The following is a 72,089-nucleotide window of genomic DNA, read 5'->3' as shown; positions in this document are numbered from 1 at the left end:
TGCGCTGCTTCCCGGAGCTATTGTAGGTTATTTATAAGTGGATCTTTCGACTTGGACAGTCACACGTGTTTATTATTGATGTAGCTAGTGGTACGCACACTGCTGGGAAGACGGCAAAAGAACCAACGGCAAAACAAATCGCTACGTTGACATACTTACATCTAGAAAAGAAATCTGGAAATGTTATTCAGGAAGTCTAGTTCATCTTTCACTGCGACTAGGTTTTTTACTGTTGTTATAGCAGAATAAACTTTCCTATATGCAGGTCTACTTTCGCAAGAGGTACCACAAAGAAATTTCGCACTGTGTGTTTAGAAATTTACACCCACCTTTATGCATTGCTAGAAATTGGCATCACATCTGCCGTGGCTATAGTCAGCACCGCAACTTCAAGGCCCACAGAATTACCTGAACCCAGAATTTTTTGGTCGTATCAAACATATATAATAAAAAATTATGTTTGCAGATGCTTTACTGACCGCCAATATTTATCAAAGCCAATAATAAATGAGTGGCATGTGCACAAAAGCGCAAATTCGTAGAAGCATACCAAAAAGTGCTGAGTCATGTCGTTACAAATTTTTTTCTCATATGAACAAGAAATGAATAGAGGGGTGCATTCCTTTGATAGGCGGAACATAAGAAGAGCTAGGCAAGGTCCACCAGCAAAGTTACAAATAAGAGGTCAAAGAAAGAATATGCAACGTCGTGATAGTGTTCAGTTGAAGTGGACCAATGCGTATATATCAAAAGAAATGGGTTTACTTGTACGTGTAATTAGGAGTGCTAGCCAGTGCCACTTCTAGCCATAGGGCCGGAAGTAGAACATTCCTTTTCGTTGCACTCTTGCATTATGTAGCTCGTGACAAGGAGCGATAGTTTATTGGAAACTGAAAACTTAAGCTTTGCTTTATACCCAAAATGATGATGTATGCTGGAATGGGAACCTTTCGCCCCGCCGCGGTGGTCTAGTGGCTAAGGTACTCGGCTGCTGACCCGCAGGTCGCGGGATCGAATCCCGGCTGTGGCGGGTGCATTTCCAATGGAGGCGGAAATGTGGTAGGCCCGTTTGCTCAGATTTGGGTGCACGTTAAAGAACCCCAGGTGGTCGAACTTTCCGGAGCCCTCCACTACGGCGTCTTTCATAATCATATGGTGGCTTTGGGAAGTTAAACCCCACAGATCATCTTCATGGAGTAGGACCCTTGCTGGCAAATGAACGAATTAAGAATGAACCGAGTAGTATGTCCAATGTTACACACATTCATTGGTAGCCTGCCGATAACAAAGCATCACAAAAAAAGCGCACTAATGCATCTCTAACATTTTTATATTTATTGACTTAAAAAAAGCTTTGAACATACGCTTTCGTGGGTACCTTGAGAATATGCGCTTAACTATACTACCCTAACTGAGTTTTCTAGAAAACCAATTTTGGAAATTGGCAGCCAACTCTAGAATGATCTGTAACGGAAGGTCACACTGTGTATGCATACAATGTAAGTGCCAGCCTTTCCAGGTAGACGGGTGCAACGCACGCTTTTTTTTACGAGGAAATGACGAAGCCAGTGCAGTTGTTTTGTCAACTGCCTACAGCGAGGTAGTGATCGTTGAATTCACCCAAATATTAAGCAACGAGGAGATCAATCCGGGGCACGTGAGATACTTTCCGCGCCGGTCATTTGAATTTAAAGTACGATGCTGTCGCACTCAAATAGTAGCTGAAGTCATCGCTCAACTTAACACTGGTACGCTCAGACGTGCGGGCACAGGTTGAATTTGCGTCGGATCACATCGCTCAATGGCTTTACGCACGTCAGAAAAAGCACGTGAGCTATGTTTGCACTCTCGCCAGCCTTCATGGTGTGTATCAGCATCAGTGACGTCATCTAATACTGACCATGGAGGAAGGAGCGACTGCCTGTCAGAGTCCGTTCTGAGTCTTCATTTATTGCTTAAACAAAACAATTGATGAGTGTCTGGCGAAATGAGCCTCCCTAGCTGTTGCAGGACTGTCAGTATTTGAAAGCGGCATTATTTTAGTATGGACGAGATAACAGAGTACCCCTTGAAGCACAACATAAGATTTTTTGCGAAATACAAGGTTTTAAGAAACGCCCAAATTTCTACTGAAATTATACATGCTTCATTCCATTGTTTATCAAAAATATTGAATAAGTTGTCTATTTTAATAAATACTGGCGGATAAAGAACTCTGAGACTGTCGCTGTCCATGTTCTACCTTTTAAATGTGGCGAATATTTGACCCGAGGACATACCGTGACGCTACCTACGCGTGGACGTCTTTCATAGGATGCCGGTTTGACTTTGTCGGCTAGAACACCGCATTTCCCACGCTTTTGATGTGGACACCGTGCGTGCTTTCCTTTGTTTTGAAGTTCAGTGCATGAAGAAGTGGTAAGATCTCATAATACGGGCAAGCAAGCTGTACGGATCGGTACCTCCGGTGGCATTCTCATGTCTAACTTGCATCGTAAAGTGGCGACGAAGAATCGGTGCAGCCATAGGGAACAATTCAGGTGTCGCGAAAGCAAAGCTACCATATTTACCAACTACTATCCTATCTTTGACGTCAAAACTATCGCAGTGCTAGCTTCTCTAGTGGAGGTCCTCGCGGCCAATATGAACTGAAAACGCACCAGTGAAACTTTCCATGGTCACTTTGTCATGTCTTTGTTGGTCCATCTGGGGCTCCGTGTTGTTACTAAGGTGGCAAAATCTTTTTTGTCCGCTGAAATTAAAAGCAAAGCTACCATGTTCACCAACTACTATCCTATCTTTGACGTCAAAACTATCGCAGTGCTAGCTTCTCTAGTGGAGGTCCTCGCGGCCAATATGGACTGAAAACGCACCAGTGGAACTTTCCATGGTCACTTTGTCATGTCTTTGTTGGTCCATCTGGGGCTCCGTGTTGTTACTAAGGTGGCAAAATCTTTTTTGTCCGCTGAAACTAATTTCCTTGTCTATCTGAGGTTTGCATACTGCCTGATCCGTAGCTTTGACGGGCACACTAGATTTTCTGCTCTACACTTTTCCTTCGTTCGCAAGAAGCTTTGCGGGCTTTTCTTGACAAAGACAAGGCCACGCATGGAAATAAGAAAAGGTGGGAGTAGACACTATTGTACTATTTTCAGGTTCAGCCATGCTCCTGATTTTTTTTGTTGTTCACATTGCTTGCTGGCTGCTGTCTTGTGAGCCTTCTTGATTTACATGTTCTTTTCTGCAACTGCTGCATCGCTATATACAACCTCTGAGAGCCACAGCTGTGGGGTTACTATAAGAGACAGCTCCTATAGAATAAATGAAAGCGCCGATGGCTACATCTGTCGCGCGTGGAGAGCTATCACTTTCTTACCGTGGTAGCACCCTTGCGTAAGCTACTGCGGCCTTTTGGCTTTCCAACTTCACCGCTTCACTACTTTCGCAGCAAGCAGCTTATTGCAAAACGGAATGAAAGCACACACATCTTTCTTTTACTTTAAGGTTTATCATTGCGCCCAAGTGTCCTGCGTGGAACGAGGCAAGACAGTTCTACCTAGCAACTATGATCATCCCTTTCTTTATAACACTGTCACTAACGATCAATGTATCTTACAAAACAGTACGCCACACAAAGCAACATTGGTGTGAGCCACAATACCATAAGATTAAGGTGCTCTTGTGCAACAACCAGTAAGCCTGTGAGGCAGCCAATAGGTCCTCCCAATTTTTCGAACGTCGCTCTAAGCCCCGACCACTAATTTGCTGGGGTTCTCAACAAACTTGCTGCCAGCACTGTCAGTTCCACCATCACTATCACGACCACCAGCGCGACTTCACTGAACGTTAGACCCATCATATGGCAATACCTTCCATCAGTGTAGGCTAGTCCTTCACCCGACACTAATGCGCAGCAGCAGCCTCAAATTAGGAACCCACCTAAGCAAGTGAGTTTACGCAGTAGGATACCACAATGTTAGAAAGGAAAATGTGTTTCCAAATAAAAGATTGAGACGTAAGCGTTACGGGAGCATAGCTTACGTACTTTATGGAGACTACACCCTCCTTGAACAATGGCCGGCAAAGTTTTCTTTCCATTGGCTTCTTGATAAAGCAGAACGTTTGTGCCCTGAGGAGGCCTAGGGCTCCTTGCTTCATCGCACTGCCTTTATGGCTGGCAGAGAAACACGTATAAATGCAGCTTCGGCTTAGGAGCCCTGTGCACAGGGCGTGGTGATATATGACATGAGCACACACAGGGACTCTTCGGTCGTGGCCCCGTTGCCGGGCACAATGATCGCTACAAAGAAACACACTACTGAGCGCAGAATCCTCGGCTGCCGGAAAGAACTTTCATTGTCCGTGTTGTTGCCATGGGTGCGTGAGCACATGGGGCTTACAGTGTAGCACGAAAGACGACCGCAATTCAGCGCATGACCTCGAATCAGTGTGCTCCTAGTCGTGTACAGAGGACAAACCTTTCTTCAACCAAGAACGTACTTCCAATCTCTTTGCGTGTTGCCTTCTGTGTAAATGGAAGGTTGCCTTGCGTATGCTAAGTTACGTGTGGAGCCGCTGTCTCCCTCTTTACAATCGACTTTCCTCTTCATTATGTAAACGGGCGTACATGCCTCACCTCTCGTTTCCTATTTGTTGCGTGCGTTTTTTCGGTACTGTGGCATGCGCTATTCACTATGTGACACGTATGGGTGCACATAGGGCATCATATATGATGTTATTTCTCTCATATTGATTTATTTGAATGCCCCTAAATTTGATTGACACCTCCGACACGTACTGCACCTTTCTAGGTCACACAGCTATGGCACGTTTGTCGCTCAGTAAGCAATTAGATGTGAAAAAAACTGGATGCTCGTCCAAAAAGTTTTCTCTAACACCTTCGCTAAACTTTGCTGCCATTTAACTAAGTTTTCAGTTAAACTATCAGCGTTTTATTGCTTGGTCGCTACATATAAGCTATAAACGCCCGTATAGTAAAGATATTTTTCAACACCTTTCGAAGCCTCTACCTCCAAGACACCTGATTCCTCCACCCTGAGAGGGTTGCTATTTCTGGTGTAATACTTGGAAATCATCTGGAAAACATTTGAGCGATTCCGACGCAACCAGCTACCTGGCGCCACTATTCCTCTTGACACCACCAGCACTTTTTTTCTCTTATTGAAATTTGTCACGCCCGTTTTAACCAGTTGTAATAACTCGTGAGTTATCACAACTTGCTGCTGTCACACTTTTAGAGCGAATGTCACAACGAGTACGGTTTTCACTTTCTCTGGAAGAAAACGCACTTGAGTTTGAAGAGCCTTCCATTTGTACTATTGATTACCAAATGACACAAACACCTTTTGTGAGACTGCGGAAGTTGATGACGTAGACGAACCATTTTCCTAATTACTCGCTCCAATGAAGACGCAGCAGACAAATACAATACGACTGCATTGCAAGGATTTCACTCCTTGTACAACTTCTGAATTAATATAGCGGGAGTAAATAGAATCCCTTTCCATGTCACTGAAAAAACTTTCGGTGAACGAAATGAAGTGTGGCCTATACTGCATATTTTTGTGGGAGCAGCTACTTTTGAAATATGCTGGTGCTCCTCAAATTAATAGAGTGATAACATGTTGAAGTCTGTTCATTGTGCAATATTTATCTCTGAGTCGTGCGTTTAGCAATTTCATTACAGGTAGGCTTATGCCAAATGCCCATAAGGAACGATATTCTCAATTAGAAATTTTAAATTTTCGTCCTATTACGACACCTTTAGCGCTGAATTATGTTTTTTTTAGAATAAACAGTGTTTTCAAAGATGTCTGTGTTTACAATGGCTACCCCATAAAGTTTTACGAGATAAAGTACGGAAACTATGAAACTCGTTCTGAAGCCGCTCAAAAATACATTTTGTTCAAGACCAATATCAATAGGACTCAAAGAAATTTTGTTCACGCCCACACAGCACAGAAAAAAACGCGCAAATCATAGCAAACTGATAGCAAAAGTGTATCTCAGCAGCTACCCAGTGTGGAAAAAATAAAAGGTACTCCGGTGTAACAAACAGTGCTTCAAATTTGGCAAGACCGAAAATAACAATAGAAGACAACTTTTGAGCCGTTCAAGTTATCATAGACGACAACGCTAGTCAGGCAAGTGCCCTCACAGTGGAGTGGGATCAAACTGAGATCCTCCTAGAAACTACAATATAATAGATTGGTTTTTTCAAAGATGATAGTTTTCTTGAGGACTTTCAACGCAAGAATTTTGGTCTGTCTGTCTATACAGTTGTCTGTCTGTCCGTTCTTGACGATGCTTTAAGCGGCACCTAACAATACCCCAAACGTGGACCCCATCTTCAGCGCCCACCAATATTGCTCAAGATTTTGCGTTCATACTTGTGTGATTGTAAATTAAAAAGCAATTATTGTGCATATCTGAGGCACCATAAATACACGTCAATATTCTTTATATGTGTCTGTTTACTAGAAAAGGCATACTTAAGTCATAGTAAGGATCCTAGCACTTAGCACGCTGCGCTGGCGATGCAACGCTTGCATCGGCTTTGCTAAGACGACACGGTGGTGGCACCTACCCGTCGCCTTGCTTTCTACACCTTATCGCCTGCGAAACAGCCGTGCGCTTCGTTTTCCAAGATAACTGCCAAATAGCGCTCATGTCTTACGTGTGACGTGACTTGATGCACTCGTTCGCCTCCTCTGCACGCTCGAGGCACTCTAACGCAGCGCCTCCGGAATACCATTCAGCAATTTTATGACGCAGAACATCGAGTAAACATTTTGTTCTCTCTCTCCAAACGCAAGTCTATCGTCTGTCGATGACGTTTTCAGTGTAACATGTATATACGGGACCATTTCTTTTTTTTTAGAGTTCACACGTAGAGCAAGCAGTCAGTCGTGTATTGAACAATTAAATTATACCTCGAGAACAGCCCTACAGCGGGCATAGCAAACACAAGCACGAGATGAAGCACAGACACACAAATTAAGTATTGTTTTGCTGCAATAGGTCGTATATTCGCTGAAAATGGATGACAAGGAGTGATCTCTTAGCATGATATCAATAGCGCTACTGAAGAAAAAATATGATTATCTGGAGTGTTGAATGCAGTCTTCACGTATCTGCTGGTCATCATATTTTCTTCTTTCTTCTATGAATCCATATTTCGTTGTTGTGAAATAAGACTCGTTGTTGTCTGTCAGCCCTTGCTCTTGTTTCTTCTTTCGATGTCCCGTGGTAGTTTTCTTTATCCGATGCCTCGCTTATGCTAACAAGCTTACCTTAACACTCCATGTTGAATTTAGCACCTTTATTCATGGCACGTGTGCTCCTATTGATTCAGAGATATCCAGACAAAACTAAAATAGCTATGCGGTATGCATACGGATACCGGAAAAAAAGCTCTAACGGTTACAAAAAGCACTCAAATACAAAAATACACTTGGTAGAATGCATCTACAGCGAGAAAGGTACAGAAAAGACAGAGAAGGGTAATCAGAGTGCAGGTGCTAGTTCGACTTGCTGGAGATATGTTCTACACGGGTACAAAGAGGCGCACAAAAAGACTACGTTTTCAGCTTTCTCCTTGCTTCAGCTAGTTGGTTGGGCTACAGTAAGTACCCCACCACACTGGCTACACAAATTTAACTGCACGCTTTCGTTTGCAACATGACGCCGGACTAAACACCGCCTTACTTAACGATGTAATGTTTAAAGCTCACAAGCGCAGTGATTTGGGCCCATTGGTGTATAGTAGGAACGGTAAAAGAGCAATAACAAAGCAGGCATAAATTATGGACGTGAAGCACACATGAAAATAACGTGAACGCCAAGTGCCCGCGTTCATGTGTGTGTTTGTGCGTGCGTGTGTGCGTGCGTGTTTGAGTGCGTCTGTGTGTGTGCGTGCATGCGTGTGTGTATGTGTGTGCGTGCGTACGTGTGTGTGTGCGTGTGTGCGCGTGCGTGCGTGCGTGTGTGTGTGCGTGAGTGCGTGCGTGCGTGCGTGTGTGTGTGTGTGTGTGTGTGTGTGGGTGGGTGGGCGCGTGCGCACGCATGTGTGTGTGTGCATGTGTGCGTGTGTGCGTGCGCGCGCACTGTATTCCACAATTTGTGTATGTGTCTTGTTAACTCTTCTCTAGATAGTCTTGCCTCATCTGCTGGTGTAAAATAGGTCGTGTCCGAATAGCATCTTTTTCAACGCGATTCATTCATACTCTTTTTAACAAATTATGAAGATATATTAAACATATTGTGCTATGCCTTAGTTTGCATTCCTTATAGTCCACGAAAGCGCAATGAATAATGCTTGTATCCACGAGAGATTGAAGAAATGGTGAGACTTGGTAATAATGCAGTGGCACTTGGTCTGTCCTGCCACCGTCTAATATAAACCAACTGGAGCGAAAACTTCATGCAATGAGAATTTATGCACGGCGAATAAATTTGTTAACACAGGAAGTATATGAACATTACTTGCAAAATTATAAACTTCACTGTACAAACCGAATACAGACAAAGTGGAGAATGAATTCTGCTCCAATATACCATAAAAAGTGCGTATAGGGGAACCTTGGGACTTTTGTGTGTTTCGCCTTAGGGCCCAATCTTCGAGCGCACCATGTTTATACCTCGGTACGACTGTGCAGTGCACCTAATTAAAAAAAGAAACCATACTTGCGTAAAGAGAAGGAAGTAAAAGGGGATATGCGGGTCGTTTTACGAAATCTCGAAATATGAGACGGAAAGATTTCTTGTGACAAGGGACACAATTTAGCCGTGGCCTAAAACCTTTCATCATGCATCCCGTTCAAACTTCTTCAAGCACATATTTGATAGAATGCTGGCATTGCGCATGTTGCTTGTTGCAGCCGCAGCCCGTACGATGAAATGCGTGTGACGAAGATTCAGTTCCTACAACGCTTCTGATTGTTACTCGTGCATATACCTTCTTATTTTCATCGGTGTCGTTCTGTTCGTCTCATGAGCCCTTTCACATTTCGCCCTATAGGCCTTCAATTCCTCCAAACGAGCTGCCAGACTCGTTTCGAAATAACGTACTTGCGGTACCGTTCATGCTTTTTGCATTTTCTTTGAGTTTATATCAGGTTCACGTAAGAAAAAAAGTTTGAAACCTTCAAACGGATTTGTCTCCTGAGTTTATTTTTGTGCTTCATGAACAGCGGTCATCTCAGGTTTCTTGCAAGGAACGGTTATGTGCCCGTTAGAGCCTGCAGTCTTTTTTTTAATATCTTCTGCAACGAAGTAGATCTTTCTGGTTCTATTAGCTAAGAAACACGGCCTGGAAAATTTATTTGAAGCCTTCTTTCATCTATGCCTCTTTGAAAAACGACAACCTCTTCGCTTAAGCTATTATCGCTTTTTTTCTATTTTCAGGCCTAACGTCAGAGTCTCTACTCACTAACATACATATTTTTTACTCTGTTCACTTAAAGTTATTTCATAGCGTCTTCAATGTTTCAGACGTAGCATTGTCGTATTTCGTCGCTTTTCAAACGAAATTACTCCACGCTGGCGACAAACGCCGAACTGGTGTGTTGCTTGTTGCGTTCGGGAATGCGTATGCAGACAAGTACTAGTCATGCCTCAGGTGGTAGCTTATATCTACCCAAGGACGACAGGAGCTAAGATTGATAATTTAATCATGTAATATCCGCTGTATTATATTTGGTACAGGGAATATATTACCTGGACAAAGCTACTATTGGTGTGGTGAGAGAAACGCTTCTGTGGTAGGAACGCTTTGTACGCTTTCGCGAGTGTGAGAAACAACTCTCTGTGTGTTTGTCATGTCGCACGGATGTGACCTGGTGAACTCTTCGTTTTAACCGACCCGGAGGTCATCCACGTGATGACCACGTCAAAAACCACTTTTGCAGGCTAAGTTTGCGTTCGAAACTGGGATTTCACCCCGAAGGGTTTGGCGGGGTTTGCGAGGCTTCCCCCAAGCGCAACACCCTGAAAAAAGACGGGCGCCTGGCCAGGCGTACGCTTGTACCCAATTTTACCGGTGGGTATCCGGCGGTGGGTTTCGAACGTGCCACCTCCCGCAGCCGAGTCGGACGCCCTAACCGTTAGACCACAGCTGCGTTAGACCACAGCTATTGCTGACTTCACATTGTATAAAAAGTTAGTGACTTGCATATTATGCAATCAAATATAGTTATTTACAATTATTACTAATTAGGTTATGTGCCCAACAATATTTGATTCATACTTTTCTTAAAATGAACTGTACAAGAAGAGTAAAAGCAAAGTTTTTTCGCAGGTTTTCTGAAGGAATAACTGTTTGTGCGTTTGTTAGAGTTAAATACAAGATTGTGGGCAATTTAAATTTGAGAGTGTTAAGATGAACTGACATTGGAAGTGTGGGCCCAACAAATACAATCGGAAACTATTCGGGTGTCAGTATGAATCGAACACAGCTATCCTGTATGAAAATTAGATATTCTACTGCGCACTCACGACAGGTCTCGCAAATGCTTCAGGAATGAGCCTACGAAGGCGTAATGTTGCTGAAAGGTCAATTGGTGTTGCAGTATTGCATACCTAACTCTATGGACATTTTATATGTTCTCGTATAAAACAGTCGTTACGTTTGGTTAGCGTCTGTGCCATTTTTTATTGTATTAAAACGAAGATGCACGAGCCTACGGGGCGCGGAAGGAGAAGAAGAGTAGTGGAGCGGCGCCTGGACTGTGTGGTTGGGTGGAAGCGTTCTAGGCCTGTCTCAGAAGTATGCTGCTATTTCACAACGCCATTTCACCTCATCTGTAAATAAACACAGTCACTCGTAACAGTATATTGAAGGAACGACAACGTTTTCTCTTTGTTCCCTGGTCTTGAACATATATTTGTTGACTTCGAGCTCAACGGCGATTCACATTTATTCTCGCATTTGATGCAGCAGATAATAAATGTGTATTTGTGTTGCGAGTTTTGTTTTGTTTACTGATCTCCAGTGCACCGTATGCTCTGTCCCTCGCTCCCCTAAAAAACTCCTTGAATCGCAACGTAAAATATATTGGACGACATAGTGCGACCAGTTACAGTGTACAATACATTGGACAAAGCTTTGCGGCGAGGTGACATCACATGGAGAAAGACAACATGGCACATGTGGAGAACGCGACAGTTACCCAGATGGCATCGCTTTTTTTTCAGTTTAGTTCTGTTCAAGATTTTAGGTTTAGGCATTCGTCGTGATTTCAGCTGCGAACAAACGAAGCTTTTACTCATATCAAAATTTCTCCAGCCTGAACTTTTTAACGCTATCACGTTCGAATCTTCACCGATAGCGTAGAGCGAGTTTTCCGATAATGAAAAAGATTGAGCAGTCATGCGGTCTTGGGCTCATTGATAAATACACAACGTTAGATCACTAGGAGCGTCGCCAAGAGTTATTGTATAGTACTTTGAAATGATTAAGTTTTACAAAAAATTTATTACGCTTGCTCTTTAGTTATATAGGTAACTGTATCGTACTGTGCGTACTCATTCCCGTAATATTAGGTATCAAAGATGTTTTATAAACTCGTAGAACCAATAAATATGCTTCATTTGGATATGAAGTAAATGTTACCTTGAGCATACTTTTTTTCTTGTGAAACTGGCCCTTTTGGTGTCCTTGATATTTTCTTCAATATCTTCAGCTAATTCTGGGGCTGTGCTTTATGACGCTGTAACACTTGTTCGTTTTGCTTTATGCACCACCTATTAATGATATTGTTACCACATATGCAATTTAGGTATGTGCATCTGTGTAGTGGGGAACAGGGTGGTGCGAGACGAGGAGGACGTTCGCCGAACCAATGCCGAGACATTGCTTTCTTTGCGAAAAACAATGATCTGCAATCACTTCATCAGACATTACAGAAATACCTAAACATGATAGAGGAATGGCTTCCAAAAATTGGAATGTCTCTGAACGTAAACAACAGCATGCTTCTAGCGTTCTAGTTCAGGGATCCTGTCGACATCTCCTTGATGTATGGCACAGACCAGATTCCCCAGGTGGATTCACTGAAATACTTAGGCATCATATATAACAGCCCGGTAAATTGAAAAAGCAACACTGATCCCATTGGGTCCAAAGCAACACGAGCCATGGGGTGGTTACGCAAGCTCAGCAACATAAAAAGGGGGTTGAAGAAATACATTGGTAATGGTCTATAAAATGTACAATCGTCCTATCATGGAATTCGCCTGTGTCCTATATTTGGTTGGTGCGACATATAAAATAAGACCGCTAATACTATTAGAAAGGGAGGCTTTACGACTGTGCCTTCGACTGCCCAAGTTTGTTGCTAACAATGTGCTATACATGGAAGCGCGTCTACCGTCATTGTTGAATAGATTCAAAATGTTTACTATACAAACATTTTTAAATCTATACACTGTGCCCCAGAGAGCATCGTTTTATGCTTTTATTAAAGGACCAAGCTTATTTTTTGAAACTTGGTGGTTGAAATTACACTGCCTACAGATCATGTTCGTTCAAGCGCTGCTGGAACCCACTAAACGTCAAAATCAAACATATTTTCTCAACAAGAAACGTTAATTTAGATCTTCAAATAGAATTTTAGCATATTTATTCCTCTTACGCAAAGCAAGTGCCATTTGAACATTTAAATGATCCGCTGCAGCAAAACGTGGCACACGTGAACATGAACAACATAATTGCGGCTGATGCATTCGTATCAAATGAAAAGGCTGGGCCAGGTATCTTCTCACGTTTCCTTGACTGGTCTTTTTCGGTTAGACTCCCAGATTACACACCAATCTTCATAGCAGAATTATTTGCTATTGTACTGGACCTACGGAAACTTCCTTTGGGCGAATCGGAAGCAGTCGTAATTACAGATTCTTTTTCAGTATGTGCTGCTCTATCTTCAGGAGCCAACTTAACACTTATGCACATGTTTCGAACACTCATACCGACAAACTTAAAAAAGCTGCAGCTCCTATGGGTACCAGGTCATCGTGGCATATATCTCAATGAGATGGCGGATACACTAGCCACAGTACGTCTTGGCGGTCCCCTTATCCCGATATTTCCTGATACGGCTTACGCGACAGAAATAAGGTTTAGAAACCTATGTTTGCATGAATACGACTGCTACTCAACGGATAAATATCGAGATTTCGCACATCTAAGATGCCGCTGGAATACACAGTGGTGTGCAACACCGCGCTTGGAAGTCACTTTTACAAGACTGTGTTGCAGAATTCCGCAACTGAATTAATATTTTGAATTAATATTTGCATAAAATTGGTCTAAAGGCACCACCTTTATGTCAGACTTGTGAAGAAATGGAAACAATAGACTATTTCTTTTTGTTCTGTCGTCAATATTCTCATCAGCAGAAAAAATACCTGGTAGCTCCAGTCGAAAAATTAGGATTAGAATTAAATGTGGCAGTAATTTTGTCATTTCGCAGCATTAAATTCGGTTATAGCCACAAGGACGTCTGCTCTGCGGTATTTCACTAGATATTTGAAACAAAGCGATTGCCATTTTAAACTGCCTATATATATATATATATATATATATATATATATATATATATATATATATATATATATATATATATATATATATATCGTTCGTTTTAGACCTACCTTTACCTCTGTCTCAAATCGCATCTGATAGCCTGCATCGCTCCCTGCTCAGATATACTCCTTTTTCAGTTTTTGGCTTTTCTTTCTATATATTTGTTTTTAGTCCAAAGTTACGTTGTGTTTGAAAAACCATAAGCCTTTTATTTAAGATCCTGCCGCCCGGTTCTTGGCTAATCCCCCTTTGTGGGTGTGCGCCGGAGTATCAGGGATCATCATCATCATCATCATCATCATCATCATCATCATCATCATCATCAGACCGCTCAGCTGTGAAGGGTCGGTGACGAGCTTGCTGAGCGGGGGCTGCCCACCTCTGTGTGGCGGGGCCGTGACGAAGGCCTGGGCCATATCGCTGGTCGGCCGCGAATGAGTCACGACGTGGCCACGGAGTTCTAGTTTCACTGATGTCTGTCACACATACCGATGGTTGCAAAGGAGCTAGTGGCGCCGCCGTGTGGTACGGTGGACGGGTAGGCGGATGAGGAATGGTTTCGTCAACCCAACCACCTTGTCGCTGCAGCTCTTCACGTACTATGGCCCGAATAGTAACGGCAAGGTCGGCGGACGGGCTCACATCGACGCTGGTGACCGTTGTCACAATTTGCCAGCCTACCAAATTTCGGGGCAATACGACGGGTCTTCAGCTTCTCGAAAGTACGGCAGTGACGTTGGACGGCGGAGACGGAAGTGAGGTCTTCCCTGCCTATCAAAAAATTGTAGACATCCACCGCTATACTCTTCAGAATGTGTCCGACCATGTTCTCTTTAGACAAATACGGGTATATGATCTAGCAGAGCATCAGAACCTCCTTTGTGTAGGTAATACACGTTTCTCCTGGAGCCTGAGCTCTTTGACCCGACGTGCGCTCCACGCTTTTAGTTTTCGAATCAGAGTCGCCGAAGCATTTCTCGAGTTCTTCAGCGAAACGATCCCACGTGAATCTTCATGGTTTTCGTACCACATCAGGGTGGTTTCCGTGAGAAACAGCGTGAAATTTTCCAGTTGGTCAGTGGGATCCTAGCAGTTGTACTGGCTCACCCTTTAGTAATGTGTCACCACACATCCACATCTTCTTCTGCCCTTCCCGTGAACGGGCGGGGTTCCATGTAGTGATACCAAGGTGCAGCCGGCACTGACCTTTGCATGGTTGAGAAGCCGTTATCTTCGCTCTCAGCCATGACGGTTGTTGTCGGTGCAAACCGGCAAGACGACAGCTGCGGCGAAGTTCAAACAGCTGTGGCTCCGTGGTTCGTTGACGTGCTGTTAACCACCACCTCCACCACTCTGTTACGTCTACGAGAGGGGTTTATTCAGAGCCGACGTAACGGTCGACTTGAAGGTATACAATGAACGTGCACCAGAGATGTAGATGTAGATGTAGATCCTAAACTTGTGGCTCACACACACTTTGGCGGATCGGCGAAAATTGGGTAGCTTACCAAAAAAACTAATTTCCTCTTGCCACCAACCGAAAGTCCTCTTCGTCTCGCACCACCCTGTTCTCCACTACACAGATGCACATACGTAAATTTCATATGTTGTAACAATATTGTCGGCATTGCCTTCGGCAGTTCAAGTTATTCATCACTGGTATGTATCCCAAAACCTCTTCTAAATGTTCATGTTCATTACTGTACAGTGCTCGCAAAATGTACTATCACAAGTAAAAATAAGACAAAGAAGACAGGATGCAGTTTTTTTATCCAAAATATTGCACGGAAAACCTATATAACTTGCGCAACACTCACACTTACGTCTTCACGTACCTGATATCATGATATCAGTACGTTGTCGAAGCATACTTGAGCTTTGCGACGTATGCATGCATACACGCACAAAGTAAAAAGAACCAAAGTGTCGGCAAGCTTTCATTTTCACAAATATAATGGACGTAATAAAGATAAAAGCATAATAACCTTTTAAACAACGAAAAATAAAACAAGAAAGTGGTCTTGTCATCACATATCAAAGCGCACAATGTGCAATGAGCACTGAAACTGCGCCTGGTCCACTCAGCTGGAGCAAAGTACGTGGCATCGCTAGGACAAGGTGGAATTGCCGTAACTTGGCGTAGAAGACGACGCATGCGCAGTGAGATGAGTGGTCACGGGCACGTAGGAGCGCAGCTCTTCTTCTTGAACGGCCGATTCGTCGCCCGTGTAGTAGAGCAACGCGTAGGCCATGGTGAGAAACCCCGTGCCAAGGAAGTCGCCGCAGCCCGTCAGGCAGGGGATGGCCGCGTTGTCAGGGTCGACGCCCCAGTTCCAGAGGTGGTACACGATGAGGCGCGCCAGGTACAGCAATACCAGCACCTTCAAAATTCGAGTAAGTGTTGGTTGTTCCGGCATAATATTACTAGTTGCAGTCGCACGTGTCAAAGCCACGACATATTTATTAGGCATGTCGTAGCAGAGAGCTTCAGCAATTCTGACATCGCCACTCGCTAAGGTGTACTAGTCGCTAGGGCACTCGGCTGCTGACTCGCAGGTCGTGGAAATGTATCTCGATTTCGGTGCCTGCATTTTCGATGGAGGCGAAAGTTCTGTAGGCCCGTGTGCTCAGGTTTGGATGCACGCTAAAAACCGAAGGTGGATTAAATATCCGGAGCCATCTACTAGGGCGCCTTTCATATACATATGGTGGTTTGGGGCAATAAACCCCACATATTATTACCATGCGATCAAATCACAGCCCCAGCGTTAGTATGTTCGACGGATGCCCATGTGCTTGAGGCCCATGTTTGAGGCCCATGTGCTTTGATTTAGGTGAACGTTCAAGAACCTCAGGTGGTACAAACTTCCGGAGCCGTACTCTACAGTCTCTCGCATATACATGCAGTGGTTTTGGAACGTTAATCACCAACAAATATATTGTGGCTAATTTCAGTAACGAGTACCAGCACCTGTTTTATCACACCGCCATCACTTTAGCTTACCCTGTCGCAGACATTGCTGAACGTTTCACATCTACATCAGCCGACGACAACCTTCGACCGACACCAAGTGACGTGACTTCGTTACTTGCAGAGTTGATGTCAATTTGACCCTCTCGGAACAGCAACATACTGAGCTACGTGAACTGCTATATAGAGTTAAAGAGTGCTCAGCATCCAACTCGCAGGTTGGTCAGACACTGATTCCCAAATACCGAACAATTGCATATACCGACACCTCACCCATAAAACAACACCCTTACTGCGTTTTGGCAAAGGTACGTGACGTTATAAATCTTCACGTTAAAGAGATGCTGCAAGATGACGTTATCCAACCTTCCAAGACTGCTGTAGTCATCTCCGTTTGTTCTCGTAAAGGAAAAAGATGGCTCCTTGCGCTTCTGCGTAGACTACAGAAAACAACAGCGTAGCTGAAAAAGACGCCTATCCGCAGCCCCGCATGAATGATTCCGTCGACAGACTGCGGTAGGCTAAGTATTTCTTATCGATGTTCTTGAATAGTGGCTACTGGCAGATCGAAGTTGATGAACAACAACACGAAAAAACCGCCTTCGTTGTACCAGAGGGCCTATATGAATTCAAAGTACCCCCCTTTGGCTTCAGTGCTGTACCTACGACATTCCAGAGCACTAAGGACACTGTTTTTACCAGTCCAACGTGGCACATGTGCCTAGTTTATCTAAATGATGGTGTCACGTTTTCTGCGACTTTTTAGGAGCACATAAAGCGTCTGCAGGCAGTGCTGGAAGCACTCCGCTCTGTTAACCTTACCCTGATGCCAGAAAAATGCCACTTCTGTTATAAAAAATTTAAGTTTCTCGGTCATAATTTCAGTGTGGATGGTGTTCGACCAGACCCTGACGAAAGCACCACCGCGACCTCGTTTCCCGTTACACGTGAGAGGAAGGTAGCAAGTGGCTTTATAGGGCTCTGTGCGTACTATCGCCGCTGTATAGCCAATTTTTCTAGGATTGCTGAACCGCTCATTCAATTCACTCGTGAAGACGTGTAATTCGTCTGGGAGGAAGAACAGGACGCAGCTTTCTCTGAACTACGGGAGCATTTGCAGACACCGCGAGTCCTCGCTCACTTTTAACCAAGATGCTGATAGTGAGATTCATATTGACGCCAGTAACGTGAGTCTTGGAGTTGACCTCGTCCAACTACAAGAGGGCATGGTGCAAATAATAACCCTCTTTCCCGTGCCGACCTAAACTACTCCACGTCAGAAAAAGCGTCACTCACTGTTGTATGGACCACGATGAAGTTGAGGCCTTACCATCATGGACGCCACTTCAAGGTAGTGAATGACCATCATTTGTTGTGCGCGTTAGCCAACCTACAGGACCCATGCGGGCGACTGGCACGATGGAGTCTTCGTGTGCAGAAATTCGATTTCACGATCACTTTCAAATCCAGCCGCAAGCACGAAGATGCCGATTCGTTGTCCCACGCCCCTGTCGAAGTTTGTGGCCACGACAACAAAGATGACGGTAGTACTACACTACCCTTACTACAACCGATCTGATTACACGACAGCATGCGGACGACGAAATACGTGCAGTTATCATAAACTTGAAAGACGTAACTCTTCCATACCTCATTGTACTTCTCGAAGTCTGTCGTCATTATGCCTGTGAGATGGGGCCCTGTATAAGAAAAACTCCAACAGCATTGAGAGAACTTATCTTCTAGGCGTGCCAACTGACTTGCGTGACGACATGCTTCTCGCCTGCCACGATGAGCTCACATCTGGTCACATAGGTTCCCTTCGAACGCTCGATCGAGTTCGGCAAGCACACTACTGGCCTAAGCTTTACGCATCTGTTAAGCGATACGAGAAAATCCGCCGGGATTGTCAACGCGACAAATCCCTGCCACTGAAGCCCGCGGGGCTTCTTCAACCACTCGAACCACCTAGGGTGACATTCGATCAAATAATAATAGATTTACTGGGGCTCTTTTCGCTGACATCTGCCGGTAACAAGTGGATCGTAGCAGCCACGGACTATTTGACGATGTACGCCGAAACGAAGGCACTACAGCGTGGTACAGCATAAGCGTAGTAAAAAAGGGCGTGTGTGGGCTTCGTAGCCTTGGCTGTGCTGCCACAGGAAGTTGTCACCGAGTATAGTTAACACTCTTTCGGCCCGTTTATCTGAAATAGAGAGGACACCTGAAAGCGAAGCTAGCTGCTTCGCCCGCCGGAAGATGCGCTGAAGTGATTTGGCCTAACCCGGGCGTTGTTCGGCGTTGCGAGGGTTAGCAGAGCCGATCGCGTTCACGCATAGCGACGTCGCAACGGCAACACCGACAAGGCGCGGGCCAGGGAAGCCGCATTCAAGCGCCGGAAGTGAAAGATCAACGACACCGACGAGGTGCGAGGGCGGGAATGGAGAAGGCGCGCTGGTAACACCGCCGAGACACAAGCCAAAGAAGCGAAGCGCAAGCGTCTTCAACGCGTCGGCAACACCGACGAGACGCGACTGAAGGAAGCCAAGTACAAGCACCGACAGCGGAATGCCAACGCTGACGAATCCTCGACGTCGTCGTCGTTTGGCAACGTCTCGAAAGCGCCACACGCCTCCACTGAAGCACCCGTACGCAAGCGCTGGGCTCCGCCAGGCGAACAAGAGGCGACGTGTAAGAACGATAAGGGCTTTTTTGAAGACACATCTGGTCCGAGTGAGTTGCCTTGTGCATCGGTGACGTGTCGATCTTCATGCTCTACGTCACATCCAACCTGCCGAAGAAGCAGCTTCAGCGCTGTCTGAAGGAGGCGCTGACTGTTGAAGTGAGGCATGTCGATGTGCCTCTTATAGTCGCGGGAGATTTCAACGTTTTCGTCAGCGGAGGAAGACGAGAATGGCTCGTCGATTACATGCTAGACGTTCACTCGCTGAAGTCCGTGTCGGCGGAACGGAAATCACCCACCACAATAAAAGGAATGCGCATCAATCTGGCCTTAGCCAACTGCGACGCAGAATGTCTGCAGGAACCTCTCAGCGTGCATTTCACCGATCACAGGGCGGCGATCATCAAGGCGAAACACGCGCCTGCTCCGGTCCAGCGCCCGTGTCCCCTCTGAAAAAACTAGACATACGCCAGCCATCGCTTCAAACGAATCTTCCAGCGCTCACCGCAGGACCCGCGTTAGCGCCTTTTCAAACCGTCCCGCCACACATGCTAAACGCTGATGTTTTGCACTCTTTCAGGGTGCCGTTCGAGGAGAGGGTTCAAATTTTTTATTTTCGAAAATTCTAATCTCTTGTTCTTCTTCAACGTCCACCTAGATTTTAAGTACATGGGCCTATAGATTTCTCACTTCCATCGAAAATGGGGCCGATGCAGAGAGGATAAGATCCAGAGACATGCTGCTGACACTCGAACACCATAATTAATAGACCACCGTGGCGGAACTCGGATAGGACAGGTGCTATTACGAAAAGTGGCTAAACAATCTTTAAGACACTTTGTTGCCCGATTAATATAGTTAGTTAGGTGTAATAACGTTGACCTATAATTTATACTTCTACTTAAAAGTTTCCTCTCTCTTCTTCACAGCATTTCCTGTCGCCCTTTTTATTACAACAAGCTTCCAGAGTAACCGTGGCTCTCGCGTCATTTTAGGTATCACTACTTCAATAAAAAGGACTTGGTTCTGTTATACATTGCAGAGAGTGGCGTTTGTCTAAAAACGGCCTCTTGCTCATGCTTGTCAAAACCTACCTCTGTACCTTCTTGTTGGAATTTTTACGTATACATTGCTTTCGATTCGCACTACTACACCTCAGTTTTGAACTCTTACTTTACATACCTTCGTGAAGGGCCTTTGGAGGGTTGGTTTTGGGACGTTAAGCCCCACATATCAACCTTTGGAGGGTGAAGGCCGAACATAATAAGGATAGCCTCGGGGAAATTTAGAACGGCTAGAAAACAACGTGCCTAGATGAAGCAATTCTGGGTTACCTTATAGAGTATATGATCCGGATACTTAGAATTTGAAAAGGGTGAATGTGACTAGCAAGTATTTTTTTTGTCTCGCCTTTCTTTTTATTCCGCTGGTGAAGTGTTGCATGCATTATGTCTTTTGAAGCGTCTGTCTAGGAGGCATCCGCGTCGCCTTTTGCACTCATATCGGAGCGCCAAACCACCCATAGTACAACAACAAAAAATAAATGATATAATGATAAATATTATTAATATTACTGATAAAATTCTTAGGCAAGAACAATAATATTATTAGTAATGAACTGACTGGTGATAAACTAACGGCTAAAGTGAATCACCACATCCTCCATCCCTCGTGCGTAGGCCTCAGGCTTGGCTTAAAATGCCATGATGACCGATGGGCAGTCACAGCACCTCATCGTGACTTCTTGTTCAAGCAAAAAAAAAAACACCAGGCTTGCGCGAGACGCGCTGCACTGTCACCGCGAAAGCTGCAAGAGTGGCATTGCTAAAGACATCTTTTTATTCATACATTCTGTAAGTGCTACGAGCACACTTGCAGGGTAGCGATTATGCCATAAATAACAATTATTGGCGGTAGTAAGGCATCCACATTGCATTCTTGGTCATAACGCCATTGGCATTGTGTGATGTCTGGTTGTTTCTTCGCTGTTCTGGAACAATTTATTACTTATAATAACGCGATTTTTTCTTGACATGAAAGCTGCCTAGTGTTAATCTGAAACGAAGTTTCACGCATGAGGTTTCAAGCACCGGTGTAGCTTAATGGTAACTTACTGGCCTGGCAGGCAGGGGACCTGGTTTTTAATCCCAGTCGTGCCTCGGAGTTTTTATTTACTTCGCTTGTTTCTTTTTTTCCACAGCGCGCGATAGCGGATACAAACACCGGCGACGGACAATTACGGCACAAAGGCCCTTGTGCTCTCATAATATCTTTCTCTGTAATGCATTAGTGACTGTCTGAAAACATGAAAATTTCTACCAAAGTTTATGTGGCCATTACCCCCCCCCCCCGAGAAAAACTGAACTGAAAATTACGAACACAAAAGATACTAATATAGTCATGCAAAAAAAGAAAACCCCTCCAGCTGGCATGGGCAGTTTATATATAAAACTGAATCAGCGAACATGGGAAAACGGACACAACCATTCACCTTTGGTGCCCTAAAGTGCGTTTACGAGTCTCTCAAATAGATGGCGCCAACGACTCGTGGAGGTTCAAAGTGAGTAAAGGCGTAGTTTAATTCTCTAAGAATGCACGTATTACTGTTGGTGCTTAGGCTGCGCATTTTTTCACCGGGCTTAAGTTTACCAGCACCAGACGCAATAAAGAATGATTTGGTACAAGTCAAGTATGCTTCTGATTCATTGCAATTACCAGTTCTACTTGGTGATAGTTATCTCTGTTTTTTTAATTGAAACATAAGTTTGCCAGTTCATTCTTTATTTTTTATTTTTTACTTATTTATTTAGGTATGTATTTGTATTATAATTGACTTATACGCTTATTGATTGATACTGTGATCATGTACACGATCTTGGCAGCTTGGTACATTATATAGGTGCATAAAAATAAAAAAAGACACAGGAAAAAACAAAGTTGTTCGCACGTGTGCTTTGATTAACAAAACTAAAGGGCAATAAGCGCTAGTCTAGCATTTTTTGGGTCCAACAGATGAGTTAGCACGAGGTGAAAGAGAAAAAAGAAACATACGAAAATTATTCTAGCCAGAGAAGATAATTGCTTCTTACCGAAGGTGAGATTCAAATTGCGAGAGTTAATCTTGCATCACCTTTTTACCGGGCTATTTGTTCCAATTCTCTACAGTTAATTCTAGGAAAGAAAGCATTTTGAACGTGTCACGATTACAGCTACAGCTAGTGAGTTCCTGTGTCTGGTATCGCAACCTGACAAATATAGAAGGTGCGACATGTCGATCTTGTATTGAGCTTTCATTAGTTGAAAGAAAGAATTTTAAATGGCACACATCGAGAAGAAAGGAGGACATAATTGAGCCAGCTTTGGCAAGCCGACCTATTTTGAAGCCACCAGTGTCGGCCCAACATGTGACATGTCACTCCAAGATCAAGTACGCAACGATCCTTGCCAATACTGCGCTGGCAGCGGAGTATGGCACGCGGCAGATTTCATTCTAAATCCTTTTGTTCGGTGCAGACCAGCCGGCTCACGCAGGAGGTTTAAAAGCGAAACGCCACCAAGGCGACTAAAATCCAGTGCCTGCTCTGACATTTTGATCATGTGTTGGGCCCACGCGGTGGGCTTCACTCGTGTGATGATGCTCCCTCCTTTTTTCTTCCTTCCTCCAGGCCCCGCCGAGACCGCAGCTGCAGGAATCGAATAAGGCGCCCAATGCTCAACAATTTGAACAGAAGCGGCTATTGTCCTCCTGTCTACTTTATCGGGTGTATTCGCGCGTCGACACCTGAGAGTGTTTGTCAGCGCTACTTGTAGTAGCCCTGATGGTCACTTGCGGAATACTCATGTTTTTCCTCCTGTGTCTAAACAATAAGTGAATTCTTCGTGTTTCGTAATTACGCAACATGGTCGGTGGGGACACACCTGCCCTAGCGATGCACCACAGTAGGCTGCGAAGAAGGTGGTGGTCATGGAGACCTTGCCGAAGCGCAGAATCCTAGAGAGCACGGCGAACAGCGTCTGGCCGGGCACCACGACGCCGACGAGCACATAGGCCACGTTGGCCATCTCCCCGCCCTGGTAGTACATCTGTAGGGGCCCCACGCAGACGTGTTCCCCGAACGGTATGTCTCCCAGGGGCGTCAACCGGTTCAGGTAACTGGACAAGCTGCAGCTAAAGACGGCCGCCAGGTTGCCGCCCAGCGCTGCAATCGGTAACCATCAGACACGCGATACAGAGTATTTCATGGTTGGTTCGATCGTGATTAGAAACGAACTTTCTTACACGAAAAGGTTTTACGCCGGGTTACACCACCGCTCCACTCACGTCTTTATGTCGAGGGTAATACATTGTGAAATATACACGCACAGATGACCAAGAAAAACTCGAAGAAAAGGACAAATTGTTCAGTCACCATGAGGCACACCTATGACACCTATATATAGCTCCGCTGCGTGTGGAGTGAAGCGACTCCACCACGGAATGCAATAATAATCAGTGCACTAACGGTGAGCTATGTATGTCTGTTATTTTCTGTTGACGGTGATCATAGCTCGGTGGCACTTCAGCGCGTTCACTTTATATAACTGGTGAGATAGCGAGAAGGGTGCGCTTAAGATTTAACTTTAGAGGTCATCCTCTGACTGTGTTCCCACGGTCCGCACGAGTGAGCACGCTTCTGCAAGCCGTTTCCGCTTGTGCGGGCCTGCCCTTGATGCGGGTGGTTTAAACGTTTCACAGCTAGTTTGTGTGGAAGTTACGGAGAGCACAAACGCCAATTCGCTTACTGCAGTGGCCGCCTTTGCGAAAGGAGTGCACTGCTGAAATATTAAGAAGGAACAATTGTGAGAGCTGCTGATTCGCACTTGTCCTGTGTATACTTGAGCGTTCATTTTGTGCGCGTTCCTTTGTGTCTGAGCAGCCAGCCATTAGTGAGAAGCTAGTACACAGTTCTTAGTTGGCACTCGTCCTGTTGTATGTCTGTTTCGTGCGTCTGTTCTGCTTGAGCCGCGCGTCGCATGTTTCGAGCTGCATGCCGTTCTTCACGTTAACTTAAATTTGTTGCTGCCACCTTCATTCCTTCGCCATTGCGGAAATGCGCAGTAAATGTTTAGATACCTCTGTCAAGACGCGTTTACCTTTCAGGTAAAAGCCTAATCTGTGAAGGAAGGAATAGCCTATGCCTTATTCATTTCTTTTAGAGCCAGTGCGAATGCACGCTCCTCAACGGAAGCCATCAGTCCACCTTAGTTTCGGGAGTGGTCGTGATGCATGATGATGGTCGTGATGTGGAGCTGCTTGCACCACACGTGCGTTCAAGCACTTTCCCTCGTAGGTATAGTGGACACCTTTATGTCTCGAATATTTTTAATTTGTTTTTGCTCCTTGGTTTGTGGCTCAAAGCCTTGCCGATGCCACCTCATGGTACTTTTGAAGTCAGTGCATGAAGTAGTGTCGTAGTGATGCTTCCACGTTGTTTGCTTACATAGCGCCATGAACGCCGACATGCTATCGCAGAACACGGTAGCATTTACAGAAGCAGCGTGAGCGCCAACATTGTGAACACCAGGAATGTAAGACACTGCCCCACGGATCTGTACACAACCGAACAAAACAATACTTCGTAAGATTTGCGTCGTGAGGCACTACATGATCGGCTATTTCCCTGCACAACCGCATAGCACAGGCCAAAGCTAAGCGATGGGCAAGAGCTGGAGATGGCAGCGAAAGGCTAGATCTGACACATCTGGCTGGCATATCGTAAAAATAGGAAAGGCAATACATAAGCGCTATTTATTTGTTTATTTATTTACTTCACTCTCAAGTTATCAGTGCTAAAGACTATCAATTGAAGCCCCGAACCTATGGTGCAGCCACGTACTTGGCTGCGACAGTAACTGTTTAAAGCCATCGCGTAGAACCGGGCGGATTCTAGTGTTTGAATAGCCTGACTCACCATTTACTGAAGACAGGTGCAAGGCGATTGGCGGATAAGTGAAGACTGCGTAATCCAGGATGTACCCACCGAAGCTGCAAAAACGCATGCGCAATAAAAGTTGCTAGCAACTTGTATTTAGGAGCTTTCGTACGAAGAGCTTTACAAATTGTCGCGTAATTAAATTTGGAGCCTCTTAGAATATTTCCCATTGCCATTACGAAATTCTGTTCAATTATCCTTGTTTAGGAGACAGTATTATAGGTGACAAGGCAAATGTTGAATACCTGAAATGAAAACAGCGTTTAATTTTATTTTCTTTCGTTTATTGTGGTTTTATTGTTTACCCGTTTTGCTTAGTTACTTGAGGGTTTATTTATTTATTAACAATTTTTTTAATCGAATTCCACATCATTGTAGGTAGAAGACACATTAAATTGCTACATACAATACCTAAAAAGAAACAGAGAACAAAACAAAATAGAATGATCTCATAAAATGAATTCGTACAGATTAACCTAGAGACTGCTGCAAATGCTTGAATGATATGTGGTATCCAGAGCCCCAAAGCCTTCATATGATTATTAGAGAAGCTGCAGGGGAGGACTCAGAAAATGTCGACCACCTGGGGTTCTTTTACGTGCATAGAAATATCAGCACGTGGGCCTTCAGCATTTTCGCCTCCACCGACAATACAGCCACCGCAGCCGGCCATCGATCCCACGACCAGCCAGTCAGCAGACGATTTCCTCAGCAACTAAAACCCCGCAGTAGGGCCTGCTGCCAATGTTCTACAATGGCGTTAGTAGACATAACAGCAGCAGTAACAGCAAGGTACGCCGATTTAGACGTAAATTACGGGGAGAAATTTCACCTGAAATAACGCAAAAGCTTCGAGTGTAACACTCGCTTTCCTAATGAGCAATGGGTGAGTTCTCTGCTCACTTACCTAGACAACGTGAGTGCGATAAGAATTGGCAGCCACCCGACGCGCAGCACTTCCCTGGAGACGGTGTTGCGTCGGGCCAGAACTATCCACATTGGCAGCAGGAGCAGGCACAACGCGATCACCAGCGGCGCCAGATCTGCAAATGGTCGTCAAGCGCACATTGTATGCAGAAGCGTGGGAAGTTGGGCAAGTCGATGCTGCCTCGTGGTGCGACCACGCATGAACAGACGGGAGTGCAAAAAAAAGAGATGAAAGTGAGCTGTATTATACGTAGATGGATCATTATTATTGCTACGGCAAAACTTTTGAAGTTATGCGCAACTGATGCACACAGCTTTTAATGAATAATCGCTGGCCTTTGTTTGCAACACTTTCTTGTCCTCTGACTCTGGCACTTTTAAACATATACTATCAACGTCAAGTGGCCCAATCCACCCACACCTCGTGTTTTGAACGCACGCCAAACTTAGCATAGAATGGTCGCACTTGTTCCTGAAGCCTACGTGTATAATACCACAACTTGCACCATCAGAACCAATGGTGTCAGTATAGTAACCATCGTGATCAATCGATATCAACTATTCTTATAGCAAGTGGGTCCGCAACTTAACCGAACATTTGGAGCACGGCGGCAAGCACGTAAGCGTGTGCGCAGTGAACAAGCGTAGTGTAACTTGCACAATAACGCATATCAACAGGCTTGACTTTACTTTTGCAAGACCTGGTCGTTACAATGCTGATAAAAGTTGGCAGATCCCACGCACAGTGGGAATCGATTAAATGCGAAGCATGAATGAGAAAGGTTAATATATCACTTTGAAATCAGCACAACGTGACGAGTTGGAGGCAAATGATGCCTTTTATAACTTCCGTGTCATGACTATCATGTTTGGATGTGTCGTTTACCTTCGTCATCTATTGACGTCACAGGATACGAAATTTAGTATATGTGGAGCTAGCGAAACGGTGGCGAGCACGCTATGAGCGTGGTATGTTGTCATGCTCTTACATGACACGCGGGTCAGGATTATTATGTTTAAACCAGTCATATACTTAGTCATTCATTGACGTCACGTAACACCAAATTTAGTATATGTAGAGCTATCAAAACGACCGCGAGCGCATCATGAAGGGCCCAATATACTCCAATGTTGCATTGACGCGAACCCGATGGGTACAGCGACGCTACGTTAGAAAAACGCGAGCACTCTATAATCTGACGCCAGGCGCGACCGGCGCGATCAGCGTCCGTCAGTGCGGCCCAACGGCAACCGGTGTAAAATGCGGCATGCTGCATTTCGTGCCGATGCGTTATCCAGGCAACACAGCGTCTCCCTCTTTTCGTGACGGAGGGATGCCGATAACGCTGAAACGCACATGCGTCAAAGCGATGCAACACGGTGCGTGCCTGCAAGTATATGGCAGCACCAGTGCCTGGCGTGGCAACGCTAGCGTGACGCAACAAAATGAACGCCAGAGAGCACGCACACCGCTTCACGTCGAAATGTATTAGCGCCTTCACTCTGGCATGTAGTCATGTATTTACATGACGCGCATCTCATGATTATCATGTTTGCACCAGTCACATACCTTCGTCATTCATTCACGTACCGTAATAGCAAATTTGGTGTATGGAACGCTTGCGAAAAGACCGCGAGGGAATCATGGGCGTGGTATATAGTCATGTTGTTACATGACTGACTTATGTTTTCATGTTAGGGCCTGTCCCTTGTGTTTGCCATGCAATCATGTCATGCCATACCAGTTTTGCAAGAAGCCATGTGAACGAAACCACCGCAAGAGCTTCAGGACCATGAAATGTAAATCATTGACTGATTGATTTGTGGGGTTTAACGTCCCAAAACCACCATTTGATTATGAGAGACGCCGTAGTGGAGGGCTCTGGAAATTTAGACCACCTGGGGTTCTTTAACGTGCACCCAAATCTGAGCACACGGGCCTACAACATTTCCGCCTCCATCGGAAATGCAGCCGCCGCAGCCGGGAATCGAACCCGCGACCTGCGGGTCAGCAGAAAAATGTAAATCATGATATTCATAACACACATGATATGATTTTCATGTTATGGCTATTCAGATATGTTCTTCATATAGTCATGTTATGCAATACCAAGTTTGGTATAGATACTTGAAACGGCCAGGAGAGCTAAATGTCGTAGGTGGCTGGCTAGATAGATAGACAGATAGATAGATAGATAGATAGATAGATAGATCGATAGATAGATAGATAGATAGATAGATAAATAGATAGATAGATACGCTCAAGGTCACCAAATTTCGCTAAGAAATGCTTGGCATTTAAGTAGGTCGTGGCAAAGACGCACACGGATGGTACAGCATTAAAGACGAGTAGCCCGAGAGCAGGAAAAGCGTGGTCAGGTCGCCGAACGAAGCCGCGATGGCCGGCGCGATGTTGTCCGGGTTTTTCTCGCACTTGGTGGACACCACCACGACCGTGGACATCACGAAGCCTGCGTGAACAAAAAAAAACAGGAGTTGAAAAAGCACTGTTTTAGAGTACCGAAAGTCAGCTTGCTATATTTCGTAAGGCGGCATGTAGATGAATGTTCGTAATTGTTTAATTTGCAAAGAATGTGATTAAAAGAACCTTTGTTGTTATTTAATTGTTAAGGTTAACTACTGTGCTCAGTTGAGTGTACTGAAAATCAGTGAAGGGGATCTTTATGTCGCGCATTTGACTTCGCTATACAGCCTTGCGAAGCGATGTGTCTAAATAAATTTTCCCTACAGGTCTTCACACGTTTTTTTCTTTTATTTGTTCAATGATATGAAGCTGAGCTCACACTTTCAAATGCACGTGTTAAGTTTATTAGTTAAGTTGTACTCCTGAAATTTCGTGAAAAGGCGCTATTTGCTCGCTGTCCTCGCAATCGGTTTTTCTGTAGCGGCAGGCATCTTAAGAGGGTTGAAGATATTATTTGAAACTGTAATTAGGCCATAAAATTATTTGCTTTTTAACTACTCTAGTTAGACAGTTAGGTCAAAAGGTAGAACCTAAGCCCTTTATGCAAAAAGCCGGTGTCCGCATTGAGATTTTACAAAAAACGATCTGTAATATAACTGCAAATACATGAAATTATCCCCAATTCAGCGCTGAAACCAAAATCGAAACGCGAAAGAGAGAAACTAAATTGAGGGGGCGGTATATCAACCATCTACCGAATCCTTTGTGTGGGTATGTAACCTGCATAGTTATTACAAAAGACCCTTTTTCCAAAATCTCAAAGCAGCAATGTGTTCTTCACATCCAGGACTTCAATTCATCCAGTTCACCCAACTACTTGACTCCGCTAATTGAAAAGGTGATTAATGTAAGTTCACTAAGTACTATTTCAAATTATGTAGCCAAGCCTTCTAAAATGCCTTTGGCTACAGAGAAGACTGTGTAGACATTGAGCAAATAGCGCATTTTGCTGATCTCTAAACAATATTAGACACAGTTTTTAAAAGCCCTGCATATCTACGTGAAGTAATGCGATATGAATGGAATCCACTAATTATGTGCACATGGATATTTCAAAACTGTCACGTACAAATGAAAGAACATGGATGATTGACACTTTACCCTATCCGCTTGAGGAAGCGTGACCGTTCGTACAGCGAGAAAGCTCCCAATATAATAAGCCAGCCAATTCATATGCCTCTGTATAAAATGTTCAAAATATCAACCTAGTGTATTAAAACCCGATTGTCGAAGTGAGTTCTAATACAGTTTTCTATCTTTAAAATTCATCTTCTATCGTGCCTTCTAGTTTTATTGGTTTTAAACGCTTGCGGTATACAATGCTGTGGGCACCGAAATAGAGCACCGCAATATGTATGTGCATTTTCACATGTGTCATCACAACAATATTCCTCATTTCTTGATGCCCACAAATTCACTCGTTTTTCAAATTTGTTTATATTACGTAACACACCGTGCCTATTTCTAGTTTTGTCAACTCAATATTTATGTGTGCATTTCTAAACTTCTCAAGAATATTTTTAAATGCTTCACAATCGCATTACTTGTTTTGTCGCCTGCTCCCATATGCAGTTCTTCGGTGATTGAGGCTATGTAAAACAAATACGCAACTGAGAAAGAGACTGGCGGTGTTGACAGCGGCCAGCGCTCCAGCGTAGAGGATGGCGATGTGGGAAGGGTCCCAGAGACCGTCAATCGCCAGACCTTTCATGACGGCGAGTGAACATGTCAGGAAGGTCGCTACTGTCGACTGGCACTGCACGTCAACATAGATCGACAAAACAAGGTGTAGCTCATTCAGACTCATTAAAAAATAGCAGATCCCACGTACAGTGGAAACCGATGGCATGCAAAGCACTAACAAGGAAGGTCAATACCTCACTTTAAAACCAAAGCAACGTTACGAGACGGACGTAAATTATGCAGTACCCGACTTCTTCCATCATTGCTATATTTAGACATCTCGTTTACCTTCGCTGTCTATTCACACCACTTGATACCAAATTTTGTATACGTAGATCTAGCTTAGCGGCCCTGAGTGCGCTATGAGCATGGCTTGTATTCATGTTTTACACGACACGCTCGTCATGATTATCATGTCTGGGCGTGTCATTTACTTTCGTCGTCTGCTCACGTGGCGTGGTACTGAATTTGGGATATGTGAAGTAAGCGAAACGAGTGCGAGTGCAACACGAGCGCGGAGTTTAGCCATGACTTTCATGATATGCATGTCACAATTTCCAGGTAAGGAAATTCGTCATGCAGTTATGTGATACCGTATCCGTTTTGCAATGTGTCATGTGAACGAAACCACCGCTAGAGCAGCAAAAGCCTGTAATCTAAATCATGACATTCATGACATAGCTATCAAGGTTTTCATGTTATGATTAGTTATATATACTTGTCATATAGTCATAATATCGCGTACCAGTTTTGGTATTAATACCATCATTTAAACGGTTTGGAGAGCTGAAAGTCGGAGTATGTATAATAGATAGATAGATAGATAGATAGATAGATAGATAGATAGATAGATAGATAGATAGATAGATAGATAGATAGATAGATAGATACGCTCAATGTCAATGTACTTTGATAAGGAATGCTTCACATTAAAAAAAGCTTTCTCATTCAGGGCTCACTAAAACCTGGACTCACAAATTTTTTTCTCAACAGGATTACCTTCGACTCAAGCTCGTGGCCAGAACAGACTATTGTGAGTCTGAATGAGTTGAATAATGAAAAAGTGATTCAACCTCGGCACGTAAACAGGTGATTAGTGATGACCTCACTTTCTAGCCCAAACAGCACTGAACGAACAAAACCCTAGTTTCTGTAGTTAAGATTTAAATATTTTCACGCACTATGTTTGATTTGGCGTGAATCTCAGGGTGATACAATTATGAACGGAGGGAACTCAAAGAATAGGTTACATAGTAGAATAGTTATCGCGAGTGAAAACTTGACAACATTGTTTGAGACCACTGTTTATGCAATTTCTTTATGTGGTTGAGGCCTCGTGATAAGCGTGAAAGCGACACTACGCTGTCATCAAGTGTGCTTGCGGAAATACAGACGAAAGCACTGGGTTCATGTGACCTTAATCTTTTACTTCAGTTCCCAGTTGCTGCTTCTCATGTGTCTAGATTCGCTAAAGAAAATGTTTCATGTTTGATCTTACCGGAATAATCTCGACATACTCAACTTTTATATTGATACGCATAATCCACTAGTACACTTATTTCCCAATTTCTACTCTGTCCTCTCATCGATTTCGAGTTGTACTGGATTAGAACTACAGCAGCAGCAATCTTTGACAATAAGAGGTTGTCGCTATGCTTTTTCTTTCACGTTAGCGTTTACATTAAGGGTTGTTTTTTAAGACAAAAGAGTTTTATGCCGGGAGCGACTAAGATTTCAGTGACGTATTTGCGTCACGGAAAAGACGTCGAAAAAAATATGCACAATCAGAAAACGAAAAAAATATTCTAATAATGTCAATTGAAACCATCACACCTAGGTTTAGGACAACATATTCTGGGCACACTATCCCCTGTGCCATAGTCACATGTTTTGTACGCTTTTAAAAATACGTCACTTATATGTACCACTGTCCTTTCACGTTCTTAGTATAGAGCAACAAAGCAATATGGCCATCGCATCTGCCATTAGTTTTTTCAACGCGTCGTTTCTAAGCATTCATACCATTCGGTGTGTTTCGCAGAAAAGCGATTTTTCCAACGCCTTAACACACCACCAGGTAGCGCCCTTATCCTTACCCCATTCAGTTTGGACTGGCACGGTGAATGGACGTGTTTTTGGGCGCTCCCGATTGACTGCGCCGATAAGTGGTTTTGCATGTTTTGAGCTTGCTTTTATAACTATATGCAAGAGTTAAAACCTTTGTAACACTTACTACATTGCACGGCGTTTTCGGGGTCAGTCTCCAGGTATTTACTTGTTTGTGTCTGTGTTTTTGTTTTTCCCCTTGCCACCTCGTGGGAGAGTTGCAGGTACACCGAACACGCAAATTTGTGTAGCAGAGCTTAGACTTCCTTTTTTTTCGTAGGGCATGGTTTGTCGTATGCCGTGTTTTGTAATAATTGATTGCGACAATTCATAAGGACGATTGGTGTCAAAAATACATGGTTAAAAAGGCTGTAAAATTTTCACGACGGGGGGCGGGTTTGAAAATAGACCCAAGTGGAGACGCGAATTAAGTGGGGGCTGCCGCCAAGTGTAGGCAATGTGAGATCGAGGGGAAAAAATGGAGAAAATGACGGTTGTCCAGAGTAAACTGCTGATGAGAATCACCGAGCTGGATATCGCGTTGGCGACAGAGCAAGAGAAAACGAAGGCTGAGAGAAAGGCTCAAATCCACCAAGGAGGCACTAGCGAAGGTGAGCAAAGGAGCGGCCGACAGAGAATGGTAGGGCACCGGACACAAGAACGGCGGAGAAGAAAGAGCAAGCAAGTTTGAAAAAAAAACAGCTTCTATCGGTTCAATGGCAACAAAAGCTAGGTTCAGAAGTAGTGGTGGGGCTGGGAGGGGACACAGCAGCTGGCGTCACAAGTGCAAGAGACCCCCCCCCCCCCGGTGCAGGATGCTCCAGCTGAAAAGTCACAGCACGTGATAATCGCCGGGCACTAGAATTGAAATCGATGCGCAGAAGCAATCAAAGAGAGGGCAAGAGGTGACAAAAAGGTCGCAGTAGGAACGTTCTCAGGACGCAAGCTGGAAGCAGTCATGAGGCAAGCGAGCGCGAAACTAAAAACTACAGCTGATAGACAAAACCTCGTGATAAACTCGGGTGGTTTAAGTAATGTCTTAAATGAAGATACGGCAGGACTAGCTACCAAACTGGCAAAAGGAGTCGATGATGTGTGCAACATTTCTCCTCAGGTACAGGTAGTGATATGCACAATACCAGAAATACCGGTGCCTGACGGCAACCTGCAAAGAGTGGTTGTCAACGCAAACCAAGAGATATGACGGATGCGTCGAAAGAAAGGCTTTGAGGTTGTGGAAATAACCAGAGAGGTGCATAGATGGGGTGGTTTTCAACGAGACAGAATTCACTTCGATGGGAGGCTAGGCCATGAGGTGGCTTTGTGACTTGCAGGACGCGCAGTAGCTTTTTGGGGGGACACGCAGGCCCTTAGGGGTTCAGGGTAGCTAGTATAAAAAAAACAACCAGGGGAATTCTTTGACAGGTTGTAGGACACGAACGATACCAAATAGGCATCAATATTCAAGACACGTAGAGTCCGGGGCAGAAGTCGACGTAGCCACGAGGACCGAACCAATTCGCACGTAGGGTGTATTATCATGCAGGGTGGCAGGAATAGGCTGGAGGGGGACGAGGTAGAAGAACAGCTAAGAAATGAGAGGCCGATGGTATATGGTTTTGCAGAAACACATCTTAGGGGAATGGAACAACCTCTTAACCATCCGGACTACACCCGGGAATATCTTAATACAACAGATGGCCGCTAAAAGGGGGGTGGTATTGGGACATTCATTCATAAAAGTACAGACTGGCAAAGGGTCAAGCAGGCATGCAAGGAACAATTATGGCTAAAAGAAAAAGTGGCAGAGCAAGTGGCGCTCCTCGGTTTTGTATACTTGTGGACAGGGGCAAAAGACAGAGAGGAAAGTCAATAAATGGTGCAGTGCGGAGAAAATGACTTTGACGGACTAAGAGAAGAGTTTGAGGTATTTATATGATGAGATATGAATGTGCACTTATAAGATATAGATGAATATACTAATCCAACAGGCAGAATGCAAATAGTTGTGTGTGAAAGGCATGATTTAATCATTTGAAACAGCGAGAAATGCGAAGGGCAGATAAAATGGGAGGTGGGAAGGCTGAAGTCGACGATAGATTTCGCAATAAGGTCAATAAGATGGATGATCGGCTAAGGGTGAAGAACATAGACGAATTCGGGTCCAGAAGCTTAGGCAGGGATCACAAACCTATCAAGCTGAGTTTTGGGGAAAAAAGAAATTGGAAAGGCGGCAATACCAGCAACCACACGGTAATAAGTATTCTGAAATGCAAATAGAAATAGCAGCAAAACAGATTGAGAAAATAATCATCGAGGATATAAAGCAAAGTGGACGTACACAAATATAATTCGATAGTTTGAGTTAGAGCTTGCTAAGGTACGAGTCAAATCAGCCGGGAAAAGCAGACACAAGACCAAGAGCTGGCGGAATGATGAAGGTAAGGGATTCATAGTAAGACGTCAGGAAGCTTCAAGGGACCGCAGGTATGCTAACCAGAGGGGTGAACCGGAAGATGGTGTGAAAATAAAGTGGGATAACTTTTTGAGCACCAGAAGGAAGCACCCAATTTGAATAGTGAAAAGATAAGATGGGGGCCCAATGAATGGCGGAAGTAAACAGGAAGGTCAGAAAGGCAGCTGCAAACTTTTAGAACCATTTCAATTCTCTGAGTAATAAGACAAGCATAAAACAGAGGTTTATAACTACAGTTAAAGGGGTCAGAGTAGAAGGGGATGAGGCAATGGAATTTATGATAACAATGATGACAGAAAATTTTAAACACTAAGACAGCGCAGCATACACCGTACCAGATGAGGATGGACCAATTAGCTGAGTGGCTCCCCTGGGACAACGAGAGTGTTAAAGGGCAGAAAAAAAGAGTTCCTAATAGCACATGAACAGGCCCTGACGGCATCCGAATCATAGATATTAAAGAAACTACGACCAAACTCTAAGCAAACATTAAGAGAGGCAGTGAGCAAAGCAATAATGGATGGTGCAGCCCTCGATGGGTGGAAGCTAAGCAGAATGAGCATGATATATAAAGTAAAGGGGGCTAAAGCCGATATATACTACTACCGTCTCATAACAGTGAAAACAGTAGTTTACAGGCTGGTGATGCAGATAATAAAGAAACGTTTACAGCCATGGGTGGACAACGACGAGGTGCTGAAGAACTACAAAATAGGTTTTGTAAACGAAGGTTGGAGAACAAACTGTTTTCATTGATGCATTGTAATAAAATAGCGGAAAAAAAACATATGCCCCTGTGGCTGACGTTTCTAGATATCAAAAGAGCTTACGATAGTGTGATTCAAGAAGACTTGTGGAGAATACTGGACACATTATATGTGGAAGATTGAATACCTAATCTTCTAAAGGACATTTTTAAAAGTATCAAAGTAGTTATCAAATGGGAAGAACAGGTATCTGAACCTATTCAGATACGACGCGGGCTTGGACCGGGATATTCCTTGTCACCTTTGTTATTTATGCTGTATCTCCAGAGACTAGAAGCCAAGTTAGAGGAGAGTCGACTCGGATACAGCCTCTTTTTTGCCAAGCAAGGGAAACACATTGAACAGTCATTACCAGCATAGATATATGCAGATGATATAGTAACAATAACCGACAACAAGGAATATCTGCAGAGATTGATAGACATCTCTGATAATGAGGGAGTTATATTAAATCGAAAGTTCTGCAGGGAAAATTTTGCAATCATATTTATTGATAAGAAAGGCGGTGATCATAAGATACAAGAACTCACGCAAGAAATAGTGCATAATTACGAATACTTGGGCGTATGAATAAATAACGGGGCTAGGTACCTAGGAGAGCACGAAAGGTACGCAATAGCTAAGAACACGAGGAATGGAGCTGTAATTAAAAATAGGGCACTGGGGAACTACAATAGGTATGACGTTGCGAGAGGAATTTAGAAAGGTGTCATGGTCTCGGGTTTGACGTTCGGAAATGCGGTCTTGTGCATGAAACCAGAAGTTCAAGCAAGATTGGAAAATAAACAAAGTGGCATTGGTAGACTTGCTTTGGAAGCATACGCGAATACCCCAAATCAGCGGGTACACGGAGACATGGGATGGACATCGTTTGAATGCAGGGAAGCTAGCAGCAAAGGTACAATTTGAGGAGCGATTGAGAAAAATGCGAGAGGAGCGTTGGATTAGGAAAGATTTCAGTTACTTGTACATGAAGAAAGTCGATACTAAATGAAGGAAACGAACTCAAAATTGTCAAGCAAGTTTTTAGAAAACAGCAGAATGCAACGGTTAAAAAGAAGGGGAAAGAAACAGAGAAGGGACATGTGATTGATTGATTGATATGTGGGGTGTAACGTCCCAAAACCACTATATGATTATGAGAGACGCCGTAGTGGAGGGCTCCGGAAATTTAGACCACCTGGGGTTCTTTAACGTGCACCCAAATATGAGCACACGGGCATACAACATTTCTGCCTCCATCGGAAATGCAGCCGCCGCAGCCGGGATTTGAACCCGTGCCCTGCGGGTCAGCAGCCGAGTACCTTAGCCACTAGACCACCGCGGCGGGGCCGGTGGGGGGGGACATGTGAAAGATGGGATTGCTTACGAAATCACCACTGAATACCTACCGAACTTTTAAGAAGGAAATTGCAAGGGAAAAGATGTACGTTAAATCTCGAGGTATTTCTCTGCTCTGCGAGGCTAGAACGGGACAATTGCGGACCAAGAAGTACCGATTCTATTTGAAGGCACAGACACGGTATGTATTGCGTGTATAGAGCAGGAGAAAACGGCTGAACACTCGATAATGTTTTGTAAAGGACTTCGCCGTTTAGCCGAAGATACTAGCGCCGTTTTTTTAAAATCAGTGGGGCTTAGCGACAGTGAAGACAAAATAGTCTTTAAACGGGTGGAAATAACCAGGAGGAGGCTAAACGATTGGTGGCTACAATCGAGGCGCGAGTGAAACTCAGTCCTTAAACACACAGTGGTAGTACTTAACTTTATGGCTAGGTGGCTTGAGCCACCGCCTGATCTAATTGGTACAGCCGGATACAACCACTCATCCAGCCACTCGTCGGCGTCGTTCATAGCATCCAGCTATTTCAAAGAGATCTGACACGCCCACCGACTTCATCTGGCTTTAACTCCGCGTTCCCCACGAACGCTCACCCCTCGAACAATCGCCGCATACCGAAAGTAAAAGGCGACGCGCGTTGCGTTTCTCTGTCGCCGGGCCAGGCATTGGTCTGTAAGTGGTGTTTATAGGTGACCTTAGCGAGAGTTTCTAGTCCAATCAGTCACACTTTACCGGCTGTCACATTTTCTTTCCTAGTTGTGCTCTCCCCCTTAACTACTTTAACTACCACAAGCATCTGTTGCCACAAAGGTTTCTTTATTCTTTATTATGGGTGCCAGTCGTGGGGACTGAGATGTATGACTAAGCGACAACGCGGATGCATCCATGTTAACCAATAGACATTGTGCAAGCCCTCTTACCTCAATGTACTATTAACTCTAAACTAGTTCTCTAAGGATGCATATTACTTTCGTGTTTTACTGACTCCTATCGCGGAGAGATCAGCGATGTTTTAGGAGCGAAGCTTCTTATTCCGTGGGTCGCGCGTCCGTGATGTATGTAAGAGTAGTAGGTAGCCACCTCTCGTTTAGTCTTTGGAATGTCCGCTGGATGGTGGTGCTTTTATATGATGAATATATGATGAAAAGACGCGAGATGGCGGTACTTGAAGCGTTCACTTGATGGATCAACCGACGAACGGATGGAGAGATGCAGATTCACAGACGGACACACGGATGCACAGACGGACGCACACACGGACGCTCATATGGGCGGATGGACGCATGGAAGAACGCATGGACAGACGCACGGACAGGACGGACAGACGCAGAGACGGACACGCGGACGGAGGCATGAATGGACGGACGTACGCATGAATGGTTGCAAGGGTGGACGCGTGGACGGTCGCATGGACGGACGGAAGCAAGAACAAACGAATTGATGGGAGCGCGAATGAACTGACGAACGTTTCGCCCCACTCATCATCATTCATTCTGTGTATGTGCTCTGATTTTTTTTAAGAACCACGGCAAGACAATTGTTACGCATTGTAGTATGGTGGTACACCTACAAGTAGTTTTCCTATCTCATTTTCACGGCAATAAAGTTACTTTCATACCAACAACATGTAGTCTTATTATAAAAAGCTTAGTTCACCTATTATACAGACAAAAGCGGAGACACTTCCTGAACATTTAGAGGAAATCCACGCAGTAACTGATGATGAGTGGGGCGAAGCGTCTGTCTGTGAGTCTGTCTGTCTCTCTGTCTGACACTTATATACAACGCCATCTAGTGAGCAATTTTTAAAACTTACTAAAAGAGGCTACTACAACAGACTATTAGAGAGGAGGGATAGACCCCTAACCCCAAAAGCTTGGCACCTAAAATATGTAACTCTACTGTTTCCAGCAATGCAAACTTTCCGCTAATGGTACTAGAAAGTACCACAAAACAGGAAAAACTTCATCATTACATTAGGAAAACTGATATTTGTAGAGTTCTGGACGTTTGTGATTCTATAATAAAAATGTAAACTTTTCTGCTGATGTTACGTTTGATGTTTAAATTTAAGTAACGTGAACTTTGTTATCGAATTTATTCAAGACAGCTACAGCGAACACTTACCATAGATGATACTTTAGCCTTTTTTATCTCAACGGCACACTGAAGCCTTTATGAATTGCCAAACCACAATCAACCTATGAACTTATACCCGTCAACCTACGTTTTACAACTTCTTGCGACTTTGAAAAATAACTTTTTTTTTGCATATATCTCCTAAAGTGATGATTCTACTCGAGTGTGGCCTGTGTGAATACTTGCAATTCTATCGTGCTCCCGAATCGAACTCTTTGTTGATCTTTTTGTAGAAAAAAGTTGCTGCAAAGTTTTACTGAGATCCGCGTAGTAAATATAAAGGAATGCGACTTCAACCTATATACTGAATACTTATAATACTGTTATACAGATTTTTATTGCTTATAAAATATCCAGATAGAACAACGCGACAAGACAAACTGTAGTAAAAATGGTGTTTCTGGATATAGTTGATACAAGTGCGTCCGCAGATTGTGACCAATTAAGTGAGCAAATCAGTGTTAGCGTGCTTAGAGTTGCATTTTTGATGATTACAATGGACAAGTTTGCCCCTACAACCTATGCCACTGCCACACTTGTTTTCTGTTTCCACAAAATGATGAGAGCTCTGCATCTACAGGAGCAGCTTCCACATTCGTCAACCTGTAGTACTTCCAACGAAACTACCCCCTCCATGTCCCCTGTGTATTCCTACTTGAAATACTTAAAAGAAATACTTTTTTGATTCTATAGTCGACACCATGTTTTTAGCGTTTATAGTTTTGATACACGTGAACTACAATAATGTCAGTGCTGGAATAACAGACCACAGATAATTACTCATTTGTTTCGTACACCAGACAAGTTATCACAAGAAGTTATCATCATGCAGGCCTTTTTCAAGATATCGCACAAGCAGGAATTTTACAACCACAGACTGGAATGATGGATAGAGATGCTACACGGAATACCCACTTACACGAAACTAAATCTAGCAAAAGTAGTGGTTTTCAGTGAAAACATTGAACATTGCATTGCAGAACGAAATTGTAAAACTATTTATTGGGTTGGTTTGTTCATATATTTATTCACACTATATAGTAATCTCAATTATGACCACTTAATTATTCATGTGAAATATATTCACCTTACAGTTCACTATCAAAAGCTTTCCAAGATTGTAGCAGTAATTAAATGAGAAAAAGTAGGTACGTTACCTGCAAGAGGGCGATGTTTGCAAATATCATGGGTAGTTGTTCGCGAACCCGGTTCAGGTTTCCCAAATTTGCCTGCGAGATAAATAAAATATACCTTGTAGTATATTGCATTCGGAAACAAGGTTGAACTATTTTAAGTATAGGATATACTCTACTATAAAAGAGCCTCAAAGGGGGCCTGTGGAACTGGTGCTGTGGAACCCACCACTATCATTGCACACACGACAACGTCAATATCGACGCAGTTGTAATTTATTTCACGGGATCATCATCATCATCATCATCATCATCATCATCATCATCAGCCTGTCTACGTCCACTGCAGGACAAAGGCCTCTCCCATGTTCCGCCAGTTTACCCGGTCCTGTGCTTCCTGTTGCCAATTTATACCCGCAAACTTCTTAATCTCATCTGCCCACCTAACCTTCTGTCTCCCCCTACCCCGTTTCCCTTCTCTGGGAATAAAGTTGGTGACCCTTAATGACCAGCGGTTATCCTGTCTACGTGCTACATGCCCGGCCCATGTCCATTTCCTCTTCTTTATTGGAGCTATTATATCCTTAACTCCCGTTTGTCCCCTAATCCACTCTGCTCTCTTCTTGTCTCTTAAGGATACACCTACAATTTTTCTTTCCATTGCTCGCTGCGTCGTCCTCAATTTAAGTTGAACCCTCTTTGTGAGTCTCCAGGTTTCTGCTCCGTAGCTAAGTACCGGCAAGATACAGCTGTTATATACCTTCCTCTTGAGGGACTGTGGCAATCTACTTGTCATAATTTGAGAGTGCCTGCCGAATGTGCTCCACCCTATTCTTATTCTTCTAGTTACTTCAATCTCGTGGTTAGGCTCTGCGGTTATTACCTGCCCTAAGTAGACATAGTCTTTTACGTCTTTTAGTCTTTTACGGGATAAACTACCCTTTTTCAGGCTACCGTGACACACAGCAGCTTTTTGTATTATAAGAAGTGACGTCATGTCATGTGGCGTGACGACAAACACCGTACTATTTTGATTAGCTTGATGCGAGATATAGCAGGCCATATTCAGATGGTGGTAGCTAGGCCTATGAGTGAATGCTAAAACCGCATAAATCTTTTTTTATACTTTCTCAGAATGAAATCATTCCTCTTTTGAAATGATGTGTTTTCAGAACAACGAACACAACACTTAACCTGCGAACGATGCTATGGCACACCGGCAACTAAAAGTGGAAACTTCTACCGAGTTTTTAGCGAGCCAAAAATGCAACAGGCGGTGAACACCCGCGTTGCCGATTAGGACGCACCTTGCATGCAAACTGAAAACTGACCTTGCCGAAAGCGCATGTGTGTATCTTACATAGTGTGACCATGGAAACATCTGCTACTCGACGCATCTGGTTTGTAGTAAGCACGCCACCACACCCTCAAAGAAAGCGATCAAGAGGTATTGTGTGAAAACCACCAAGAGATAGCATTTTTAGGATGTCCTTATGAGACGCGCGCTGTGATTGGAAGTGGTCTTTGACGTCATCAGGCGAGTAACATGTGAAAGAGAACGTTTCTCGTTGTCGTCTGCTAAAGTATTGAACTTTGAGGACTCATAATTTCACTTTCTGTGCACCAATTTTCATAAGTCTTGTTGCATTTGTTTCAGTAATCACGGCTACGCGCGTTTCAGTGCTAAATAAGGCTGTAGTAAATGTGTCGCGGGGCCCTTTGAGCTATCTCAGTACATCTTCAGTCCTACGCCTGTATTCATACACGCTCTTTTTCTTGAGCTTGACTTGCCGCCACCTTCAATGCCACACAAATGCGTTTACGACAGAACACTACCGTGGGTGGCCCTGAAGGCGGCACAAAGGCACCACCAACGCACGACAACTGGTGCAGTCTCGTGAGCCTCATATAAGCAAAAAAGCCTACCTTTCCCCCAATACCGCACCCCTAAAAAAGCTATAGTTTAGTCCCTGAGGCAATGCACAACAGGCCATGTGTGCTCCCACAAAGTCCCAATCTGGAATACAAAATACAACTACATTTTATAATACCTCAAAGCAAACCTATGCACTCTATGTGCATCTCGCGCTTTGGAAGGAGTATTTTTTTCTTGCTGAAGCACAAGAATTTCGTTTTTGAAGTATATAGATGGGAAAACTGAAAGTAATTTCGGTAAAGCAGCAGTGACTACGTGCGTTTGACGGGTTCTCGTTTTCCTAAAGGTAGGAAAATTTTATTAGTTCTAAGATTCGTTATACTTTTATAAAGTTTAACGACTTACAAAACAAAAAAGAGCAGAACCGAGTGAATATACCATTTAGAATTACCTTTCTGGGACGTTCGGCATTCTAAATTTTAGTGAACAAGTTGAGAATATTATATTCAGTATTTTCTATTCCCGAAAATTGAAGTGTACTTTGAAAAGTACGTTCAGTTTTAATGAGTTCAAAGTGTAACGTGAGAGCAATGTCCTGTCCTTATAGTGCGTATTTCAAAAACCTCGATGAAAATGTTTTATGCGTCATGTAACCCGAAAAGTTCAAATCGTGGATTACTTCAAAGTAAGCGATAAAGTTGAAAGTAGCTTGTGTCAATGAAGTTTTTGCATATAACTGTACTCTCTGTAGAGGGTAGCACACTTTCAACCAGAAGTTTTTATGCGAGCTACGAATCTGTTTTTAGCTTTCTATGCACCCACTACATGGTAGCAAGCGGATACATGATAAAGTCCGTGATTTTTGTCATCTGTGGCAGGCTTCAAACCACGAGTCATTATGATTATCGGGTGTTATTACACCCAGTGTCAATGTACTCCTGTACCGCGCGATTTTTACAGCGCTAAGTCACGTTATATTATGAAGCCAGTATACAACGCTCTAGTGTTTGTAAAGCATGAAAGTTCTTTTGACTGCATTTTCAAGTACAGGAAGTAATTTTAGCTGCATTTCCGAGCATCGACGTGGCTGTGTGGCTGAATACATGTTTGAAAAGGAAATGGCTGGCATTCGATCCTTACTCGGTCCCGGACATGTTTATTGTTAATTCATTTCATTTGACTCTTGTGTCAATCATGGACAAGATCATAATTTTTTGCTCCCGACGAACGATGCATGCAGACGCCAGCATATCTGCGAAACAAACTTTCTGACGTTATCACATGAAAAAGTGTGGCTCATCCACGGGAACATTGTGAGGATGTTGGGGCAGCGTTATCAAGATGTGTTCGGACTGGAATTCGCTGACGTGTAGCAAGACCGCGCTGCCAGGACGACTTACTTTTGTGTCCGGACGACTGTTTCTGCAGCAAAGCTACACTTTTATTCCTCATATGCCTGGGCGCAAGCTTTAGCTTTTCGTTAAAGTGAACCTTATAAGACTACGTCATGTTTCACCCTGTCGCCTCCTCATTTCCTCTGTCATCGTCACAAGACTCCTCCTCGCCCTAACTTCCCTTCCCACCTTCTTGCTATTGATTTGATTGATTTGTGGGGTTTAACGTCCCAAAACCAGCATATGATTATGAGAGATGCCGTAGTGGAGGGCTGCGGAAATTTCGACCACCTGGGGTTCTTTAACGTGCACCCAAATCTGAGCACACGGGCTTACAACATTTCCGCCTCCATCGGAAATGCATTCGCCGCAGCCGGGATTTGAGCCCGCGACCTGCGGGTCAGCAGCCGGGTACCTTAGCCACTAGACCACCGCGGCGGGGCCACCTTCTTGCTATGCTATGTAATATTATGCATGGTTAAGGAAAATTTCGGCATTCAGTATGCGCTAGAGCCGTCATTTCGACATCTTGTCTTCAATTCTGCACTACTTTCTTCCGTGCTTGTATATGCGTGCTTCATACCCTCTCCTTCAAAACAAGCAAAAAGTAATAGAGGGCAACTTTGAAAGCGGGCCCGGTGGCGATAAGGAGGCCGCCATTTCGAATTGGGTTCTTCAAAGGGAAACAAGCATTCCCTCAAAACGAAAAAAAATGCGAGGGCATGGAGTTGGAGGGGAAGAAGAGTAGATGCATCACTGAATTATAAAATATATTATGATTATGCTTAATTCATTCTCAATCTGGCGGAGGCCACACGTGTATATTGTACGTCAGAAATTGATATGAGGACTCCACTGTCATCAGTTTTTGATGGGTATGTACTAAGTCATATTGCATGGATTCAAGAACTCCCTTGAAAAAGTTCATAACTAAGTTATGACTGCGTATTTTTTTTCCTAGCGATTGGAAGTTTGCTTTGGCACAACGCTTTAACTTAGCGGGTCATGACTTCGATGGCCTCTAAAGAGATACTAAAGGCAACTATTAGGTCGACGTTGACTGTATAAATATTGGTTTATAAGCCTCAAGTGTTACTTTTGTGCCAAGGAAAGGCCTATCTTGAAATAAAATTTTGTTTTAGTGGTCCGCAACGAGTTATCGCACTTCAAATTACTTGCCTCAAAAAGTGGACAGTTCTTACCAACTCACGTCACTGTTGCAATGCACAACGCTGCCCGGCTTTCTAGCAGCAGATCGAAAGCAGTGGGAGCCACAGCAAAAAATACGGCCATAGATCAACTTCCCGCCATTGGTTCCAAGATTGTAGACGTTTCTTGGTTAAACTGTGCACCGCTATATGGCACCATCTGTACAGTGTAACTACGCGGAAATTGCATTTTTGAACGACTTGCGCCATTCCCCATAGTTACGTCTGCCGTTTTTTTTTCAAACAGAAACTAAATGCAGCATTTTATTGCGCATTTTGATGCACGAAGGTTCTTTATTTAGTGCAGTTAAACAAATTACTAGAAAGTAACTGTACGTGGTTCATCTGATGTAATCGGGATCATTTTACGAATGTCTGACTGCGGCGCTTGTGTTCTTGAGGATTTGCCCAATTTCACGGTAAGTAGTGCACTGTCGTTGATAAAAATGTCGTTTTAGATGCAGTCATGTATTGAGCTTTCTTTCTGGCGGAAATAGTTAATACACTTTAGTGTCTCTTTAACTTTACAAACATAAGTTCCAGTATGCATGCCAAGTTGTGTACATGAATCTATGTCTATTGCATTGTTTTTGCGATAAAAGTGACTAAAGTTATGCTAAGTGGCAATAGTAGCATCAAGTTTGAATTACTTTCAAAGGGTCACCTTTATTTTGTACCTATTTACAGAGCGCTGAAGGGTTTTACTATTTTATTACCTTAACAAGCACACCTGAATTACCGAACTTTGCTTCTCTTTTAGGCCACACTGGTTCAAATAATGACTGCATTTTGTCTAGTAACTGTACTTAACTAGCTTCAGGATACCATCTTATAGACGATTCCTCTTCAAATCTTCTGAAAATTGTGCGAAATAACAGTAGTGGAACAGGGTTTACGCTTATGAACAAGACTTAAAGTCCATGAAACTGCGAGTATTAGGGTGAGTCAGATACTTCAGTTAGGCGTCTTAAAAGTGTGCCTAAACAAGGAACAATGGGTTCGTTGTTTTATGAGATGCAAACATCAAAAGGAGCTTATGCTATAAAAGACGCCATCGAAAATCAATAAGTTTTGTAATTTAGGTGAGGGTGTGATTAAAATTTAAACATGATACTCTACAGAGCAACTGAAAGCTACAGTCCTACAGGCACGCATGAAAACGTACATTCGAATAGTGCAAGTGGAATAGACAAGCGAGGACGTGGGTTAGTTCTTCATTATGTGGGCCAAAGAGAGGCACAGTGAATACGCACCTGAGTGCTAAGCCTCGCAACCAGGGTCTGCTCCAGGTTGCCGCTGAGTCCCAGCAAGGGTGGAATCACCACGAATATGTGGTGCACTATCACATACACCGGCCACTCCTGCATTGTTGAAATGAGAACATTTAAAGCAGGCTCAAACAAGGTGTAGTCGCAAAACAGAATGCGGTGTCCCCCAACACCAATAAAAGTCCGAACATTTTTTTTTCTCTCAATTCTTTGCATCTTATTACAGAGGACCTAAACTCAACAAGTGTCACTTAAGCTTTCCTGCGAGCAATCAAACGATATGGCTATGATTTGGTCCACCTTAAAAATTTCTAGAAATTTTCGGTTGTGATCAGTAAGACCCATATCCACGTGTCGTACTAGAACTTGAGCAACCACCTCATGCTGCATTGCTTGTATAAGCAAAAAATATATATTTTTATAATTTCTCTAAGGGTAAAATCTGTTTTACTAACTATTCGACCAGGACACATAAGCATAGCATATGTGGCCACTTTTTACATAAAAAAACAGATTTCAGTTGTACCATTCATCAAAACAAAGCTTTATTTAGAACTTTTAAAACAATGCAAATAGTTTTTATCCGTTCAATTTTACGGAACTCCATATACAAAGACCTAGTGATGGTTTCTATTGGATAAGTACTCAACCCAATAGGTACGCCTACCTTCAGAAGATGTGGTTGCTTTTGGTCAGCCACTTTGTAAATATTAACTACGTGGCCGTCAAAAACAAAAACCGCAACGTATTTGGTTGTGCTTTAGAAGGCCAAAAGCTTGCTGCGGTTTACTTACTAAACCCATAGGTTGCAACTAGCATCATTCACTTTGCAGGACGAGGTAATACAATTACTGCGATTGAAGGATACAGTAATTACGCTATACAACAGTTTCTATTCCGTACTATTACCGCGGGTCATGCAGCAGAGTTTGAAAAGGCGTGATGGGGAACAATTTATCAATGTGAAGGTTTCGAAGCTTGACATTATGCGAATAATCAATTCAGGGTATGTGATTATGACTGTGATGGGAAATATTTTACACGTACTTTTTTCGCCGAAGTACTTGAAGGAATTGTTAAAAGCGACACGCACAAGACCAGTGCATGTACATGAACTCAATGGAGTGTCTAGTGTCGTAAATACGGGTTGCTCTCGTTTTTATAGAATAAAGTTTCGGTACGCTCAATTGCGCTAATCCTGCAGTGAAGGCACGTCAAGCATGTAATAAAGCCTTATTTTTCAGCAAGTTTCTTCTGTGGAAAATGCTATGGCGCTGGCAATGTGTGATATATAAGCAACTTATTGGGTTTAACCGCAGCCATCTGAAAGTTGAGTAGTGCTCGAATGTTAGGATGAAACTGCAACAAACTTGTGAATCAATCTAAAAATGATGTTGTGCCTCAAGTCAATAGTTGCATATACAGCATCATAGGACTGCGTACAGGAGAGACACAAGGACGCGGCATTCTATTATTCACTTAAAAGGGTGTTTGTAGAGTCTGCCTCATACGTTTGTTCAATTACGAATACACTGGTATTTTAAATTATTAGCAGCTAAAGACACCTGACGTTGCATTTCAGGAACTGTCTACTTCCCGTCTTCAACTCAGGCTAGCCCTTGGGTGAAGGAAGTCTCCGCATAATTTCCAATTTCTTAACCCATTGTAAAGCAGGTTGTCGTTTGGATTTTCCTAACAAAGAGGGAGGGGTGCGAGTGCGATTAAAATTCACTCTCACACTAACTGGGCAACCCTACCCACGCCCACGATAGGATCTCTAGATTTATCAGTTTTACCACAAATGTGTTATTTCCGAGGTGCACCACAACTCCGCTGACCTATTCCCGTCACTGATATTGCGCAAAATATATCCTAACCGATGGCAAACTTCTTCCCGGGTTTCGAACATACAACCTCCCAATGCACAGCGGGCGGCACAAAACCACTAGGCCATGGAGTGTACGTTGTCCAGCTTTTCATATACACTTTATGCTGTTGAGCGCGTTCACATCTGTAACAAAATGGCCCGCAAGACGTGCATTGGGCACGCGGTAAAGGTCGTCGTCCTGTGTCTGAAGATGCGCGCGCGTCTTCACAAAACCTGGTCGTTCATGCTCACCCGTTAATCTCGCGATTAAGGCGCTATGTACCTCTTGCACTTCCACGGCAAGATTGCTTTTAAGTTACAGTAGTTAAGGAGAGCACGAAGGTTGCTTCGCTAGCTACTCGAATTGAGTTTATCCAAAGCTGCTGACACACGAATAAGTAAGAATTCGATCCGCGACAGTTGTTACTGTGCGCGCGTCCTTTGTATGGTACTTTCGTGCGTGCTTTCTCCTTGAGCTGCCCGCTGCAAGTTTCGAACTGCTTGCCGTACTTTGCGTGATACTATAATTTGTTTCTGTAGCATATATTCGTTCTCCTTTGTGCACGAACAAAGCAGAATAAACTGTCAATTGCCTCTGATAGGGCACGTTTCTCTTTCTTAATATACTAATTCCCAGACAGAGAGATCAGCCATGTTTTCTCACATATTCTACTTTTATTTGTACTCTCGTTTCTTACTTTTTTATCATGGAGCGGCTCCAATCGCTGCCTCACGAAATATTCACAATTAAGAGATTGCGCCTACTTGTTTCGGTCTGTTTTTTTTTTCTTTCTTCATTTGTGAGTGTCTCCCTTGTTGCAACAGTGCATTTTAATATTTCACAACGTTTATCAAAATTGTTTATGAAGCTCTTATTTTGAGTGACTCAGTAGTTCGCTGTTACAGTCCAGCCATTTTTACCTTGACCACGTCGAGCAGGATGCCAGCCAAGGTGGAGCCGAAGCCAGCCAGGATAAAGGGCACGAACACCTGAAGCGCCGTCGAGATCAGCTGAGCGTTCATCGTTCGTTCACCAGGAGTGGCGCTCCCAGTAGCCGTGTGTGGCACACTTGCACGGCCGATAAGGGCAGTGCCAACGCAGGCATCGATCGAGAGGGGTGCACGCGCCTCGGACGGACAAGGATCCGGCGTTGGTGAAAGCATGAACGATGCCTGGCCAATCTCACGAACAGGCAACGACAAGCTTACGTCGTCGTTGCGAGGGTCCTGACGGCCTTCCTCCGACGGTACCGTGGTGGCTGGCCGCATCGAAGCTACAGTGCGTAAGCGTTGCAAAAACTGTAATCTGCTGCCTTCATTTTACGCAATCTGCAGCTTTGTGGAGACATCATCGGACTAGCTTCTAAATAGCGTAAGACTTGGTTTAGTTGCTTGTGGGTAAGAGCGTGTAGGCGCTATGCTAAAAATATTAGGACATTCCGAATTGTGCCTAATATAGACCCTTTTCAAAATTGTAAAATTTGCTTTCCTGCTATGTGGCTTGAGCGAATAATGGTGGCTTGTCATTCTGTCCGAATAGCTTGTTTAAGCGGGTCTCGAATACGCAATACTGGGAAAAATGTTGAGTCGCCTCTCAAAATTAAGCACTCATAATAGACAAGACCGAGCACGTTCAACTAGGACTCAGGCGTGCGTACGAAGAAGGCAGATGGGACGGCGGCGCCCCCTAGTCACCTATAAGAGGGCGCAAGATCTGCTCCTTACATTGACTGGGGAGCGGGGCGCCCTGCTAGCCACACAACAGGGAGATCGTAAAGTCGGCCCCCAACATTTACTTAATAGAGAGGGGGGTGGGCGCAGCAATGGACCTCCGCCTCCCTGACTACGAGCGCTACGCATGCCTATGACTAGGACCTAGGACCACGTCTTCGCATGAAGCACGACAGGCACCACCATTACTTATTGAAAATAAAAGCAGTTCAGAGGAAGCGCACTTGCGAATTATGAAAAAGGTTCATTGGGTCTTGCGGTTGCACATCAGAAACGAGTTGAAATGCAGGCGCAAAGTAACACACGAGATGACATACCAGCGCTAACTATGCCATCTGCTTTGCCATCTCGTGTCTTATTTTTAATTTGCGTTGCTCGCGCTGCATTTCCTTTCAGTTATAGGATGGTCAAACGCTGTCAAGCCTAGACGCCGACGTACAGTCACCAGTTTAGTGAACTCTCGCTAAAGTGTCAATGTCAGCTGTAGTGAGCGTCTCAGGCAATGTATCTGTTTTCAACCGTGTGATAGAAACAAGGAGGCCTCAAAGTGCAATAAGGTGGTGGGCTAGGTGGCTTGCTAAAAAACATTATTATGTATGAGCTCAAAAACAACATAAGTAGAAAGGGAAAGGCTATAGAAATTCGCTTTTGGTTGTTCTGTCGTGGTAACACCATGTGAAAAGTTTCAGAGCACATGCTTGATTTTGTGTTCTCCCTGGAAGGACTGGCCTGTCATTTTCTTTCAGTTCATGCTGTTTTCGTGCTCATGTTATCAAAAAGTGCCTCGAGAATTTTTTTATGAGCGCTGTCAAAAAAGAGGTCATCATCTGCTCACCGCAGTTGGGACTTGATTGTTATACTAAATGTGTAACTTCATTCAGTAATCTAAGACGCACACTTTCGAAAACACACAGTCGTGATAATTCACGAAGCTATAGCGTAGGATGCGTTCACTCGTCCACGATTCCCGGTGGTCAGGAACTGCGTCCACAATAAAAGAGGGTGGTTCTTCGATAGCGAAAAATTTCGTAGTGTGTAAGGATTTGAAAAAGCAATGTTTGTGATGGAGATTCTTTTCACGAGTGAGCATTTCATTGTTATCCTCAAACGCCGTCCATACGGGAAGAGAGGAAGATATGAAAATCTCTCTCAAGGAACGCGCGATAACAATGATGCTGTCTCATTCCTCTTCATTGAGATAAAAATTTGCTTTTTCGCCTACCTGATTTGCCAATGTAATGGTGAACAGTGTTTTTATGTCGTTGGTACAAAGAAAATACATTAAATTGAGCGTAATTGCTCAAGATTAGCTTACCCCCTTTTACCTACTTCTCGTGATCCTGGCAAGTTTGATCAAATAAAGACTTACTGGCGTAAGCGTGTCAATTTATGGAGAGTGCAGTTTTATAGCAAAAGACTAACTCAGACATTAGTACAATAGTAAGTGCCACAGAAAGTTCACGGGCGACGTTCTTTTTCTTCTACCCTCACGCACGCACGCGCGTACCCAAGGCCACACATACCCACACATGCGCACACACTAAAACACACACACTTAACACATAATATACATACGACACACACACACACACTTCTTGGGAATCAATAAATTATAATTTACATGCAAGGCCATATCTGCCAGTTAATTTTGCCGAATATCAGTCACACAATCCACCTTCTTCATTAGCTATGCTGCCCTCTGGCGTTTTGGTAGGGCTTTTCCAGAACTAAAACCTCTTAAAGTAATGTTTAACGACATTTAAAAAAAGTCCGATTCACAATTGTCGAATTACGACGAAGAGGGGGGCATAGGCTTTCATTTACGTAATGTATAAGCGTTACGTCCCGTAGCACAAGTGAACAACAAAATTGTAGGACTCAACAAGACTATCCTTTGTCCGCTGAACATCGTACGTGCGCTTTTACTTTTCCTAAGCTAGTTATGAGCAAGCGAGAAACATGTGTTTACCGGTAGTGGTTCCCGAATGCCACGTGCATATATTGTGAAAGATTACTACCAGCAGCCTATCTAAAGCCACGCGAATTTGTTGTGTAGAGTGAGATTTCGATAACGGCATTTGCAGTTGTGGCGAACAGTGCATTTCCTGGGAAGAGTTTAAATGTGTGAGCTTATTACCATTTGTACCCAGTTTTGAATCGTGAAAGCGGACAACGTAAGCACGCAAAGCCTGACCGTTACTTCGGTTGGGTTTACTCGGTTGAGTTTACTTGTCCATGGTACCACTAGCAAGCGGAGAGTACAGCATGTGTCAGCGTAGTCGTGCGTTTAAAAATACTGACCGGGAAGTGCTGTCCTGTAGCATGGTTCATAAAGGGCATCAAAGTTAAGTAAGATTTCGAGTGATATTTCATTACTTGTGAAATTCTAAACGTTACAGATCATATTTCCTCGCCTATTTAAACTGCCTTATGGTATGAACATAGCATAAAAAGTGACTGCTTCGAGAGACTTGCAGGGAGGAAAATACGGGGTCTCTGATTCGACAAAAAATGACCATTGTTCAGCCCCCAATGCCCAGGACTTGATTGTCAGTAAGGCAAAAGATAATTACCTTTTTAAAGCAATGGCTGAGCCTCTTCCGGACTAGAACGCTCCTTGTGACGATGCGGGAACGGAACACAGGTGCTGGCACGGACGCAGTCTTCTTCTTCTGCGTCTGCTTCCTCGTGTAACGCGTGTCTTTATCGTGATTTCTTCTTCATGTTTTAGTACATCCATCAGAGCACGTGCTCTTCTTCTGCCAAAAAAAATTGCTCATCTTAGACAGAGTGGCGCAACACTGGTTAACAGCAGAGGTGGTGAACTTGTCGTAGATTGGAGCAGTAAATTCAATATGTCAGTTTATTCAGTTTGACACCACATAATTTACCCACCGTTGTTATTTAATCACCCTGTGTACAAGTCGGGGAAAACGTTCCGTTGGGACAAGATTAAGTTGAACTAGACAATCGAGAGACGAGGTGTGGATTCATGAATGTTACAGCTTTTGTGCGCCCCACGGCAAACTATACTTACATTGCTCTACGAAATGTGATTATGCTTTTTCTCTTTTCTTTGGCTCTCGTTTGTGTGTTTATGTGCTTGTAAGGTTTGATGATGATGATGTTGATCTGAAATGAATGGCAATCACCGACAAAAGGGAATAGGCCAAGAGCTGGGTGGCAAGATACCAAAATAAAACTAAAAACAATGTGAAAAGTTACTTCAGAGATAAAATTGCAAAAAAAACCTTTCTCACTGCATTTTTCCTTTGTCTCTGTATTTTTTCACTCATCAACCCTTCTCTGTTCTCGCTTTTTTGGCTCTCCTTTCAATCATTTATTTTGCTCTCTTTTTGCTTCTCAGACACTCGTCTTCTACCTTTTGAGCTATTCCTTCTATTTGTTTTTTCTTTCTTCCTCACTTTTCCTCACTTTTTTTTCTTTTTTCTGACCATCAGACTCTTGACTTCTATCTTTGTCTTCATAGCTTTTTATTAATTGAAATATTTGCGCTTTTACTTGTTTTCGCACTCTAACTCTCTATTTTTTTTCATCTGTACCCGTCCTTGACTTCTCCTCTCATCCTTATTGTCACTTTTCTTTCCTACCCGTTCGCCGTGCTCTACTACTGACCGTGAGATCGAGTGGAGTCACCGCCTGGCGGCAACTGTCTGAAGCGCGCAGTTATCACCGTTTTCATTCATTCAGAAAAAGTGCACTAGGACCACGTCTTCAAGAACTGGGCTTGACATTATCAGAACCTGCTCTTTTTTTTTTTTGGAGCCTCTACATTCGGGTACAGCTAAGGGGATGTTTAATTCGCCATTCAGGAATACATCACTGCGACTAAACGAGTTTATTGCTAAATAGGGGGCTCCCTACATATTTTTCAAATTCTCTATTGGCACCTGAAATCATAACTAAATAACTAGCGTTTCCAGGAATGAAGCAACGCGGAAAGTATTGGGCGAATTCACCTTATAATCGGCCAATATCTTCCATTGGGTACGAGTGATGAGCAAAGGAAAACAACAACAACAACAAGAAGTTTATATTGCTCCATGTGTCGTCTGCTAGCCATGTCGTGTTTCTATGTGTGCGTACGTTATGCATTATCAAAGGGTGATTTGTGCGGTCATGTTAGTGCGAGTGTAACTGCTTGATTGTATGACCTAAAGGACGTACGAAATAATATGGCCTTTCTCGGCTGCTAATACATAGATCGAGGATTGATATGTGGGCTCAAACGTCACAAAACCACCATATGATTAAGAGAGACGCCGTAGTGGAGGGCTCCGGAAATTTCGACCCCCAGGGTTCTTGCTAATGCATTGTAATTAGATCAGCGAGTGTAACTTTTCAAAGTGCTGTTGATTGTTGTCGTGCCGTCCTTTTACTGAAGTTATTTCAGAATAGGTGCCATTTTCCACTTCAAGCACATTTCAAAATGCTCCTGACATCCTCTCAAACATTTGTACTAATAAATGGCGTGTGCATGCAGTGTTTTAAGGTCTTGCTTCTTAAGAAAACGAGGCTCCAAGCTACACTTCTGCATGCTCTTTGCAGGTGCACAACTACAGCACTGTAGTTTATCGAATATGCGAGGTGCCTTGGATGAGCCTATATGTCCATGGTGCCCCTACACAAATATTACAATCACAAAAACTGGGACCCTTCTGTACTTTCCCGGTTCTTAAAACGAAGTTACCATAAGCGACCGTCTGCTTACAGTTACGAATGCTTTAAAGAGCCCAAATATTCAAATTTAATTCAAACGGCAATACTTACATTTACTATTGCAAAACTTCGCTGAAAAACTCATCTTTCTTTACATTGTCTTGAGCGTTTGTGTGGCAATGTTATCGGCTGACAGAAGGCAGTGGTGATCTTTTTTTTTGAAAAAAAGGACTTGTCCCATAAAATAAGAAGACTTTTAATGTAGCACCATCTTGCAGGTATTATGCATCGATGAAAGCTTTCTGCTGAACACTTATGAGGTTTTTATATCGACTGGTGCACGAACACGTGCGTATACGTGGTAAAAGCAGTGGGGCGCAAACACTGTCAGCCACTAATCTTTGCTGGACAGACTAATCGACTGTATCACATATTATGGTGTACAAAATGAGGAAAAATTTTCATTTGCGTATGAGTGCAAATAATGATACTGAACTCATCGCACAGATATGCGTGCTTTCTACTATTTTTCTTTCTTTTTCGTTGTATGCAGATGAGAAAGAGGTAAGTAAGTAGTTCCATCCTACTACAGCAGAGTGTAGCAGGCGGAACACAAACTAAACACAAACAAACAACACAGGCAAAGCGTGATTTAGTGCGAACGAGCACCGAGAGTCACCCAGTGCGAACATCCTCTTGAAAGGCAGAATGTGCTTTGCACGCTGCCAATAGTAACCTTGCATAGGCTTCGTGTACCGATTCAGTAGAGAGGAGCGTAGATATTACCAATCAACTGCGATCCACACACTCTACTCGCCGACAATCGTCTCAGTCCGCAAGCAACAAAGCGCCAGTGCGTGTATGTATACGCGCCGCACACCACCTATGCAAACGTGCACGGAGGTAGCTTGATCTCCCCGCGTATACAAGGATAACTTCTGCTCTACCATCGTGCCTGATATCCAATTAAAAACGAGGAAATAAAGAACAAGAAGCCTGGGTAGACAAATTATTGAAACGGTCACCTACTTATGGTGAATGCGCGGGTTCGAACCTCGACTCAGCAAATAATTTTTTGTACTCCAGAAATTACCTCTTTGTCCTTGCTTGCCTATCTTTCCCTGGCATCCTTTCTCTTTTCTGTCTCTCTGTACTTGTTTTTTTTTCATGTAGTTTACTTTTCATGAAACGATACTCGGTATGGGTTAACTCACACATCTTTTTCAGGGCCACCTCGTTGCATACTCGTTATCTCAACTATGTTTTGCAACGCTGCTGTCGCGTATACCACCACGTAACGTACAACGGCTCAAAAGATAGAGTACCCTAAGTGTTTAAAAATAGACTCCAGCAAATATAAGAAACCACAACAGAAGAGCTGTGAGTCGAGATTTTAAGAAAAAAAATGTCTTCTTCATTTAGTTTACATTTTTTTTTCATGCATAATGCAAGGTATAAGCGTGGGCAAGAACTCAAAAAGCACAAAGGGGACAAGGGTCCTGCCCTTCGTTCGTCATTCGAAAGTTTGGCAGATCCCACTTACTTAGAAAATCGGCGTTATGAGAAGGATGCTTATGGAAGAGCGTTAGCTATACATGCTCGACATGTACCGCCACCATGAACTGTGGTGTGTTGAAGTGTTCCCTAAGCACGCGATGATGGTTACGTGCGCACACATCGCCAACGAGCGTACATCTGCCACGCATCTGTGTCGTTACTGTGCCAATGGGTCATGAATACACGTCCAGTGGGCTGTTGACACCGCCTCAATTTGGACGAAATCACTGTGAAATGTCAGCACCATCAGCGAAAGTACAGTTGTTCCTTTAATCATTCATTATTGAGCCAATAAGAGGCCTATGTACACTGAAGTATGACATATATTTCAGTTGCTTAGACTTGTTCATGTCTGTTATGAAAAAGTGGTCATTGGCACCTTCATTTCTCGCCGTGCGCACGAGATCTTGGGAGGCTCTGTCTACGTAGCAAACGTGTTCCCTGTTTTGTGTGAACCAGGTTTGGTTTTGTTTTGAGACATCGACATTGAAGTTGCTCCATTCCGCAGACGTGCACTAATGGAAGTCTTCAGAGATACAGCACTGACAAACTTTACTGAATATTGCCATTTATTACATCCCTGGCGAAGAGCTTTTTGCCAAACTTCTAAACAAGAAGTAACAAGGCTGCGTTGCGGGGTACCAAATCTAAGTTTCTACAAACATAGATCATTTCTTTTTGACCTGCATGTGGTTTAACACACTAAGAAAACCCCCTTTAGAAATACTTTTACGTGGTATTGGTATGGATTTTTCGTGCATGCCATTTTCTCTTTTGGAGCATCCATTTTCGAGTTCTACAGTGCGGCAGTATGCGCGGCTGTCCAGGAATATAATGATGAAACTAGTCAGTTGACTAATTATTCTAAATTATTATTCTGACGTGTCTACCAGACTATAAATGTATAAAAATCAGAGTATTGCTCTCATTCGAGAGAAATTTTTTGCCTAAATAATTAAATGCACTAGACTAAGCGCCACAATTTTCTAGGTTATCGAAAATCTTTCTATTATAGATACTAGATTATTCTTAAACTGCATATTATTTTATAAAACACTCAATTCTCGGCTAATCCCCCACCATGGGTATGCGCCATCGGCAAGAGGTGAACCTGAACAAAAATGACGACAAGCGGAAAGCTGATGCGGTCTACCAGAAAGCCAGTTCCGAGACGTAGCATCGCTTTGTTGTAAAATACTTGGCTGCAACGCAGAATGTGGGGCTGGGTCCCCACTGAGACAATGATAATCATTCTGTGCACACGTTCCGCCCTTGCTGCTGGTTCCAGCTTCTAGGGGCGAAGCTCCTCGCCCCCCCCCCCCCACACACACAAACGAAACGAGAACATGTGTAAACACACGACTTTGTGTGTAATTATCCATATGACAGTGCAACAGATGACCACCCCCTCTCTTCGTCCATCCATCCATCTGTCCGTCGGCCCATCTTTTGGTCTCTTCATTTGAGTGTCCTACCGTTCGTACACCCGTGCTTAAGTCTGCCTGTCCATCGGTCCGTATATCTGTTCGTCCTTTTTACTAGTCGGTGTCTTCAACATAGACATCATGAATTTTGGGACCTATTCCTTCACCTATGAGTTGCCATTCACTTCGTGAAGGTGCACTGAATTTTCTTAACGCTCTCAAATAAACCTATTGTCTGTTCGCCCCACATTTTGGTTCATTTAAACTCTCAATCACTTTCGGTGCATAGCGTTTAGCTACAGCTTAACTTAACGCCATGTGAGGGCTGTATCGTTGGAGTACATATGTATTGGTAAAAATATAGGTAGCCATCCCTGCATTTTAAATGCACGCTTCTCGAAGATTACGATCTATCTGGATAGCATTTGCGAGACCTGGCGTGGCTTTGTAGTAGAATACATTTTGACAAGCAAAATACTGGGGTTGCATAACTGCTGAGAGCCTGACATTATTTCTTTACATTCGCCGCTCCAACGAAGCCAATGCCAGCTTTTCCTTGAAGCTCACCCGTTGAAACTGCTCATGTGTGTTCTCGCCGCTCCTAGGTAGATATGAAGTATCAATCACCTGTGGCATGTACACGCCCACGGGTGTGTGTCATTGTCCAGCGAGAAGTGTTTGACAACTTCGCGATAGCATAGTAGCCTAATATTGTTCATGACCAGCGAGTCGTATTTGTGAAATCCTCCTACCCCCACATGCAACTTTTGGCTTAACCCAAGGTAATGGGGCGCTCACCGCAGCACCCAAATGTAGGCGGATAGATCGATAGATAGATAGATAGATAGATAGATAGATAGATAGATAGATAGATACATAGATAGATAGATAGATAGATAGAAGCCAAGGATGCTTGCCGTATTGGCGTACGCAAAGAAATCACTCGAATTCAGTATTACATTAAGGCGATTGAGTGCATTGATCATTTTGTCTGTTGGGATCCTAAATGCTCTTTCCTAGATGTAGGGATACCTGCTGTACGTTTTTTTTGCGATCATAATGACTTGATTAAGAAAAAAAAGCTTTCTCTTGATTGCTGCCCGTTAGCTAACACAGAAAGCGGAATCTTTCAAGGTTTTATTTCATTTCGGCCATCAGTGAAAGAAAGTGCATCATTCCACGTAGGAAACCGTTCTTTTGAGCTAGAAAATCAAAGAAAACATTGTGCTTACTAAACGCTTTTCAATGCGTTCAAACGTTAAAGTAAAGCTAGTAGGCACCGCTTCAAGATGTATGCAGTGGAAAAAAATATTTATAATACTGAAGTTAGTTTTTCCCGCCATTCGGAGATATTCTCTTCTTGACGATGATATTTTTAACACGATAATAAATGTCACAAAGGCAATGAAATAATATATTGGCATTATTGTATGGCGTTTTCTGACACTAAGTTATTTATGAGATAGATTACTTTACCAGCACCTGTTGGAAAATAATCACTCATTTACACAATGTCTAAATGATCGTCGATCATCGTTAGGGCAGATGAATGTGCTATTAAGGCAAGAATTATTGAATGTGTTTCTGATGTCTTCTCGTACGTCAAGCGCATAGCACCTTATTGTCGAAGTATCCTGAACACTTCAGTACAACTAACTCGCTTCTAAATAGAACGCACTTTCTTAACACGCGGACATTGCCGAAGGTCCGAGAAGGAACCATGACCCCTTTCCATATTCCTCTCACAACATCATACCAATTGTAATTCCACAGTTCCCTGTTTTCATTACCGCTGCATTCCTCTTAGCTTTAGTCGTCACGTATATTTCGTGTTCTCTTAGGTACTCGGCCTCATTCCTTATCCATACGCACAGATATTTGTATTTACCTGTAATCTCTAGCGTGACCTCCTGTATTCTAAGCTCACTACCTTCATTGTAACTAAATATCATGTAAGCTGATTTTTCTTTAATGAATCTGAAATCTAACCTACCTCTCTCATTACCGCAGATGTCCACCAATCTCTGCAAATCTTTCTTGTTGTTGGCCATTAGCACTATATCATCTGCGTACATTATTGCTCGTAGTGCCTGATCAATGAGTTTTCCTTGTTTGACTAAAGAAAGGTTGAAGCCCAGTCCACTTCCCTCTAATTTGGCCTCTTATCCTTGTAGGTACATCATGAATAATAAGGGTGACAGGGGACACCCCTGCCTTAGCCCCCGTTGTACCTCAGCAGGCTTGGATACCTGTTTTCCCACTTTATAACTAACTATCTTGTTACCTTTAGAGATATCCTTTAAAAGATTAGTGACTACATGTTCCACGCCTAGTGCGTCCAGTATTCCCCCCAATTCCTCTTGAACCACGCTATCGTACGCTCCCTTCATATCCAAAAATGCTAGCCACAGGAGCCTGTGTTCCTTTTCTGCTATTTCTATGCACTGCGTCAGTGAGAACAGATTGTCTTCCAGCCTCCTGTGTTTCCGAAACCCATTCTGCAGTTCCCCCAGCACCCCCTCAACCTCTATCCATGCCTGCAGTCTTTCCTTTATAATCTGCATCGCCAGCCTGTAGACCACTGATGTAACTGGTATGGGACGGTAGTCGTTTATGTCAGCTTTGTCCCCCTCTCCTTTATAGATCATGCTCATCCTGCTAAGTTTCCATCAATCGGGAACTTCACCATCGATTACTAGTTTGCTCACTGCCTCTCTCAAAGCCTGCTTAGACTTCGCACCTAATGTCTTTACCAGTATAGTTGGAATGCCATCTGGACCTCTTGATGTACTACTAGGAACCCTTTTCTTAGCCCTTTCCCACTCACGTTGTGAAAATGGAGCCATTGCGCCACTTGATTTATCCTTGCCTATTGTGGTGCCTAAAGCACTTCTTGGTTTGAAATTTTTCTGTCACTCTTGTTCTAATATATTCAATAGCTTCGTCCCTTTCTAGCCTAGCATTTTGAGCTGTATTTATAAACCTCTGCTCTAGGCTCGTCTCATTTCTTAGGAAGTTTAGATGGTTCCAAAACTTCGCAGCTGCCTTTCTATCTTTTTTATGTACTTCTGCGAGCCACTGAGCTCCCTGTCTTCTAATCTTTTCATTGATCCTAAGAGATGCATCCATTCTAAAGCTTCGAAAGATTTTCCATTTTCTTTGAAGATCATATACCAGTTCACCCCACTGCTTAGCATGTCTGTGTTTCCTAGAGGCTTCCTGAGGTTTTGCAATGGCTCTCTCAACTTCCTCATCCCACCAACTTTTGGATTTGTGTCTTCTTTTCCGGGGTGACTTGTCACGTGTCTTTGATAGCTCTAGCTCAAACAGTCTAATTAGATACGTGTATGTCCACCCTGATTTATTATCGTCAGTGATTACTTTCTCAATTTGTTTAGTAGCTATATCTGTTTGCCTTTCTGAATAACAATTTTCCTGTAGTTGCTCATCTTATCTCCTTCCCACTTTCACTGCTCTTCTAAAACTTAGTTTGATACGTTTGAGATTACTACCCAGACTTCTGGAGCACCTTCACGTATGTACATTCCCCTGAGCATATTATACTTCCAATGTGACTTCAGTACGTAATCTATCGTCGACTGCAGCCTTCCTACTTCCCGCGTTATTTACCCTTCACACTTCCCGGTACTGTTGAAAATGAACAAATCATGCCTGTCACACATATCCATGATCAATTTGCCTGTTGGGTTAGTATACCCATCTATATCTTCTATGGGCGCATACATATCACCTAGTATAATTATCTCCCACTCCCCTGCTAACTCCTGAATGTCATTTGATATACGCTCTACCATTGCCTGGTTTTTGTTGTTGTTGTTGTTCTCCTATTGTAAGTGGCGCATACCCACTGTGGGTGATTGGCCAAGAATCGAGTGGTTTCAAAATTTACTGTTCAGATTTTGAATGATGGAGGTTTAACAGAAATATTACCGATAGCCTAGGCAAATGTGTTGCTTAGTGTAATGCCTGCAAATATTTACATAAACGAATTTATTCTTAGAATAGAGCAATAATATAATTTTATACGTATATAATTATGTGGACCTGTTAGGATAATGAAACTGGTTAATTAGTTAACCTATTAGGTTTCATCAATATAGTCCCGGACGGCCGCGCATACTGCCGCATTAAAGAAACCAGAAATGGAAGCTCCGAAAGACAAAACGACAGGCAGAGATAAGTCCATACCAATACCACGTAAAAGTATTTCTAATAGGGTTTTTCGTAATGTGTTAAACCGCCTGCAAGTCAAAAAGAAATGGTCTATTGTTTCCAGTTTATCACAGAATGCACACAGTGGCGAAGGTGCCTGAGCAGACCTGTGTTTATACAAATTTAGATTTTGTACCCGGCAACGCAGCCTTGTGATAGCTACTTCTTGTTTTCGAGTGCGGCAAAAGTCTCTTCGCCAGGGATATAATAAATGGCGATATTCTGTAGAGTTTGTTAGTGCTGAACCTTTAAAGACCTGCATAAGCGTACGTCTGCGGAATCGAGCAGCAGTCACATAAGCGGATGATAGACAGAGTGGTAGAATTGGTTCCCTGATTGACGACTTAGCTAAGAAATCGGCTATTTCATTTAGAAACAAACCTTTATGTCCAGGCACCCAAACTAATCGTACTTTTCTCAAATGCGCAGGTACTAGAGCACGGAACGCCTTTGTTACTTGATTATCAGCACCAACAGAAAGTGCCGCACAGAGAGATAGGGAACCTGTTATTATGACAGCTGATGTAATTGCTGTATCTAACTTGCGTAAGGCGAGCACCACTGCCAGAAACACAGCCACAAAAACGGGTATGAAATCGGGTAGTCGAAGGGAATAATTCCAATTTAAAATCGGGCTGAAAATACCAACCCCTGACTTATCGTCGTATTGCGATGCGTCTGTAGCAATTATAACGTTCGTTTTAATACGGCTAAGGTGATCTTGTAGCAAACCATCCAAAATATTATGGGGAAGTAATATGGCATTATTTGGAAAAATGTCGTTGATTTGAATTTCCACCGGGGCTAAATTATCACGACTCGGCATGATGTCGCTTATACGTACGTTTAGAGGCTCCAGTAAATTTTGCACAAATATAATTTGTGGCATGTAAAATCGCGGCCATCTAGCAGAAAAAAAATTCCGGGGTGAAAATGAAGGCTGTTTCTGAATGTCGTAATGGTGATTCATAAATTCTTAAGAATGTCTGAACAGTCAGAAGGCGAATTCTACAAGAAAGCGAAGGGACCCTCGATTCGAGATACAACACATTGTTAGCAACTGTTTTGGGAAGGCCAAGGCGTAAGCGCAAAGCTTCTTTTTCCAGAAGAATTAGAGGCCGCAACTTGTAAGCTGGAACTCCAGAGAAATGTACACATCCAAAGTCCAAAATGGGACGAACGTACATGCGATATATAATTACCAATGTGTCTCTTCTCATACCTATGCGGTAGTTGCTTAGCCTACGTAATATGCCAATGGCCCGAACTCCTTTTCCGTCGATATATTCGATATGAGGTCGCCAGTTAAGCGACGTGTGATAAATTACCCCAAGGTATTTAACAGATTCCAGCTGTGGTATGTCCTCATGGTGGTAAGACAGAGAGATGTTCACAGGGTATTGCAGCGGGAAAACAAGAAGGGCACATTTACTCAGATTAAGTAAAAAGCTGTTGCCATCGAGCCAGCTCTCCAATATATTAAAGTAAGTCTGCAGCCGTTCATATAAGGTCTGAATGTTATCTGCCATTGCAAAAAATGCGATATCGTCTGCATAAACATAAGTTGTTATATCCTGTTTACATGGAATGGTGCTCATTAGTAAATTAAATAGCATCGGGGAAAGCACCGAGCCTTGTGGTACTGCGCTCGTTTGGGTATGAGTAGATGGAGAAAACCCATCTTTAAAACAATAAAATTTTCTGTCTGCAAGAAAATTGTGAACCCACGCTACTATGTATGATGGAAAATCAAGATATTCTAATCGATCTATCAAAATAGAGTGCTCCACAATATCGTATGCTTTAGCGATGTCTAAGGTAACTAAGGCTGCATATTTTTTATGCAGCCGAGCTAATTGAAGCCGACTCTCTAAATCAACGTGGGCATCCCAAATCGAACAACCAGCCCTGAACCCAATTTGACAGGGACTTAGAATTGACCTCATAGTATTAATTTTATTAATTCGTAGATCGATGATTTTTTCAACCAATTTCACTAAGTTTGATGTCAGTTCGATCGGCCTTATGTTATCCAACGTGTATGCATCATTTTCATTTTTTAGCAACAATACAATTTTGGAAAGTTTCCATTCTGGAGGTATCCATGCGTTCCCTAACGAATAATTCACGAGTTCTAGCAAAATATTAGACGATTCCTGGAGTAAACATTTCAACATAAAGTTTGTAATCCCATCTGGTCCGGGAGCCGTCTTCGATAAGCATAATACTGTCTGACTCAATTCAGCTAAAGAAACTTCTGGAAATTCATGCAAGTTTATCAGAACGGGCTGAATAGCCAAAAAATTAGCAGTGAAGCGGCGTTTTAAACCTTGCGCTATGTCTTCTAGACAGGTGTTCATTTCTTCCGGCGTCAAGACACATGACTGCAACGTTAAAGATGCTGGCAGTACTTTTCTTGTCCGAAGATAAGTGAACAAAGCACGCTTATGTTTAGATTTAGAAAGATAATCAAAATGTCTACTGTCGTATTCTTCTTTCGCGCGGTTTATTGTACGCTTAAATACGCCAGCAAGGAATTGGTAGTCCTTCCAGTTTGTTGGGCTCTGATTAAGAAGAAGTTTTTTCCAAGCGGCTTTTCATCTTCTATAATCGCGCGTACACTCATCATTCCACCAACGAGAGGAGGATCGTTTATTGGATGGAATAGAAAATTTGGAATTTTTCTAGATCCCTCCAGCATTGAACCAATCGTAGATGCAATCTTCTTAGTACTGGCATTTCCAAGCTTGAAAATGGCAGAACGAAGGCAGGTTTGAAATTTGCTATGGTTGATGAATGTGCGTTTTGGCTGATCTAAAGTTATTGTTGGACAAGTAATGTCAAAAACTACAGGAAGATGGTCGCTGTTGCCGAATCCAGAACAGCCCATGAGAAAACCTTGATTGAATTGGAGCAAAACGTTAAATCCAATACTGAGCTAGTTTGACCTCGGACAAATGTTACATGACCTTTATTCAGACAGGAGAGGTTGTGATCAATAGTTCATTCCCACAGTCGCCTACCACAAGAATCTGTCCTTATACACGAAGACAAATGATGTGAATTAAAGTCTCCTGTGAGTACAACTTCCTTTCTACATGCTACCAAAACGCTATCAAGATAACGCGTACTTTGCACACCGGAGGGGAAGTAACAATTTACAATTAAAAAAGGACGGTATCCGGGGAGACGAAAGTCCAATGCTAATATTTCACAATCCAAGTCTAACATTCTGAAAGAAATATTCGCCCTATGGCATAATTTACTTGATACAAGGATCATTAAACCACCACCACGTGATGGGCGATCTAATCGAAAAGAACGAAAACCTGCAAGATGGAAATTTTTATCTGGTGTGAGCCAAGTTTCTTGGAGAATTATAATATCAAGATTAAAATTATTGCAAGAGTAATGTAGGTCGGTTGAGGCTGAGAATATAGAATGACAGTTCCACTGTAGTACCCTCAACTGACCTATGGTGTTGAGCGCACCGCAGAGGCGCATGTCGCGCCCTTGTTAGCATCTTCACGCGAAATAGCTGATTCATTCCGTTTAGAGTTGGACTATAGATTGGTGAAGATAGGGGATCTGGTACGTTTATTAGTTCGTATATCGAGTTCCATATCTGTAGCAGTACTTGTGCTCGGCTGAGGCGAATGTCGGTCCAAGTGCACCTGTGTTCCTGACCGCTTAGCCTTGCCTGCAGATGCAGAAAATTCGTCCAACACTACATTGCGTAGCTGTGTGGCATCGCTGGTAATGTCTAATACTGCTGGTTCTGTACTAGTCTTCATAGTTTGTCCAATCTGACTTAAAAGAATTTGCACCAAACAGTCAGAAAGGTTAGATATGAGTTTATCCATTGCCTTACTCACTGCTTTTTCCACAGCGGTTTCAATAGCCTGCGATAGGTTGGAGTCCATACTGGAAGTGCAGCGCCCTGTAATACCAGAGTATCCAAAAGCCCTGTCTCTAACTATGTCAATGACTTCCCTTCGAGAACAGCGGCGGTGGTCAATAACTTCAAGGATTTGAACCTCCCGGGAACGAGCGGAACAGTCAGAGTTGTCGGCGCAGTGACTGCCCCCACAGAGACAACACTTTTCCGCTGTTGCAGTACACTTGCTTGAAGGATGGCTCTCTCCGCAGGTGCTACAACGAACGTTAGATTTACATCCTCTCGCACTGTGGCCGAAAATCCAGCAGTTCTTGCATTGAATCGGACGAGAAGCGAGGGGTTCTACTCGGAAGATCAGTGGCCATAATTTTCTTTCTGACGGGCATTTTGTGCCCACAAATGTCGCGATGACAGATTCGGTTGGTACCCTCTCGTTGTCGACTAGACGATTACACCGGTAAATTGAAATTACGCCTGCTCCAGAGAGCCTGTCTAGGGTCTCAGCTGGACTCAGCTTGGAGTCGACTCCCCGTACAAGGCCTTTGGTACATGCAAGGTGAGGTGGAATAAAAGCACTCACCGGGGTAGCAGCAAAGGAGGTGCATTTAAGAAGATCCTGCACGCAGGTCTGATCCGGCGACCTACACACGATACCTCCTCGCCCAAATGGGCGCACATCTGTGATGGTCTGGAAATGATTTGAAGTTGTCTTAAGTTTCTTTTGAACCGCCTGAGGGTTTGTAAGTCTGATGAAGCCTCCATTTGTAGGTACCATTGCCACGGGAATACTGTCGATACCACTGCGAAAAAAGGAGTCTAGCGGTAATTCATTAGACGGTAGGGACGCTGACCAGGCGGATCGCGCCTGGCCAGGAGAAGTAGTCGACATGAGCGCTAGAGATACGGTTAGACTCAGAAACAGATAAACTATAAAATCGCAAGACAGAAAGTTAAAACCACCCAATCCTCAGCCAAGAACACCCCAGTAGGTTGAGCACGGGCAAGTCAGCTGATGAGTCTGTAAAAAATAGTGCGGCCTGGTTTTCCTCTCTGAGAAAAGGCGGCTTCTACGCTACGCGGCGCCACCTCGCGTCGTGAAAAGAAGGCTAAAATAAGCAAATGTAAAGATTGTATTTTGTGGCTTATTTCGTGTTCAAATTTAAAAAAAAATAAGCGTTACTCACATTGAGTACGTGGCGAAGTGTCTACTTGTGTGCAGATGACCATTCCGGTAAGATCCGACATATCTGAGCGAATTGTTGAGTAGCCATTTTGTTTATACAGCAAAGTAGCCTGCATCGTATTTGTCTACGATGCGGTTTTTTCGGAGCTGTTTATTTGCCTTCTACGAGAAAGTTGGAATGGGACTTAAGACGGCTGCTGTCCATTCAGCTGTCTTTTTAACCATCTATGGTAAGTATTGAAAAATACTCAATGTTCTAATATTCAAATATGAATCCCACGGAAACCCACGCGCTGTCCATTATTCTTTATTCAGAAAGTAATTATTCTCATTAAGGCTCAGCAACGACTGCCACAGAGTTCACTCTAATAGTAATATTTAGGAAATCTGGATTTCGCTTACAATCGAAGCACTGATAATTGCATTGCATTAAGAATCATTTTGGCAGTCGATATATGAGGAAACTTAGTCACGTATATGTGTTCAACTCTTTCTTTCTCACCTGTAATTAAAAATTTTGGGGGAGGCTTGTGTAAACTTGTCATCAATTTTCCATTTCGTGAGTTTATCATACTTATTTTACTTTCATAATTTTACATTTACAAAAGCGATTTCTTGTTAAGTTTCTTCCTTTTTTCAAGAACATTTAGCCAGAAGGTGAAATAGTGCGACTGAGTGCTCTAATGTTTTCACGCCATTTGGACCAACTGCTGTAAGCATCACTGACGAGATTGTAAGTATTCCTAAATAAAAGATATCAAACTGAGGTAATTGCGCAAATGACCACATAAAAACAGTAATTTTTAATTCATTACGAATGAAGGAAAGATTTCATTAAAATATACTACATTGTTCGATGTTCTTCTTGAGAAACTAAAACATCCGTAAAGTGAATAGTGGAAAGCAACAAATATTGGTAATGGAGCCTTGTCTCCATCATGTTTTGCGCATTATAGAAAAAGACAAGGTCTTCAATCTGGGAAGGCTTCTACACAATCGTTCCTTGGAATTAAACAATCAAGTAAATATTTGGAGAATTCCCCTTATAATTGGCCAATCCCCTCTATTGTGTACAAACCATGTGTTGGGACAAAAACAACAACAACAAGAATAACAACTCCATAAGATTTAATAAGACCCCCCCCCCAATTTTTCGCCCATCTCCCACAGTGGGTATTAGCCACAAAAGAGCGAGAACATGCAGAAGAAGGCGATCATTGGTACAAGAATAACAACAACCCCATAAGATTTATTAGGACCCCCCAATTCTTTGCCCATCTCTCACAGTGGATATTAGCCACAAAAGAACGTGAACATGCAGAAGAAGGCGATCATTGGTTGGAGTAAATGAAAGCTCTTGTTATGTGCAAGCGCTTTTTGAACTGCAAAGCGGACATTCACCGACGTTCTCAGCCTCATGTCTGAACAATCCAGAGGTCGATTAAGTGAATGCACCAGCTCGCTGAGACCGCCAGTGTCGGTGTGCAGCCTAGAAAAGGACGAGACGGTCCTGCTTGACGTCAATCCAGCGGTGAGTTCATGTGATGTACACAACCTGCTCATATTGCAAGATTACGTACAAGGAGTTGCAGACGTTGAAATGTTATTATTGGTTAATGAGCGACCCATCATGTTCTTTATTCAGCAGCGCACCTTTTTGCAAAGCAGTGTGTGCGTATTGGGAAGTAACAGAGCGTCTGCTTTATTGGCAGAGACGGAATCAATAGCATAGAAATTCTGAGAATTCCTTACAAATATTTTCACACACATTCCGCATTGATATTGGGTACCTTCTACAATAACGCCCGTGAAATATTTCTTTTGCGAATTACGAAGAATATAAGGCACTGAACAGTCAGAGCTTGTAGGTTTCATGATTTCATGCTGGTGTCCGTGTTTTCCCACCCTCCAATTCAGAATGAGTCGTAAGTGAGTACCAGAATGATGCATAGGCAGCAATGGCATAGCTTTTGTAAGCACGGGAGCATGGGTTTTCTGACCAGCGGGGGTATAAGCACATGGATGGGAATATGACGCAGAGAGAAGCGTGCGCTGGTATTTTGGCTTTATATTTTAGGAAGAGACAAACTTACAGCGGCTCTAATTATTTCGAAGTGCGCCAAATGACGTGCAATATGTCATGCCTTTTACACGTAAAATTAAATATTTCATTTATACTATGAATTTTAAGATCTTCATGACAAACACGTGTGCAATTGACCCGACTCACTACCACCAAGGCGGGCCGCCATATTCTGCGCGAGCTCGGCTTCTTCTCCTCGAGGGCCAGGGACCCCCCAGAGTTGACTCTAATTCCCCGTGAAATCTGCGACCTTATCACGATCGCTCCCATGCCACGAAATGTACACCCCGAATACAACAGAGGCCGGCGCCTTGCGCGGGCGACCGCCATTCTCAAGCTCATAGACATGGAAGTGGACAACGTCTCGTTCGTGGACGCCGCTGCCTATCGCAGCAACCAAGCCTTCGCCGTGGTCGCGGTATCATCCGCGCAGCAGACTGTTAACTCAGCCACAATTCTCACCCGAAACCCCGAAATAGCGGAGCAAGTAGCTATAGCTATAGCTATGCTCGACAGCAAACGGGAATTCATCTACAGCGACTCCAGGCCGGCCATCAAAGCCTTCGAACGCGGAGTCATCTCCGACCAGGCGTTACGCATCCTGCGCAATACGGACCCAAGTGCCCTGAAGCACCAAACTGTCATCTGGTTCCCCGCCCATCTCGGCCAGGTGCCGGGTGCCCTATCCAACCTCAACGAGATCGCCCATGATGCAGCGCGCGCACCTACCGACCGCGCTGCCACAGGGCAACCTCATCTTGCTGGGTTGGATACCAATCGGGAAGCACCAATCACGTACAATGAAATTACAAAGCACTTTCACTTGGAACGCCGCATTTTTCCACCCCCACATCCGAAACTTAACAAACTGCAGGCATTAATCCTACGCCTATTACAGACACACGCGTACCCAAACCTTGCCACGCTTCACATTTATTATCCCGATGCATACCCCAGCGACACATGCCCATTATGTTGACACACAGCGACACTCGAACACATGCTCTGGGAGTGTAGAACAGCTCCTCCCGACTCTACCTCAAGCAAGTGGGAGAGGTCCCTCAGGAGCTCACTTCTCGCCGACCAGCAATGGGCTGTCCAGCAGGCCCACGAAGCGGCCGCCAGGTACTCCCTGTCGGTCCCTACGTGGGAGACGCCCGCTACGCGCTAAGCGCGTCCTGCAGGACCGAAATAAAGTTTTTTCATTCCATTCCATATGACAAACACCGAAAGTTTATTTTTGAAAATTATTACGAAAAATTCTTTTAAACACAAAGTGCTTTTAGTGAACTGTGGGCACTTAAGTCTATCTATCTATCTATCTATCTATCTATCTATCTATCTATCTATCTATCTATCTATCTATCTATCTATCTATCTATCTATCTATCTATCTATCTTTATCCATCTATCTATCTATCTATCTATCTATCCACCTACGAGTTTTAGCTCTCCTGGCCGTTTCAATAATGGTATCAATACCAAACTTGGTATGGCATACCATGACTGCATCAAGAACATATTTAACTAATTATAACCAGAAAATCATGAGATGTATGTCAATAATGTCATGATATACATTTCATGGTCCTGCAGCTCTTGCGGTGGTTTCGTTCACATGGCTTGTAGGAAAACTACCATGGTAAAACGTGATTGCATGGCGAACACAAGCAACAGATCCTAACATGAAAATCATGACATGCGTGTCATGTGACAACATGACTACATGCCACGCTCATGATGTGCTCGCGGCCGTTTCGCTAGCGTCGAATATATCAAATTTGGTATTACAGTACGTGAATGGATGAAGAAGGTATGTGACTGGTGCGAACTTGATAATCATGAGACGCGTGTCATGTAACAACTAGACTACTTGCATTGCTCATGTCGCGCTGGCGGCCGTTTCGCTAGCTTCAGTTATACCAAATCTGGTATTACGGCACGTGAATGAATGACGAAGGTGTGATACTGTTGCAAACATGATAAACATGAGATGCGTGTCATGTAAGAACATGGCTACATTCTACACTCATGATGTGCTCGCGGTCATTAGGCTAGCTTCACATGTACCAGTGGAGGTATTACGCGGCGCGAACAAACGACGTTGGTAAATGACACATCCAAACATGATAATCATGAAATGCGTGTCATGTAAGAACATGACTACATGCCACACTGATGATGCGCTCGCGGCTGTTTCGCTAGCTTCGTGTATGTCAAATTTAGTATGATGTGACCCAATTGATGACGAAGGTATGTGACTGGTGCAAACATGATAGTCATGAGATGCGTGTCATGTGAGAACATGACTGCATGCTACAGTCGAGGCGCCAATACATTTTGACGTGACGCAGTGCAGGTGCTCGCCAGTGTTCATTTTGTCTCGTCAAGCCGGCGTTGGTGCACGCCATGCACTGGTCCTGCCATATTCTCGCAGGCGTGCGCCGCGTTGTGTTTCTTTGACACATGCGCATTTCAGTGCATCCGGCGTCCTTCGGTAACAAAAATAGGGAGACGCAGTGTTGTCTGGCTGACGCATTGGCGCGAAATGCAGCGTGTTGCATTTCGCGCCAGTTGCCATCGGGCCGCGCCGATGGACGCTGGTCAAGCCTGTCGTCAGACTATAGGGTGCTCGTGTTTTGCTAAGGTAGCGCTGCTGTTCCCAACGTGCGCGCGCTTCAACGATACATTGGAGTATATTGAGCCCTTCATGACGTGCTCGCAGTCGTTTTGATAGCTCCACACATACCAAATTGAGTGTTATGTGTTGTCAATGAATAACGAAATACACGACTGGTGCAAACATCATATTCCTTAGACGCGTGTCATGTAAGAACCGCTCAAATAAGTTAAATTTCGTTGGTCGGTTTAAATTGCTAGCAGACACTTGCTCTGTAATCTATGAAAGATTAGATTTCGTTGGTCGGTTTAAATTGCTAGCGGAAACTTGCTCTGTTGTCTAAAAAATGATCAGTTTAGTTTTAAATTACTGCGGCAAACTGTTGGCAGTGGCTACTGCATCTTTTCATTGCCTCAAGTCTACTGCTGTAGACTATAGTGGCAGTGGCAGAATGGCTTACGACATCACCCAACTTCACATGTCTGCCAGTGCCATCTCGAAAGAACTTCTTGAAGGAATAAAGCCACTATTTGCCTCCTGCGATTTCAGATAATTTTGGGGGCATTTCAAGAACCAACTTGTTCGAGGGAGCACGCTAGTCAGTGCAAAGTTGTTCTCGCTGTCGCACTTACAGGTGCGATGCCCACTGCTGCTTCTCCACCTTCTCCTCTGGTTTGTGGGCATATCCCTCATATGGGCTGCATTGAGTATGTTCATAGATTCGTGGGACAGGGAAGAGGAGCACATACTGGAACGCCTGGATATCTCAGGAATGCT

General features: G+C 43.6%; 1 protein-coding gene across 1 annotated transcript; it reads right to left on the bottom strand.

The window, feature by feature from the left end:
- Positions 1-15,711: 15,711 nt before the first annotated feature.
- On the bottom strand, positions 15,712-49,172 carry LOC119186378 (solute carrier family 41 member 1-like). The gene is made up of 8 exons (XM_075883032.1): positions 48,825-49,172; positions 46,022-46,129; positions 30,256-30,400; positions 28,484-28,630; positions 26,140-26,275; positions 25,212-25,285; positions 23,179-23,459; positions 15,712-15,984 (listed from the first exon to the last, which is right to left on the bottom strand). The coding sequence occupies exons 1-8, from the start codon at positions 49,170-49,172 to the stop codon at positions 15,712-15,714; spliced, it is 1,512 nt and encodes a 503-aa protein (XP_075739147.1).
- Positions 49,173-72,089: the final 22,917 nt, after the last annotated feature.

Source organism: Rhipicephalus microplus, unplaced genomic scaffold (assembly GCF_043290135.1).
Source record: "Rhipicephalus microplus isolate Deutch F79 unplaced genomic scaffold, USDA_Rmic scaffold_15, whole genome shotgun sequence".
NCBI classification, from domain to species: Eukaryota; Metazoa; Arthropoda; class Arachnida; order Ixodida; family Ixodidae; genus Rhipicephalus; species Rhipicephalus microplus.
Note: the sequence above shows the minus strand (reverse complement) of the source record. Positions and strands in the feature narration are given on the sequence as shown.

What these genes read in the sequence shown, in the direction of transcription:
- LOC119186378 (XM_075883032.1), bottom strand. Translation starts at nt 49,172, where the DNA reads ATGCGGCCAGCCACCACGGTACCGTCGGAGGAAGGCCGTCAGGACCCT. An exon ending in CACCGCCAGTCTCTTTCTCA is followed by an intron (nt 28,631 to 30,255) that starts GTTGCGTATTTG and finishes TTGTTCACGCAG; the next exon opens with GCTTCGTGATGTCCACGGTC. An exon ending in GTGGTGCATCGCTAGGGCAG is followed by an intron (nt 15,985 to 23,178) that starts GTGTGTCCCCAC and finishes CGAATTTTGAAG; the next exon opens with GTGCTGGTATTGCTGTACCT.